The sequence below is a fragment of the Gossypium hirsutum genome, chromosome A05 (assembly GCF_007990345.1).
Source record: "Gossypium hirsutum isolate 1008001.06 chromosome A05, Gossypium_hirsutum_v2.1, whole genome shotgun sequence".
NCBI lineage: Eukaryota > Viridiplantae > Streptophyta > Magnoliopsida > Malvales > Malvaceae > Gossypium > Gossypium hirsutum.
This window is the reverse complement of record NC_053428.1, coordinates 32,412,281-32,484,369: the sequence shown is the minus strand read 5'-3', so window position 1 is coordinate 32,484,369 and position 72,089 is coordinate 32,412,281. Positions and strand designations below refer to the sequence as shown.

Sequence of the window (72,089 nt, the reverse complement as noted above, 5' to 3'; positions counted from 1 at the left end):
CTGAACTGCTAGGGTTTGCAAATGGTCGGCTATTTCCCGTACTTGAGTCACAGCTTCGCCCATAATGTGATCTCTGTCCCTAATCTGACATTGAGAGCATTGAAATTGCTCTTTCCAGTGATTATTGTTCGTTTTAAGAAGCTTAACTTGAAGTTTACAATTTTGCAGTGCGGCCTTGAGCTCTTCTATCTTTCCCTTCAACTCTTCAATCTTATTTAGGATTGCTTTCAACTCAATCATGGAGTTCCAACTACGATATTAATGCAGTGACCTTTCTAATTCTGCTACCCAGGCTCTTAATCTAACCTTTTCATTTCAACTTTCTAACAAATCCCTTTCTAGAGTATCTTCTCGAACACGAGCATCTTGGAATTTCTTTTCCCACTGTTCAACTAATAATCTTTCCTTCTTTGATTTCTTGCCACCATTTTTCTGATGTTTTACCCAACCCGACAGTCCTCATCGACATACACAGCTTCTTATAATCTGTTTTTAGTTTGTCCAAGTCTTTCTCAGCCTTGTTCTTTCTTTTTCTCATTTTCTTGGCTTCTAAATTTTAGACGTCGACGTCTAATCCTAGCTGAATCTTTTTATCTTCCAACTGTTCTATTTTTTCTCCAACTCTGAACTACTCTTTTCAAAGTCTTACTTTACGATCTTTAACTTAGATGGTATCACTTGCAAACGTTCTTCTATCGGCCGGGTACTTTTTTGGCTTGATGAAGGGACATTGTCATTGACTTTTTTACCCTACCACCAATCATATTCGTGGGTCGTCATGGGATTTACGAAAAATCTTTTCATTTTGTGAGTTTGATTCTAAGCGTTCGATATTTCATGAACCTTCTTTTTGTAATTATCACATTTGTATGCAAACTTATATTGAGCCAACCCTTGCATTGCCGGTATAAACTACCTTGACCTATACTATCTTAATGTGAGCAGAGGGGCATATTTGATAGCTCCCCATATCCCGAGTAGAGGAACCCTGTTGAAGTCTCCATATCGGTACAAAATTTCATCAAGGATCATCCAATGAGGCCTCCATTCAACGTCTTCATCTTGAAAACTCTAGAGAATTGCCATCCACGTTTCTTCCGAAATGTTGTCTCGCTATGGGGTAGCCACGAATTCTTTCAATAGAGAGTAGTTATCGAAGAATACTCGATAAAAGACCTTTTCTACCTTCCAAAAATGGTTATAGAACCAAGCTAGCAAGGGTTGTGCACATCCGATAAATCTTCCTTCACCTGCTTTCCGACATACACTTAAAGATCTGAAAGTTTCAGCTAAAATTGTCAGGACGGGTGTGACCTTTTTATCAAGTCGGTCAAATAGATCTAAAACTGCCTCATCACGTCCCCTAGTGCTTTGAGGAAAATGACCAACCCGTAAATACTCAAGGCGAAGACATCGACTCTTTTCTTCGTATCCAAATATGCCAAGATCAAATCCCACAAACTTTTTCAAGGGATGCATTTGCTATCTCCCTTTTGTTTAATCCAGGCCACGACCCATTACTCGCTCATCCCAGTTATGCTCATTAGCCTCTTTAAGAAAGTTGGGACGTTGGCTGCTCTAGAATAAGCGTTGTCGGCTTGGATCCTCGAGCAATGGAGCAGAGTTGTGTGCTCTTCTACGGTGGGCAACAAGTCTAACTTTCCAAAAGTGAAGTAGCTATAGGCGTGATTCCAATACTAGGCAAGAACTCAGAATAAGTGCTTATCCACTTTGACATCGAGTAAATAAGGTAAATCACCATAGAGTAACTGTTTGATTTTGTCATCTTATCGGTTCCATATTTCCTTCAACTCTTGGAGATCATTTTGAGTTACACTGATGCAAGTGAAATCCCATAGTTCTGACATATATTCCTCCATTAGGCTATCGCCCTTCTCTTGATGTGTTTTATCAAACCATATTCGTACGACCGCATTGTCTTTCACTTTATCAAAAAATCATTTTTCCGTGAAAAGCTCTCTATTTAGCAACTGAACATGAATCAACACCCTTTTCTATGATGAAAATACAATGAAATCACAGCTAAAACAAAAGGAAACAAGTCAGTTCATTTCATACAAAGCTAGAATTCAAAGCAAGAAATAATAAATAGAACATCTATTCGGGTGTCCAGTAAGAGTTTGGTATGGTTCTACTTAGGGTAGGTTTTTAGGGCTCATTATATGCGGCTCGGTTCTAAAGTAAGGGTACCTGAACTAGCAGATTCCTCAATCCTCACCTATTATAGACTCATACGAACCGAGTTTAGTTCAGGGGAATACATTTCCCTATGGCTATATGGAGATGAAGATATCATATAGACATAGGTATAGATGTATCCCGAAAGCAATCCACAATCCTATACGGAGGTGAAGACCTCACGAAGGAATAACTTCTCACTCCTATTTAAGAAGGGCAAAATCGAACAATTATAAAAATGCAATATATGTGAAAACATATAAAGAGAAACTCTTGAACCAATAAAATAGTTGTACTAGATCGCTATGTAACTCGAGATATCAAAGACAAAGCTTGAAGGATGAGATGCAATGAAGGGATCATTAATTTAAACCAAATTCAATTTTCGACAAGAAGACCAAAAAGTAATCAACTCACGACTTGACTCTCTTATTCTATCCCCAATAGAGTCTCCAAGCTGTCAAAACCCTTTTTTAAAAATCGACCTTTTATTTTAAAACAAACGAAAATGGGAGTCGCCACCAATCCTTTTATTAGGTGTGATCAGATCACCTTAAAACTCATTTTAATAAAATGTTAAATTTAAAATGATACTTTTCAGTCTACAACATACAAGAAATGGGTTTGGGAGTCGGTTACGCATAAGGAATGATTAGCACCCTCGTGATACCTAGTAGATTACTTGATGTCTTAGTGTCGAGAATTAAAAATTTGAAGGAAGTTTAAAACACGATCCTTTTTGTATTAAGACATTACTTAACTAAATTAATTTTCACGAAGAAAAGATCATGTCCGGTAAGTTAGGACACAGTGCCTTAAATCCTCGAAAACAAGAATAAACGTCATTTGATCATTACTTAAATCTCATTTTTTAATTTTTTAATTAGATATTCGACTATTTCGATTTTAAAAAGAAGTCGTATTCCGTAAGTTATGAACCCGACTCTTCTAATTCCAAAAATAATGAACATTACCTCTTTTTGTTCTTTTAAAATGTTTCCTACTCATGTGGTAAAACGAATGCAACCTATTAATGATTTTTTTTATCTAGACCTAGTAATAAAATGGACGAATAGGTTTTAACACAATACACGGAACGGATGTTAGAAAAATAACATAATAACGGGTAAAAATGAAATGATGATATTAAAATAATAAGAAAATAAATAAACAAATAAGTATAAAAAATTAAAAGTACTATGCAAGTGAGTAATAATAATACAACTATGATGACAACAAAACGACAATTTATAGTAATAATAGCGATAATTATACTATAGTTACTATCATAATAATAATAATAATAATAACAATAATAACAATAATAATAAGGGTGAAAAATGCATCATAAAAGGAAATATAAATAACATGAATTTAACTATTAAAAAGGGTTAAAGAAATAATAAATAAATTCAAAAAAGGTTAAAATTAAATAAACCAAAGACTAAATCAGAATTAAAAAGAAATTAAATTCATAAATTGTAGTAAAATAAATAAAAAAGTAAATAAAGGACTAAAATATAACATGTGAAAAATAACAGGGGCTAAATGGAGAATATTCCCAAATAAAGTACTAAAATATAATATGTGAAAAATAACAGGGGATAAATGGGAAAATATCCCAAAACCTAGGACACTCGTCATTCCCTAGAAGGTCGGTGTTGAGTCAAGGGACCAATTTGTAAGCGATTTAAAATTACAGGGGAAGAAATAAAATAACTAAAAAGAAGATGACTAAATTGATACAAACCACAACAGCGGAAGGACCAAAGGCACAAATAGACCCCCACGTCAAAAACACGCGGATCCTGTACGGTTCGGGTCGGGTCATCGGGTTGGCACTTTGAAACGGCGTCATTTTGGGGTTTTTGAGGCCAGGCCCAAACGACATCGTGTAATGGCCCTAGATCCGGCTTTTGAGCCGTCATGGGTCACCGTAGCCACCGATCATCTGCGACGACAGTCGTCGCCTCCGGTGGCCTAAAAAATGCCCTTTTTAGCCTCATTTAAAAAAAACCTTTTTTAACACTTTTTGGCTCTGATCTCGAAGGCAAAGCCTTCTATTCATAGAAGACCAAAAAAAGTGTAACGCCCTAAAAATTTTATTTCAACTTTTGTGAAATGTGACGCAATTGAGTATCTGCTTTAGTGGTTATGTGCTTTAGGTGTGTGTGTGAGGTCCCAAGTTCAAGCCTTGCCTTAGGTAAAGTTTTGGAATTTTTTTTAGTGAAGCCTCACTCTTGTTCAGTAAGCTTTTATTTAATTATTTGTAATTCCATAATAGAATAGACCTGCTGGTCTGGTGGTTAAGATGTTGGTTTATCTACTATAGGTCTTGTGTTCGAATCTTGCACGAGCAAGGATGTTATTTTTGCTCGGTAGGCTGGAAGAGGTTCGGTCAAATAGGAATTCTGAGTAGTGGGAGTAGTGGGAGATAATTAAGGGATTTAGGGGTATCAGATGGATTTTATTTTTATCTTTATTCTTTTTCAAAATTTTCCCCAAAATTCTAGTGTCCCATTCCCTCATTTCTCTTTCTGCCGATTTTTGTTTCCCCAAAGCCTCTCTGGCGTTTCTTCATCTTTTCTTCCGTAGTTTACATTCAATTTTCGTTCTCTTTCACTGTTGCTGTCGTGATTTTGACAGATTATCATTTTCACGTTAGGATTCTTCAAGTCGTTCGGTAAGTTGGTTAAACGTGTTTTAGTTTCGGTATTCTCGAATTAGTAATTAATGGAATTATTTCGTGATTAGGAGACCTTTAGGCGGCTGTGGGTTCCAATCGGTGCCGAGGAAGTGCGATTTCGTTATTTTGCGTTCAAGGTATGAGTTGTCGGAAATATTTGAAATTGTTCGTTCTTAATAATTCAGTTTGGTATCTATTTAAGTAATTGAAATTGGTTTTTGGACGGTCGAAAATAGGTTCTGGAGTGCTCAGAGATTGTTTTAGCTTTAATTGGAGTCAAGTGTGTACTCGATTGCACAGAAAATAAGGTTTTGACAGAAGTCAAAAACCTCATTGTTGACGTCACACAGGCGTGTGGTCGCCCGTGTGGTAGGCCATGTGACATAACACGACATAACACGGGCATGTGATCGACGAGGCCAGGTCGTGTGTACATGACACAGCCGTGTGATGGCCACGTAGACCGTGTGCAACACACGGGCTAGGCTGATTTGGGCCTTGTGGGACCACATGGGCATGTGGGATTTTGCACTTGGCCGTATGATCCACACGGCCAAGGCCAATTTGGGCCGTGTAGGCCACACGGACGTGTGTACCCACACTAGCAGGCCACATGGGCGTGTGAGCCCATTTTCACTGAATTGATTGCTAAGGTTGCACAGGTCGTCCAAGTCTACTGTGAACCTACTGTAGGGTCGATAAGCATCACTTAAACCCCTAATTGTATGAACTGACTGTTTGATTTATATATATTGAACATGATGATAATATGCATGTATACTAAACTGGTTATATGTACTGATATCATGAGATAGCATGTCATGTTTTACATGTTGTATTGCATGGGGTTGGGTTGATTATATTTGGAGGAAGTGTACAGAAAGGCTCTTAAGCCTAATATACTGGCAGCTCAGCTGCAAATTACTGTTTTGTGCCGCATATGGTACTACTTAGAGTGTAGGGATGGGTAGGTTGATTTAATCCCTACATGGAGTGTAGGGTTGGACAGAGATAGTGTGCAGAGGCTGGTTGGGTAGGACTTTGTTACTGAATACTGCATGACTGCTACTGATACTGTGATGGGCTAAGGCCCTAATGCGTACTGATACTGTGGTGGGCTAAGACCCTAATGCGTACTAATACTGTGATGGGCTAAGACCCTAATGCGTACTGATACTATGATGGGCTAAGGCCCTAATGCGTACTGATACTATGATGGGCTAAGGCCCTACTGCATATTTGATATTGTACTGAGATGGGATAAGGCCCACAACGTTACTGATACTGAAAGGGGCTTAGGCCCAAAACTGTATTTGACTGTGCACTGTGTTTACTATTGTTTGTTTTCTGTGGGATTACACACTGAGTTTACGCAAACACACCCCTCTCTGTTTAATGTGCATAGGTAATCCCCAGACTTGACGGATCGGTGTAGCAGAGGACTCAACGGTGGCCATATGTATTTTTAAACCGTTTTAATTTCAGTTTTGGTATTTATTTCTTAATTATTTTCTGGGTTATTTTTATGTAAATTGGACTTTTTTTACTGTTTGCTTTTATTTCGGATTTTAGACTGTTTTCGTGGATTTAATAACTGCACAAACTCAACAAACAAACGGTTTTCTCTAAAACAAAGGGGTTTTTCTAAGATGGATGAATTTACCTAATTAATTCAGTTTTTCATCAATTAAATGATTTCTAAAGCTTCCGCGACGAATTGTGTTTTAAAACAATTGAGTAAATAAGTAAGCGATTTTGGAGTCAACAAGAGTAAACAAATGAAAATGGTTTTATCGTAACAACTTAGTTTTAGTACGCTATCATGTGACATCGCCAGATTCGGCCATAACGTCTAGGCCGGGTTTGGGGAGTTACAAAAAGCTTTCGATTCTTTTACATAACTAGCGCGCACGACCATGCCCTGCTCCGTCGAACCCAAACCGAACCCTAATGGGTTCTAGGTCTTTTTGGCGTCGGAGAAAACCTCCAACGATGGAAGGAGATGAATCGACTCAGGTAAAGAAAACGATTTCTATAATCTTTTTCTTTTTTTAAAAAAAGAAAAGAAAAAAAAAAGAAAATCACCTTAAAAATTTTCTTTATATTATGTTTTCTTTTTATTGCTTTGTGTATGTTTCTCTGTAAAAGTTACATGCCATTATTATGGCTTTTATAGCCATATTACAAAATCGTTTATCCTTTTTTTTTGTCTTTTCTATTATTTTGCTTTTGTTCTTTGCTATTTTTGCATTTTTTTCTTTATAGGTAGTGGTGCGCGGTCAACGGCGACGGTAGGAAGCGCACCTTTGCCATTTTGGTGCAATGGAGGCAGGGGCGCATCAGGCCTCGAGCGGCGAGCATGTTGACGTAGGGCGCGGCGCAAAAGGCTAGGGTTTCTTTTAGTTTCTCTGAAAACGTAAGGTTGTGGGCTATTGGTAGTTTGGGCTTGGGTTATTGGGTTTTAGGGTTAGGTTATATTATTTTGGGCCTTAGAATTTTTTGTATTTGGGCCGCTTTTGTAATTGGACTTGGGTTTTATTATTATTATTTATTTTTTTTATATTTTGTTTATTTATTTTTGGTTTTGGGCCAGATAAAATTGGGCCTTTACAGTAATTAATTTCAAACTTATTTAATATAATTATACACAAAGAAATTTTTCGGACCAATTATAACTCGTCACATGTCAAGCCAAAAATACTGTGGATCAAAGCCAAATTTACCATGGTAAAAATGATGACATCATATATGTGTCGTAATTATTTTTTTTCTAATTAATTTAAATTAAATAAGAGATAAGTATTAAAATTATATATTAACACTAATTAAAAATAAAATAATTAAGTGATAATATTAAATTATTATTTTATCTCTAATTAATTAAATAATAAATAAAATAGTTTGAATTCTTGTAGAACAATCAAATGAAGTAGATAAGTTTTAAAAGAGCTCTTGTATTAGTGTAATTGACACCGTTTAAAAAAAGATCATCCCAAGTCATTGTAAACATACACAAATTCAAGAAGCTCAAAAAAACTTTACAAAATTCTTTGAAGAAGCCGAAGTTTGAAGAAGCTAAAGAACTTAAAGAAATTCGAAAATATGGTGCCATTGCCTCAAGACATAAGGTCAATATCTCGAGACATGGTCTCATTGTCTCAAGACATGAAACTTTGAACCTAAAATTCGAAAACATAGTGAGGCATGTCTCGAGACAACCTTGCATTTTGCTAGTTTTATCCAAGATTTGTAACCTCACTTCGTCTTTGACCCCAAATTGTTGTATGTGGGCCAATTTAAGTTCATTTATGTTCGTTTAACACTTGTATGATGTTTTAAATGTACGTGACACACTTCCCTTATTTTTGGCTTTGGTGATCGATTTTAATGTTTCTTTGAGTTGTTTTGGCAACAATTGTCACGTTTTGCAGTTGATTAACTTCCAAGTTGGGTGTAGGATGTTACAATTCAATCTAGATATCACAGAAAAATGGGTAAACTACATAGTCACATTGCCGCAAAAAAGGTTATGTCATATTACGACTCCTTGCAACTTGAATAGCAATGATGCATTGCTAGATCTCATTTACTATTTGTAACATTAGAACTATTTAAATATTATTTTCAATGTTACATGATCTTACAGGATCACACCCTATGCTTGAAATGATTGGAATACGAAAAGAATTAGAAATGTTTAACATGTCTCACAAGTTAAATTAATTATAAATATATTCATATTAATTTATCAAGATTAAAAATTAAACACAATATATGTGCATATTTGACGCATATATATATATGCATGGAGACTCCACTTAAAATGATGTGAACTTTGTTTCACATATTATAAATGGATAACATCTCCTTTACCAAATTTATTAAATAGGGTATTTAATGAATTTCGATTAAGGAAATTAATTTGGAATTAAAATAAAATGATATGAGATCACATTGGATCTGAATTCCTCAAATTCCTCTACGTGATTTATGTTACTCAGAATCCGCAATAAAAGAATCAATTATTCCTTTCTTTCACTATCTTCGCCTTAAAATATTTTGCTGATACACAACGGTTTTTCAAGATTCCATCAAAGGTTAAGAGAGTATTTTTATCATGTCTCACTGGATGGATATAGTAGAGACTAGAGCAAAAAGTTGCAATTATTGTTCTACTTTTTGCATCGAGAGCTTCCAACAGGACTTGATTTCCATCTACTCAAATTGATTGAAGGTACAAATCATTTATCTCGCACATGAAATCATGATACAAGTTTGTTGAGAATTGGTGTCTTAGCGGCCCAATAATATCTGTTTATATTATATATAAAGTATATAATTGAATTAGTGTAATGAATCAAGCAGATTAAAAATTTTAACTTTATACCTATTAGAATAACTACCTAAAAAAACTAAGTTCAAGTCCTTTAATTTAAAAGAAACTACAAATATTTATATAACTAGTAACATTATAAGAGTTGCTGCTTGTTATCTTCGTAGGGCAATTTTTCAACTTTATTGGTAGAGTTTTTTTTACCTTATTGGTGAAGTTTTTTTTTAAATTTTGAAGTAATAAATAATTTTTTATATTATGATATATAATATATTATTATATAATAAGATATAAAAATATACAATAGTCATTCATATAAATATAATTTTATAATATAAAATAAATACACACTAGATTACATTATGCATACGATATAAATAAATAAAAATGTAAAACTATATTTGTTTATATAAAAAAAGTTAATGAGACTTGGGTTGAAATGATAGGTTTTAAAATTTTTAATGTCTTAAGTTTAAATCTTATCATTTAAATTTAAATTATTTTTCTTTTACAGATTTTATATAAAAAGGCTTAAACATCGAGTTAATAACTATGTTTTTTTTCTCATCTTCATACTTAATTTTTTTAGTCACAAGTGATATTTAAATTATTATTTTTCTCAACTTAATACTTCAATAATCGAATCGTTAAGTTTATTTTAAAAACGTAAAAAAATAAAAATACCCTTATAATATTTTTTAAAATGAATGATTTTAAAGCCTATTCTTAACTAAATTAACTAAAACTAAAATTTTAAACATTAATAATGATTGATATATGTCAAAACCATTTTTTGAAAACGGGTCGACTTTGGTTTTGGAAATGAAAATCAAAAATTGAGAGTCGCCACCAATCCTTTTTTTTTATTGAGATGTGATCGGGTCACCTCGTAATTTGATTGTTTTAATAAAATATTTTGTTTTACTAAAAATTTGACATTGGTCTACGAAATTCGAGAAAACGGGTCAGGGAGTTGGTTACGTATGAGGAAGGATTAGCACCCTCGTAATGCCCAAAATTGATACCTAATTGATTAATTAATGTCTTAATGCCGAAAGTTGAAACCCCAAAAAGGAATTAAAAATGCGATCCTCCTTTTTATTAATGTTAATTAAACAAAGGTACTTGGATAAATCGAGAGAATGCTAAAGACTTTCTTGTCCCGAAGTAATAAAATGTCACATCCAGCACGTTAGGACACGACATTTAGAACTTTCGAGAATAAGATTATCTTCTGAATTTCAAAAAAATCGTATTTAAATTTTAAAAGGATATTCGGTTATTTAGATTAAACGAGAAAAATCGAAACCAGTAAGTTAGGGCACGATTTTCTCGAATTTCCAAGAACGGAATATTGCCTTATTTTGAAATTTTTATTTTTGTGTACTAATAGCAAATATAAAATTTAAAACGATGTGTATTTTGTTTGGAGTAAAATAAAATGATCCATATTGGATAAGCATGTTGAAGCTTAATACACGATACGATGACATGAAATAAGAATATAGTAATGTGCATGGAATGATAATGCATGGATACAATATTATACATGTAAATAACAATGATATGAAAATACAGATGAGCGAATTATAAAACACACAATGACAATAATCACAAGGCATACGTCACTTAAATATCAATAAATAATCAAAAGAATGAAATAAATAACATAAAACCATTTAAAATTTATAATGAAACAATTTTAAATAAGCAATACATAAAAATGATTTTAAAATAGATATTCACTACAGGAAAATAGGGCTTTAGCGGCGTTTTTAGCGGCGTTTTATGAAAAACGCCACAAAAATTATATATTAGCGGCGTTTTTGGAAAAGCGCCGCTAAAAAACAGAGCAATAGCAGCATTTTTGTCAAAGCGCCGCTAAAAAACAGAACAATAGTGGCGTTTTTAGTAAAACGCCGCTAAAAGTCATATAACCACTAAAACCTTAAACCCCCCAAAAAAATCATAGACACTAGTCTATATAACCCCTAAAACCCTAAACCCTAAACCCTTAAACCCCAAAAAACCCTAAACACTAATCTATAACCCCTAAAATCCTAAACCCTAAAAAATATCATATGGATGTTGATGTGTATATACATAGATATTAATGTAAAAGCTTATGTTCATAATAAATTACGGAAGCAATACTTAATATTGATTAAATTTATTTTTGGGTTTATGGTTTAATATTTAATATTTAAGATTTAAGGTCTATAATTTAGGGTTTTATGGTTTAAGGTTTAATGGCCATGGGTAGTATGTTAATCTCAAGTGAATCATATTCAATTAAATCCTAAATCGTATAATTAATATATATTTAGGGGCATAAGTAGGGGGTTGAAAGGGTCTTTGCCCTTCTAAAATGAAAAATTTTCCATTTCGATTTTTTGAAATTTTTAAACATTTTAAAGGTAAAATTGCACTTCATCCCTTTGAATAATTGAAAATTTTTTATTTAATCGTTTCAAAATTATAAAAATATATGCTAAACTTTAATCGTTTAAAGTTTAGATGATAGGGGGTAAGGGTTAGAGGTTAAGGGCCGGGTAAAAGTTTAGGGTTTATGTTTTATGACTTAAGGTTAAGGGTTTAGATTAATGCTTTTATTTTCAAAAATATTTAATTTAAACCATTTGATATATTTAAATATTAGATTTAAAAAATATATTGATAAATAAATAAAAACATTGATAATAAATAAAAATGAAATATAAAAATAAAAATGTATAAAATAGAGATTAGTGGCGTTTTTATAAAAAACGCCGCAACAAAATGACGCCTTTTTATTCCCAAATTCCCCTCCCTTCGAAACCCTAAATTTTCCTCCTAAAATTGGTATCCTCAAAACTCCCTTTTCACACACGCCGTTTCATCGGTTTACCTTGGAACCCATATGATCCCTTCCCCTTTCCCTTTCCCTTTGGTTTTGAAAAAACCCAATTCTTATATTCATTATTCTATTCTTAATTTCGGTTTTGATTTTTCTATGTTCTTTCTTCAATACATTACAGAAGCATTTGGTCGTCTCGTCTACTTGTCTCTCCAAACTATTGTTGGTAATTAAAAAATATTATTTTAATATATATATATCAAAATTGGTTAAATCCCAAAAGCATACATGAACTTTAATTTGATCTAGTTCTTGTAAATTATTAACACAATTATTGATATAACATATAATTAAATGCCATTTGTATAAAAATCTAAACAACTAATGCGAACCATACTTAAAAGAATAATGTTGATGAAAAAAAGAAAGAAAAAAGAAATCCTTTAAACAATACTAGACCATGCCATTCCCATCTATTAATTTAATTCCTAAAAGAGTTGATCATGGTAATTAAATTTTAACTTTCAATATTTATATTTTTTATCAATTTGATTCTTTTTTTTTGAACCAAAACCTTCCACTTTTTAAAAAATGTTAAATCTCATTTTTAATAGGGATGTAATTGTAAAATTAATTTTTTAATGATATTGACGTGAAAACTTACAAGGTAATTCACATGACATGATACTATTTTTTTATATGTTAATTTAAAAATGATAAAAGTCTTTAAAAAAATTGAAAATTGAAAATTGAAAATTGAAAATTGAAAATTGAAAATTGAAAAATAAAAAATTAAAAATTAAAAACTTAAAAACTTAAAAACTTAAAATTTTAATATTTAATATTTTAGTCCATATTTCAATCAAAAAAGATCAATATTCAAAATTTAAAAAATAAAAATTCCAAAAAATATAATCTCAGCAAAAAAAATTTAAGAGAAAAAATAGAAAAAAATATGTTAAAAATGACAAAAAAATAAAATTGAGCAATAATGCAAAAAGTTGAGCTATAGTGGCGTTTTTAATAAAAACACCACAAAAAATTGAGATGCAAAAAATTTTACATCGAAATGGCGTCGTTTTATTTTCACCCCCTCCCTAATCCCCAATTTTACGCTGCTGAAAACCTTGATTCTATTCCCTTTGGTTTCACCGATCAAAATCCCCTTCTCATAAATTTTCTCTCTTGAAGATTTCATGCCTACCCACCTTTAATCTCAACCAACGGAAGAGACGCGGCGTGCAATTTGACTGTTCCAATTTCCTTTTCAACGTTCAATTAAAACCCTAGCCTCTTCCTTTTGCTTCTATCGGGGGGAGGGAGGAGTGGGAAGGGAATCATGTCTTTCGATCTCATATGCTGAAGCCGTCTTGCAGCATCTGCTGTTGAATCTGGAAGTCTATCATCCATGCCAACTGTTTCCTTCACTATCCGAGACAAAGTTTTCGACCTTTACCCTGAAGAGGTAAAACCGATCCTCATTTTGTGTTTGTACTATATCAATAGTTGAAAACTTGTCCTACCGATGTTAATTAAATCTCTATTGGTGCAATTAGTATATTCTCAAGGTGGGTGAAGGTGGACAAGCTCAATGCATCAGTGGCTTTACTGCTTTGGATGTTCCTCCTCCTCGTGGACCCCTCTGGTAATTTTCTAATGGTCAAATTATAATTTTTCTAATCAGTATATTCGTGAGATGTTTTCATGGGCCGCTACCACACCGTGTTCGATTCGGTAAAGAGAGAGTTGGCTTTGCCGAGGCGGCATAAAAATACCTTATCATGGAATGGGGTAACTGAGTTTTCTTCAAATGTCCACACATTAGTGTGTTAGGTATAACTTTATATAAAGATGGTTGGAAACATGGAGTCACTAGCTCTTTCAGCCTCCATTACGTAAAGATAGTGTTGTTTGCTTGTAAATATTTCCGTCGTTGCTCTGTGATGTTTAACCATGGCTGAAAGTTGGATTTGCTGCTTTATTTTTTAATCAGTGGTCAAAGATACTTATTAATCAGTTTCCATACCTACTTCTTCTTCATTATTGCCTTTTTAATTAATCAGTTTATAGTGCTTAGAACAATATTCAAGGTAGGGGCAGAGGAAGCAAAACTTCATGCGTCTGGTTATATTTTTGGTAGGTTAATTAATACATATTTTAGAATTTCTAAAGCTAGTTTGAAGTTTGGATCTATTTTAGGTTTCGTCATGTTATAGATGTATGTTATTTTAGGTTTGTTTGGGTAAATTATATTGAAGGTTATTAAATTATTAGTAATTATTTAATTTTAATAGTTAAACTGTATTGACAGCCATTGATACTTCTAAGTTTTTATTTTAATTATTTAATTTTGTAAAATTATAATGTTAAAATTAAATTTTTTGTTTAAGTTATTAAATTATTTAAAAATTTTGTATAAGTTTCCGTTTAAGTCTTAGGTTGGGTTGTTAAATTCTTTTAATGAGCTTCAAAGTACAGTACAGTTGATTATCTATTAAGGAGTAAAATATGTTTTAGATGTAACATAATTTGACTAGAGATTTAACGTTTTAAAATTGCTTTATGAAAAAAAAAATTAAATTTCATAAAAAAAGTTAAATGTAGAATAAGTGTAGGATGGAGAATTTTTGAATGATGCACAGTAATGAGTTTAACATCTTAGTGATTAATAAAAGTTTTTGGTATTTTTTTTTTTAAACGATGAAAACTAAAATATGTTAGTGATTTTGAGTTGATATTTACTTTTAGTTAAAGATTTTTCTTTTTGCCTTTTTAGAAAGAACAGTGTAATTATGTAGTTTCTCCTAGGATATCTACGTGTTTGTTCATAAGCTTTTCCCTTAAGATATATGCCTACGTGTTTGTTCAGAAGCTTTATATCCACGTATTTGATTATAAAATTCATACAATGGCATCTCAAGCCAAAAATATAAAAAATAATTCTTACTTTTGGATTATAGTTACAATGCTTATACTTTAAGCATATTATAGTTGATTCATACACACTTTATATGAGTTTATTTTGGACTAAGATATGGACAAAACTTTCTCAACACTTAACGAGCAAGTATGTTGAAATATCATTGGCACATTCAATAAAAGTGTGCCAGATTCCCCTATTTTTTTGTTAATTGAATTTTCAACTGCCTAATTTTAATTTACAATAGATGAGCTTTGCAATATTATGATAACCCATTACTCCTATGTAAATTCTAGGAAGCATTTATTCAATTAGTTAATTTTTAGCTATTGATATGCAGGCACTGACTATGTTCCAATTTTCTAGATTCACTCATTGTTGCTGTCAAACCAAAGGCACCAAGTGGACTCGATATTGACGATGATTAGGAAGATTTGGTATGACTGAATTAGCAGTCACTAAACTGAGCTTGGATGCCACTTTGGTAAACCCAAAATTTTCGTTGTTAATTTTTTTCCCCTCAATTCTTCCAATAGAAATTTCAGCTTCCACAGTCAACAAGTCGGTGGAAAAAGAAGCTTTACTCGTTTTTACTAAATAGATTGAAGCTTCCTGGTGAAAACCAACTTTGAATTGAGCTGTTGTTATTTTTCCTAGTAAGAGTTCACTTGTTGACCATTCCTTGTATGTCTTTTTGTAGATATCCTTTTGATGGCAATTTTTTCTCTAAGTCTTAAAGCATGGATTCTTGTTATCTTATGGTTTATACTGGCACATGTTGCCCATAAATGGGATCTTGGACCAATATATGTAAGTTGGATTTGTCTCCTCTGTACTGCTGTTTATGTGTGTTGGATGTATCCTCTTTTCACTTGTTGGGAAGTAGGGCTATATGGATGAGTTCACTTAACCAGTTTCTTTGTATCTCCAAAACATTGAGGAATATTGGAACTTGTAGTTTCTTCCTTGATGATATAGAAAAATAGATGGTTATTGATGTCATTTTCTTTTAGAGAGTCGGTATCTTTGGTTGTCTTATTATAATAGATTAGATAAATTTCAGTGTATTAGAGTGTGTGCCTACATGTAAAAAAAATTGTGGTGTTACCTTCAAGATTTTTTAGAAGGATTCAAGACATAATTTCTGATGTTATATCATACATACCGTTGTGTTTTGTATCTTATGTACTTTGTATAAAACATATAACAATGCAAAATTAGAGATGAGGAGAAAGATTATTTAAAGACATGGACAATCTATCACACTTTTGCACGAAATATTTATTTAGATTATAGAGCAATTCCATTATGAACTATGTTCATATTTTCTTTGCCCCCCATTTGCTCAGATACTTGGAACTGGTTTTTGTACAATTTTCCTGAACCTTGGACGGCGGCAACCTGGTGATGTCAGGTATCCTCTTGCTTCTAAACTCCAATTCCTAAGGTAGCCAAAGTTCATGATATATGTATAAGATAATAACAAATAAACTGTTACATGACTCTGATATGTGTTGCTGATACCCCTGATACTTCCAAACAAACCATTGAATGAAAATTTTGTTTGAATTATGTTTTCTTCTGACTTTTTCTCAAAGGTAGCTGTGGAGAATTTCTTAAGCATATGAACCAATGACGAAATACTAATGAAGTTCATGTGCAGGAACCTCTTGTAGATTATCATAGGACATAGGGGTTGTTTTGGGGTCTTTGTTTAGTTTCTAAACCCTATATAATGTGAGTTTTTTAACATGAACTGCTCATTTCTTTCCACGACTGACTTATCTTTTCCATTCCAAAATTTACAGTGCATATTCCATCTTCAATGAAGATTTTAGAGAGCTTCCTAGGACCCTGAATGCAGATGCCATTGATAGAGATATGAGGACAGGTTAGTGTAGGAATATTCTGTAAATATTTTAGGAATATTTTGTAGATATTTTCTTTATTAAAATCCCTTATTTTAAGGGATCATATCTCCTATTTAGTATCTTTCCTAACTTAGAGTTTCCTAAAGTAGTGTCATAGATTGTATATAAAAACTCTGATTTATGTTCTATTTAGTATAAAAAATACTCTGATTTATGTTCTATTTAGTATAAAAAATACTCTGATTTCTACATGGTATCAGCTTAGGTTACGATTTCTTTTTCAACCTAGACCATGTCCGAAACTCCTTCTCCTACTTCGGAGATTACTTCAAATCCAGAAAATTTTTCTGGTTCCGATGCTCCATCAGATTCGTCTGGTCTGACTATCACCTGCCATCGATTGAATGGCAACAATTTTCTTGAAGGGTCTTGTGAAGGTAATCTGGTCATAAAAGATCCAGAAGGTAACCTTTCTTCTACTGCATTTTTCTCCTCCCAGTTGACTCCTAATTGGATCCTCGATTCTGGTGCTACGGATCATATGACTGGTAACAAGGCATTGTTTCACAATTTTTTCCATACCTTTGGTAAAGCTGTCAAAACGGCTGATGGTACCTTGTGCAAAATAGAGGGACATGGCACTGTTATTCTCAATGAACAGATTGCACTTAAAAATGTTCTCTTTGTACCAAATCTGGCGTGCAATCTCATCTCTGTTAGTAAATTGTCCACAGACTTGCACTGCTCTGTAATTTTTAATGATCGTGATTGTACTTTGCAGGCACTGAACTCGAAGAAGATGATTGGTAAGGCCAGCTTGCATAATGGTCTCTACATCCTCCCTACCTCTCCTAAAATCGAGATCTCCAAGTCATTTACCGCTTTAGGAAAAGTTGATACTGTTATGTTATGGCACTTTCGTTTAGGCCATCCTAGTTTCCAATACCTTGCAAAATTGTTTCCTGCTCTATTCATTAATAAAAGGCCTAATTCTTTTTCTTGCAAAGTTTGCTCTCTTGCCAAACATACTAAATCATCTTATTTTCCTTCTACATACAAGCCTTCTTACCCTTTTGCTTTGATCCATAGTGATATTTGGGGCCCTTCTCGGGTGAAGAATGCTGATAATTGTAAGTGGTTTATCACTTTTATTGATGATCACAGTAGGATAACTTGGACTTATTTGCTGAAAGATAAATCTGAAACTGCTAGTGTTTTTGTGCAATTTTATAACATGGTTCTCACTCAATTTGGGTCTAAAATCCAGCTCTTTAAATCTGATAATGGCAGTGAATTTTTTGCTAGGTCTTTAGGTGATTTTTTTAAGGAAAAGGGCATAGTTCAGATTAGTTCTTGTGTTGGAACCCCACAGCAAAACGGCGTTGCCGAAAGAAAAAATAGGCACCTTCTTGAAGTTACTCGTTCTCTTCTATTTACCACTAATGTTCCTAAATATTTGTGGGGGGAAGCCTTATTAACTGCCACATATTTAATCAACCGGATGCCTAGTAAGGTTTTAAAATTTCAAACGCCTCAATCTATATTTTTGCAGCACTTTCCTCATTTTAAGCCTATCTCCTCCATTCTGCCACTTAAAATTTTTGGCTGCACTGTTTTTATCCAAAATATTGCTCCTAATAAGTCCAAGTTAGATCCTAAGTCTTTAAAGTGTATTGGTTGGGTATTCTTCACTTAAGAAGGGTTATAAATGCTATCATCCTCCTTCTAAACGATTTTTCACCACTATGGATATAACATTTTATGAGCAGGATTCCTATTTCACTCAGGCTGAAATTCAGGGGGAAACATGGAGTGATTTTCAGCCACAACAGGTATCTCCTTCTAATCTTCATTCTCAACCTTCAGAATTGCCATCTTGTTCGCCATTACCTGCAGATCTGTCACCTGTGAATGCTCCCATTGATTCTCCTGTAGTACCTATGACTAATTCACCTACACCCACTTTAAACACTCTTCCTGAAAATACACCTACTCCAATTGACAGTCTTCAAAAAACACCATCACCCAAACAGCTTTGTGTCTACACAAGAAAAAGAAGACATATCCTTGAGACTGTTTTGCAATCTGATTCTTGCCGAGAATTGGATTTGGGTCCAGCTGCCGAAATGGAAGAAGAAATCAGTAAGTCCACTACTCTAGATGACTTTCCTATTGCTATTAGAAAAGGGGTTAGACAGTGCACCAAGCATCCTATTGAAAAATTTACTGGTTATAATTCATTGATGCCGTCTTTTCAAGCATTTACAGCAACTTTGGATAAAGAACAGGTTCCCACAAGCATAGCTGAAGCTCTAAAGGATCCAAAATGGAGAAGGGCTGTTGAAGAGGAAATTTGTGCGCTAGAGAAAAATGCTACTTGGACCATTACAGGCCTTCCTCAAGGAAAAAAGGCTGTCGGCTGTAAATGGATCTTTGCTGTAAAGTATAACTCCAATGGCAGTATCCAACGATACAAAGCTAGACTAGTGGCCAGAGGTTTCACGCAAACATATGGGATAGACTTCACAGAAACTTTTGCACCTGTGGCAAAGCTTAACACTATTCGAGTACTCCTAAGTTTGGCTGTAAATTGCGATTGGAAATTACACCAACTTGATGTAAAAAACGCATTTCTTAATGGCAAGCTTGAGGAAGAAGTCTATATGCAATTGCCACCTGGCTCAAAGTCTATTGAAGGTAGCAACAAGGTTTGCAAGCTCAACAAGTCTCTATACGGGTTAAAACAATCACCCAGAGCTTGGTTCGAGAGGTTCACTAAAGTCATTCTTCAAAATGGCTACAAGCAGTCCCTTGCCGATCATACGCTTTTCATCAAGGTAACTTCTACAAATAAGAAAGCTATCCTAATTGTGTATGTGGATGACATCATTCTTACTGGAGATGATGAGGAAGAGATTAGCAATTTGAAGAAGTTGTTAAACAGGGAATTCGAAACCAAGGACTTGGGAAAGCTAAGGTATTTCCTAGGAATGGAGGTGGCAAGATCAAAAGAAGGACTTGTGATCAACCAGAGAAAGTATGTACTTGATTTACTCAAAGAAACTGGTTTTCTTGGCTGTAAGCCGGCTGATACACCAATGGAGGCAAACTTGAGATTCAATAAAGAAGATGATTCCTTAGTAGACAGAGAGAAATTTCAAAGGTTAGTTGGGAAACTAATCTACTTATCCTTGACAAGGCCAGATATAGCTTTTCCCGTAAATGTGATAAGTCAACACATGACTAATCCTACTGAAGAGCATATGGCAGCAGCAAATAGAATTCTCAAGTACTTGAAAAAAACTCCAGGACATGGCTTAATGTTTAAGAAGACACAAGACAGAACTGTTAAGATTTTTACAGACTCTAGTTGGGCTGGAGATCTCACTGAAAGAAGATCCACTAGTGGGTACTGCACTTTTGTTTGGGGTAACCTTACAACTTGGAGAAGTAAGAAACAATCTGTTGTTTCAAGAAGTAGTGCTGAAGCTGAATTTAGAGCACTAGCTTTGGGGATATGCGAAGGAATTTGGCTACTTAAATTACTAAAAGAACTTGGCACAAATCAGGAGGATCACTTTGAAGTTTTGTGTGATAATCAATCTGCCATTCAGATTGCCAAGAACCCAGTTCAACATGGCCGAACAAAGCATGTTGAAATTGATAGGCATTTTATTGCTGATCAAGTCAACAAAAAGACAGCCACTCTTTCTTACATTCCTTCAGAAGGACAGATTGCAGACATTCTTACCAAGGCTTTGCCAAAACCTGTGTTCAATAAATTCCTATTCAAGCTGGGATTATACAATGTATATTCTCCAGCTTGAGGGGGAGTGTAGGAATATTCTGTAAATATTTTAGGAATATTTTGTAGATATTTTCTTTATTAAAATTCCTTATTTTAAGGGATCATATCTCCTATTTAGTATCTTTCCTAACTTAGAGTTTCCTAAAGTAGTGTCATAGGTTGTATATAAAAACTCTGATTTATGTTCTATTTAGTATAAAAAATACTCTGATTTCTACAGTCAGTTTTGAGGCACTATCCCACCATGTGGGATTATCAAAATGATTGAAACAAAATTGTAAAGACTTCTTTGAAGCATTGCTTGTATCCTTAATAGAAAATTAGTACTTTCTATGCTCATCTTCATAAATCGAGGCATTGGTAAGAACAATAATCTATCTCACAGCAATACTGATGGAATCTAAATACAGCTCAAATGTAAATTATACTCAATAGTTGCCAATGAGTTCTCCAGTTGTGATGCACATGTGTGGCCCCATTGATTGCCTATTTGTTCCTTCAGAGGGTGCTCAAACATGGACGATGCACCCTTGAAAACTACATGCTACTTTCAAAAAGGCAAGTTTCAAAAACAAGATTCTCTTCAAATGTAAATGGTTTGTATAGTTTCCAGGAATAATCTAGTCTACTAGAGTTTGGGAGGTATAAGATATGCTCAAATGATGTGATGCCATTAGTTACTCAACTTGACATACTACCTAAATGCTCACATGAATAAGATACCCTAACAAATGGTTCCAAAAAAATATGCAAAACTAAGATACCCTGAGGACTCACTGCTGATATGGTGAAAAAGGATGGGAAAAATAGAAGATGCAAAGGCGGATATTTTTGCTTAAGATGCCATTACTAAAACTAGATTTCACTTTGTCAAAGGAGTAATGGGTTATCATAATATTGCAATATAGCTCTTTTATGTTTTGACTGGTGGCAAATGGAACAGGAAAAACCAACTACACTAGATTGCGGTCCAAGAACAATTTGCAGAAGGCACATAATAGCAATGGTGGCAGATGATGTATCAGGCCAAAGTATTGAAAGTGAAGTTCGAACCAGCTCCGGCATGTTTCTTAAGAAAGCTCTGGTATATAAATGAATTGTCTTTCATTCCTTTTTTTAGCTTAAAGCTGTGAAATTACTGGAATTTATGTTAATTTAAGAGAGGAATGTTGAATTTATGAGTCGAATTGTTGAATTTAGAAGTAAAAAGAATTGATCTATTATCCATATGATATTGTTTTTATGTAATTTTATGCAATCTTATTCTTGCTTTGTTTAAGAAAGGATAAAGCATCTGGCTGTTTATAATTATGTCATTATATCAGTACTTTCATGCTTTTTTTCCCTTCCGTGGGATACTGGTCATAGCTGTTTGAGATTGTTCTGTTTTTGAGAACATGTATTTGATATAGACTGACTATATGAACTGAAATTTGTGTGGTGCTTGTGAGATTTTAATCACTTGAATGGTACATCATCTGATATTTGGTCTTGCAGAGTTATTCTCTTTGTTCTCATGGCTGGTTATTTGCCTTTTGATGAGCCAAGCCTTATAGGCTTGTATAAGAAAGTAAGTACCCTCCAGATTTGGCCAGTCTTTTTAGATGAGAACTTCATTAAAATTGTTTGTACGTTGATAAATTTCAGATCTGGGAGGCTTCTTTCAGCTGTCCATCATGGTTTTCATCTGGTGCTAGGAATTTGATTAAGCGTATTCTTGATCCAAACCCTCTTACCGTAAGTTTCAAATTCAATTCATCCTATGAAAATTTGTGATTACATGCAATCTTTGATCATAGTATAAGCTTTAGCGCGTGCATTTTGGTTGAAATTCTGCATGTTCTTTTTGGCAGCGTATAACTATTCCTGAAATTCTACAAGATGAATGGTTCAAGAAAGGGTACAAGCCACCAAAATTTGAGCAAGATGAGGATGTAAATCTTGATGATAATATCTTATATTTTACATGGTTATGATATATTTATATTTAATCTAATTTTTATTATTTATTTTAGTTTTGATTATAAATTTTTATTTTTATTTTAATAAAATTTTTTTATATTTATATCATGGATATTATTCTTCTCAATATTTTGATAATGAATTTTAAATTTTTTATATTTTTCATGATTTTTATAATATTTTTTTTAAAAATTTTATTACCTTTAGCGGCTTTTTTTGGGTAAAGCGACGCTAAAGACCAGGACTTTTAACGGTACTTTTTTAAAAAATGCCGCTAAAAGTCATGATCTTTAGTGGCATTTTTTTCAAACAAACGCCGCTAATTTTAGCGACGTTACATATAGCGACGTTTTTTGCTGCGCTTGGGAAAACACCGCTAAAAGTATTAGCGGCGTTTAAAAACGACGCTAAAAGAAAAAAACGCCGCTAAAAGTCTATTTTCCTGTAGTGATTATAAAATAAAGTGAATAGTATAATACAATCTAAAATAATTAATACATAAAGTAATTTAAAAATAGAATAATGCAATCTTAAAATAAATAATATATATAACAATTTAAAAGAACACATAGAAAGTCTAAAATAAATAATACGGGAAAAATGAATTTAAAATAAATAATATATATAAAAACAATATAAAAAACAGTTTAATATAAGTAATGTATGAAATCTTAAGATAAATAATAATAAGAGGTTTACAACAAATAATAAAAGAATTTAAAATAGTTTTTATCTAAAATAGTATAACAAAATAACATATAAGAAATTTTTAAAATAAATAATATACACATATAAAAGTTTAAAATAAAAAGATATAAGAAAAAAAATTTCAAAATAAGTAATATGTATAATAGTTTAGAACAAACAACATATGTAGAACTTAAAATGAATAATAGTTTTAAAAATGTAAAGACTTAAAATACATAATAAGAAAATGGTTTTAAAATAAATAATATAAGAAAAAAAACTTAAAATAATGATAATAAAACAATTCTTAAAAAAATGAATAAACGAATAAATAAATAAATTAACGGGCTAGGACTAGGCTGAAATTAAATAGAAATTTAAAGGTAAAAATTGTAAATAATAAATAAATCGACAAATGTAGTCTAAACATGAAAACGAATAATAAGTGAATAGATACATAGATATTACATATGAATATTATTTAAGTTTTAGTATTTAAAAGGAAACAGATAAATAAGAATACACAAATAATGAAATCTATTAGGCTAGGATTGAATCGAAATAAAAACAGAATTAAAAGGATCAAAACGGAATGAAAATAACATATTGGGTCCAAATTGTAATATGCGAATGAGATGGGGGACCAAATGGGGAATATCCCCGCCCCCCAAAACGCATAACTTCAAGAAGGATCGAAATTAAATGCTACAAAGATTACAAGATAAGATTAAAAGAAAAGAAAAAAAGAAGCAGGACCGAATTACAACAGGCCGCAAAATCGGAGGGGCTGGATCCGAAAATATCCCCTTCACCGCAAAAACGAGCAAATCCTGAGAGTACTCGGGTTGGGTCGCGCGAGTATGGCGTCAAACGGCGTCGTTTTATCCATTTAGGCTTATATCCCTAAACGGCACCGTATGGTCATATTAAAAAGTCCAAATTTCTCAAAAAAAAAAAAAAAAAACCATTTATGCAGTATTTTCTTAAAAAAACATAAGGGTCATCCCCAAATTTCTTAGAGAGGGACTTAGGGCTTTGCTAAGTTCCGTCGGCCACCCTTCGTACTAGCGAAGGTAACCACCATTGGTGGTGGCCGGAATGTTGCCCGAAGCCCGATATAACCCTCATTTCTTTCATATAAAATAGATTTAGGGCCTTCAAAATCCCTAAACCAATTGACTTCCGACCTTTGACTTCTTCCGTTGCAACCTTAACCGAACACCTAAGGATCCGTTGGCTTTTAGACCAGAGAAGCGATAGCCGAAGAATATCAACACCAAAAAAAGGTAAAATCTTTCACCTTATCGTATTTTTGTAGTAGTTTCAAATGGAAACAAAAGAGAAAAAAAGAAAAAGAAAAATCCAAACAGAATAATCAAAGCAAAAACGAATAAAGGAACCACCTTTTTATTATTTTTGATTTTGATTTCTATCGGATTTTTTTTTATATTTCGAATATCGAGTTTTTATTTCCAAAATCCCCCTTTTGACAATCGTTTTTTGTGTGGCTTTATAGCCAAAATACTTGTTACTGTTCTATCACTATTCGGCCTTGCTTCTGCTGCAGCGTTTTCGCTGTGTTTTTGCTTCTTTTTGGGTTACTTTGCAGGTCTGCTAGGAGTTAACGGGGGCAGGTTTCCGTTTTGGTCCAAGGAGCGAGTGGTGCGCTCGAGGCACGAGGGGGGAGCTGCGACGCTGGAGAGGGGAACCCTAGGGTTCCTCCGAGAATGTTAAGTTTTCGGGCTGGGCTCAGAGTTTGCAAAATTGGGTAGTGAGTTTTGAGTCCATGCTTGTAACTTGGGTATCGGGCCTGTAGCCTGTTTTGTAATTTGGACCTTGTACTAATGGACTTTTGTTATTTTTTTTAGATTTTTGTTTTTGTTGATTTAAGCTCGGGCCGGGCAAAATAGGCCTATTACAATATAAATATAAAACTATTTCTTACCATCAAAATAAAAAAAATATTTATAACTTAAACCATTTCAAAATTATTTGAACCCATTTAAGTTGTCCAAATGAAAACTAATTTAATCCAAAATAGTACCAACTTAAACAAACTTATATCAAAATGGCTTGAGTTTGAGATAACATTCCTACTAGTCTCAACTCACTTGAATAATTATTGAAAGCCCTTTATTTTAGAAAATAATAAACTTATTGTAAGGATATTTTTGTAATTTCAAATCATGTAAAATCTAATCTAATATATATGACATATTATCTATACTAAGTTGGTGCCACGAGTTAAATAGTTATCACATCAGTTAAAAAATTATAAGAATGTGTTTTCATAATTAAAATAAGTATTATTATTTGAGAATATTTTAGTTTTTTAACTTTAAAAATCAATAAAAATATACATATGGTGGGATTTAAACCCACACCGATTGGGTTAGTAAACTTTTAATTTACTATTAAACTAAAGCTTTATTTTAATAATTTTATACATTTTAGTTTTATTATGATATTTTATTATCTCCATCAATTGTATTTTAATTATGTATTTGATTGAGTTAGTGTCACAAATTAACTCGACACCGACTCAAAATTGATGACAACACTATGATAAACAATTTAATCTATTTTTTTTATTTTAATAACATACATATTTCATGTGTTATTATTAATTAATTCTAAACCACATTTTATTATTTGAAGTATGTTATTTTTAAATACACATTTGTGTCCTAAATTTTTGGTTTTCACGTGCATACACATGTGACAGGATTTTTAATATTATATTTGAGAGTGTTGTTGAGTTGATGTCAATCTTCAATTGTGTCCCAACTTGAAGAATTACCGAAATTCAATCATTTTTGTGTCCCAACTTGAAGAATTACCGAAAATCAATCATTTTATAAATAATAAATATTATTGTGAGGATATTTCTATCATTTCTAATATGTGAAATCTAAAAAAATATACTTAACCAGATTTGAATCTAAAATATCATAATTTTTAATGTATATATTATTTCAACTAAAAATTCATTTCATCCTTAAATTATTTTTTTATAGATTTATTTATTCCATTAATTTTTTCAGCCATCTAATAAATTTTTTTTAAATCAAGAAACTTAAATTATTTAAATCCAAATTTTAGTCCTTTGTAGCCGAAAATTAATGTTAAAACTAAGATAAGGTATGGCAAAACGTATCCAATTCATCAATTTAATCCTTCAATTTCTTTCTGTTCCTTTACATGAAAATAAATACATACCCCCACATCTGTAAATGAAACACTCAACTTGGGAAGATACTAGGGATAACAAAAATGGGGGAAGAAATTGAAGCTTGGGTTTAACTGCTAATATATATGCCTTGATTGGGTTGTGAATTGTAAGCTGTAGCCAACAAAAGTAGTGAAGATAATGCGTGAATACATGTAGATGAACAGAACAGAACCAGAGGATAGCCGCAGTGCTTGTAATTGAAGTAATCAAGGACAAAAGGGTCTACCAGAGCGAGCCCTGTGACTGGGAATGGTGAAATGCCTTAGCAATCCTTGTTGCTCCCTCAAATATCCTTCACAAAGAAATGCCTTTGAGAACTTATCTTCCACAACTCTGTTCACATCGTGCACAAACACATCCGTCTCCCCTTCTGCTCTGTTCCTAGCTATCAAACCTGCAGTGTAGATAGCATTCATTCTCCCAGGGGCATCATCGTGGAACCCAGTGGGGGCATCAACCATGATCAGGTCCCATTCGATCTCATAAATCTCACTCGGAAACCCTTTGAGAGCAAGTTCACAGTCGGAGGATCTAGGATCACTCACAACTTTGCATTCCTCTTTCATCCCTGTCTCTAGCAGTGCATCTGCTTGGTGAACTTTCGTGTCGTATTCAACATGGTACGATTCCAAACCGGCAAGCTTTTGCTTCACCTGCTCGATCCATGCCTTGTCTTCTTCCAGGAAGACTGTACGCCCACCGTGATTAAGAGCTGTCCACATCAAACTGTCATGGCCTAAGCCGAAGACCAAGAAGTTGCAGGGCGCTTTCTTCTCTAACACTCTTGCCGACACCAAGATTTCCTTGAAGGTCTGTTGTGGGGTGATGTTGGTTGTTGCGTAGTGGATGAGGGCATTGGCCAGAGACGGCGGGGCTTTGGTGCATGATGGAGTGAGGGGAAGAGACGGGCAGGCTGTTGTTGAGTTTGCAATGTGGGATTCTGAAATGGAGGGTGATGGTGATGGTTCTTGTTGTTGCCTGGTAGAAGAGGTAGTGCTAAAAACCAGGAGGAGGAAAAGAAGAAAGAAAGCACAGATGAGGATGAGCTTGATGTTGACGGAAGATTGAGATGGAGACTGAGGTTTGGAGTTGGACCTCATTGTTGCGGCTTCAATTTCTTTTCCCGGATTAATTTACCCAATATATTGCTTTCTAGGGAGAGTAACGCTACAACGTGATAATAAGAAATTATAGTCTAGACTTGCTATTTTCTTAATTTCACAAACCAACTCATTATTGTATTTGATGTTGCGTTGTCAACAGCAATTCGGTATCTTGTCGGCAAATACTATTATAATTACAATTAATATATTCAATTATTACAATAGCAAACGATCAAAATTATAATTAAGCTAATCATAATAATATAATTACAATCAACACATCTACCTCCTTGTATTAAAAAGTGTCCATATTTAATTCTGGTCCTTTAAAATTAATATAATTAATTTTTAAAAGTCCATATTTAATAAGTTTAAAATTTTAATATGCACAGAATTTCATTACTATCTCTTTATTAGATAAATAAAATCAATCAATGAGTTTTGACGTAGACAGCAAATATACTCATAAGATTTTTTGCTGTTACAAATAAAATAGGCATAATGATTTTTTTTATCTTTAACTTTATAAATTATATTATTTTTACTTTTCATTTAGTTTTTTTTTGTCATTAATTTTATATTTTTATCAAATCACTCTGAAATAGATAAAAATAATAATTTTTTTATTTTTATTGATGTGGCATATACATAAATTATCACGTAGATTACACATCAACATTTAAATAATTTTTAAAAAAATTAATTTTTTTGAATTTTTGACAATTTAAAAAACTAATTAAATGCAAATGTGTCTTCCTGTATGTAATGTCAGAAAAGTAAAAAAAGTCAATTTTTTTATTCATTTTGGGAGGATTAATATAAAAAAAACCTCAAATTTAAAGGTTAAAAAGAACAAAAAAAAATTAAATGAAAGATTAAAATATTATTTTTATAAGATTAGAAGATGAAATAAATAATTATGTTAATAAAATAAGAATAGAATGGTTGGTAGGCTGCTAATGTGGGTGCAATAATAAGTTAATTTTCCTTAATACTTATATGAAAGTTGTAATGTAGTTGGAATCGTTGGTTAATGGTAGCTTAATCTTTTATAGCAGAATACACTGTAGAAAGAATATGTGTGCTGGCTTCTGGATATTGTAGTTGAGTCGAAATGTTGTTGCAATTTGTTTTTTTGCTCCTTAAGATTTTTTTTTTAAATTAAGGAATTTATATTTGGTTAAAATAAGTCATTAGTCCCTGTATTTTTACAAGTTTTGAGATTTAATCTCTATATCTAAAAGTTAAAAATTCTAATTCTATTGCTTTTTGAATTTCAAAATAGTAGTTCAATCATTATTGTTTTTGATATTTTTGTTAAAAATTATCAATTTAATATACAATTTCATATATAGACATCCTAATTAATGTCAAGTTGACAATTTTGACAAAAAATATATATTAACAAAGTTAATAATTGGAATGAGAATTTTAAATTAAAAAAATAGGACAAAAAATATAGAGATTATATCTCAAATTTTATCAAAGTGCAACACCTAACAACACATTTTAACTTTTACATTTTATTTTTAAAGTTACAAATTAATTAATTAATAACAACCGATGATTACAAATATTAAATTAAAAAATTGAGTAAAACTAAAAATTAACTCAACTCAACTCAATTAACTAATTCATATATAATTTTCATAGAGATGGGACTCGAAATTTTCCAGCAAGTTTCAAAGACCAAATTAAAATGTCTAAAATTCTCTCATTTAATGCTTCATTTTTTTTTGAATAGTTCGACTAGATTTTATTGATCAGAAAACAAATAACATAATGAGGAAATGTTCTTGTAAAACCTTGAAACTAATACCTAAGTAGAAAAAAAACTAATAAAAAAGGAAACCGGCCCAAAAGGAAGTAGATGGCCCAAGAAAAAAATTAAATAATAATTGAAATAAAACAAATAAAGAAATGGGAAACCTAATCCAGTCATTGTCAATAGCTGGTACCCATTAATTATCAGTCTTTTCGAATCTCTATACCAGCACTTCAACTGATAGCAAGTTTCAAAAAAGCTTTCATTTCTGCTATCCTTATCTCTTCAGATTTCCTATGAGGACTCTTCAATCTGGATGTCTCGGCCATCTTTCCTCTTGTTTGCGTTGAAGATGGACGAAATCTACTCCCTCCAGGTACTTTTCTTCTCCTTTTCTTAATGCTTCTTTTGCAAGTTCGTGGGCATAACCATTTCCTGATCTTTGAACAAACTAGAAGTAATTGATTTCTTGGAAGTGTTGTTTTTTACTTTGAATGTCTTGGATAATCACCCCTATAACTGATTTGTCTGTCTTTGCTGAGTTACATTTCTTTGTGACCGTTTTTGAATCTCTTATGCTATCTACTAATTGAAAACCCATTGAAATCCCTAACTTCATGCTTGTGACCCTGCATGTGCCTCTGCCATGAACAGAGACGATATTGTGGAATGGAGGATTGTCTTCGAGGCTAAAAACTTACCCATCTCCCCTGACACCACTAGACCCGAGGCCGATCTAGAATATTCACCGTCGTAAGATGCATCAAAATAAATAGCTACTCTTGCATTTCTTTCTTCCTGTCTCTGTCTTCTACCATCATTTGAGGTAAGTGGTTTTTCTTCTAACCCATCAATCTCTGGTATATAACTTTGGATTCAATTCGATAAATCTCTTCCTGTTGTTATTTTCCCCTCGTGAATTAACTGGTTTCTTGAACTCCATATTGTCCAAACAGCACATCAAAAGAGTCAACATTTTTTGTTGTTACCCATGGTGAAGACCTAAGTAAGCCATTCCTACAAATCTTGAATATTAGTATTAATGACCCATATAGATTTAGATTTTGCCATGTCTCTGTTGCTGTTGAACATTGTCTGAAAACATGGTTGCTATCTTCTTCCGCATTTCGACACCGAGAACAGGAAATATCTGCAGTCACTCTTTTTAATCTGAGATTTGTTAGAGTAGGAATAAAGTTCCAGGAAATACGCTATATAGTGATAGCAATTTTTGATCGGAGATGTAAATTCCATAGCTTTCTGTAGAAATTTTTTCTTTTGGCCTGTATTTAATAAGTATTAGGATCCATATTAGCCTGTTGCAATAGTTTGTAGGCACTTCTGACTAAAAATTCGCCAGGATGTTCTCCTCGCCAGACTTGGAAATCATCATGTTCTTCTTCCGCTAGAGGAATTTGCAAAATCTTTTGTGCTATATCCACTTGAAAGGTATTAACTATTAGATCTGTCTTCCATTTTCTTGTTGAAGCATCAATTAAATCCGAAACTAACTTTTCTTCTACAATGTTGGAATTATTATTGATTCTCTCTGTAACAACTCCTGGTACCCACCGATCACTCCAAACAGATATATGATCTCCCCTACCGACTCACCAACATAAGTTATATGTCAGTAACCCGTTTGCTGCCCAAACACTCTTCTAGGTAAGCGAAGGTAAATTCCCTAACCGTGCATTGATAAAGTCTAAATTTGGGTAGTATTTGGCTTTTAAGACATTTGCTAATAAAGAATATGGAAAATTAATAAGGTGCCAACTTTGCTTGGCTAATAAAGCAATATTAAATTGACCAAGATTTCAAAACCCCAAACCCCCATTTTCTTTTACGTTGCAAAGATCCTTCTAAGCACATCAATGAATGCCCTTTTGCCACAATCCTTCTGCCACCAGAATTTCGTAATAATACTCTCAAGATCAACACACAAATATTTAGGTAGTAAAAAAAGGCCATTGTATATGTCAGAATAACTTGAAGAGTGGCCTTAATAAAAACTTCTTTCCCACCTTGAGAGAGATGTCGAATACTCTAGTTGTCAATTCATTGCTTAAATTTTTCCTTTAAGTTTTGAAGACTCTTTCTTCCTTCTGCCCACCATATTAGGTAATTCTAAGATAATGTTCTGGGTCAATTGAGCTTCGTACTTTGAGTATGCGAGAAACTAATCGTCTTTCTTTCTCCTGTGTATTAGTGCTAAAGAAAGCAGTTGACTTATCAAAATTGACGCAATGAACTGAACAGGTTCCATACTTGCTTAAAATTATTTTTAATAAACAAGCTCCCCTTTCAGTAGCCTTTCCAAATAAAATGCAATCATCAGCGAATAACAAATTTGATATTTGTAGCCCCTTCTTGAAGTGCCAGTCTTATAAGACAAGATAAGACTTCTCTGCATATCAGAAATAAAAACGGGCTCAAAGGATCACCTTACCATAATCCTATCATTGGTTGAAAATTTTCCCCAACTTGACCATTAAGTACCACTGAATAAGAAATAGTAGATACGTACTTTATAATAGAAGTAATCCAGCTAGGGTTAAAACCTATTCTCATCATCATCTACTGTACAAAATTCCATTCGACCCTATCATACGCTTTACTCATATCGAGTTTTACTACTATCAACCCTTGTTTTTCAAATTTTTTTTTTATTTTAGAGTGTGTAAAATTTCATATGCCAATAATACATTATCCGAGATTAACCTTTCTAGCACAAAAGCACTCTGTGCACATTCGATGCATTTTTCTAAGACTTCTCTAAATCGATCAACAATAGCCTTTTCCATTATTTTATAAATAACATTGCATAAGTTAATGGGACGAAAATGAGTAAGGTTGGTCAGATTTGCTCTTTTAGGAATAAGCAAAATATGAGTAGTATTAATTGGACTAACCTCCATACCTTCGTTTAGATGTTGAAGACAGAAAAGTGTGATCTCTTCCCCAATGATATGCCAGCATTTCTGAAAAAATAAGGCCGGAAACCAATATTCACCCAGTGCTTTTGTAGGCCCCATTCTAGTAAATGCCTCCCAAAACCTCTTCCTTTGTATATTATGTCGTGAGTCTTTGATTATCCTCTTCAGATATACAACGTTCAATACCCGATAAGAGATGTTCATAATGCCCTTTTTCCTTAGCCTTAAATAAATTTTGGAAATAGGATCTAGCAATTTCTGCCATTTCTTGTATATCATTCGTTTCCCTTTCAGTCATATTTTGTAATTTTCAAATACAATTTATCCTTCGTCTTTGTGTTGCTTGACTATGGAAAAAGGCTATATTTTTGTCCCCAAATTTCAGTCAATTAACTTGAGCTCTTTGCTCTCAATATCTTTCATCTTTCTTAATCTCAAAATTCAATTGCAACTTTGTATCAATCAGCTCTGGTAAATTATTATCACTCCTTTCGATTTCCATCAACTCAGCAACTTTGAGGATAAAAATTCTTTTTTCTGTTTTCTAGACAGACAAATGCGTACAGCCCATATCTCAAAGCCTTTTTTTAGACAATCTAGCTTCTGCAGTAGACCTCCTAATACCGTTTCCTAAATGAGTTTAACTTCAGCATCGAATGACTCCTCCAAGACCCACCATGCCTCGCATTTAAATGTTTTCCAACTCCTATTGTTTTCTCTTTTCGTGGTAATTAGAAGAGAACAAAGGTTAGAGATCGAGTGCATCGGATGTTGAATGGTAGCTTTAGGGAACATAGACATCCAATTCTTGTTAGCCATACCTCTGTCTAAACGCTATTGGATATTTGTTTATGGTAAATTTCTTCTTTCCCAAGTAAATCAATTACTAGAATACGTCACATCCATCAAATGACAATCTTCTAAAACATTTCAAAATACTTCCATTCTTCTTTTGTCTCTAGGTAACCTTCCCTTCTTTTCAAAGGTGTACATGATTTCATTAAAATCTCTGCAAACAATCCAAGGGAGTTCCTTATTGGTATATAGGTTTTTTCATAGATTCCATGTTTCAATCGTATCTTGTGCGTAAAGGGAACCATAAAATCCTGTATATCTCTATTTTTCTTCATCGTCAGGATTTTCAATAAGCATGTTAATGTGTCGTTTTGAAAAATTCTAAAGTGTGATGGTAGCATCACCTCTCTAAGCTAAACACAAACCTCTTCTAGATCCATCGAGGTCCACATCAATACCATTAGCAAGGCTACAGCTTTTTCGCACCTGTTCCATCTGAATTTTGTTTATCTTTGTCTCCATGAAGAAGACCATCTGGGGATTATATTTCTTCAACATATGAAGAAGACCACAAACATTTCAACTTAAAATTTTCATTGTGAGTAGTTAACTTTCCCTTTATTATATGATTCGTATTATAATAGGCATGTTTTGTGAAAATTTTGATACAAAAAATTTATCGATTAAGTGCTTAATTATGAGGACTAAATCGCATAAAATGTAAAAGTTGAATTCTAATAGCTATAAGGATTAAATAGCTATGGAATTTAAATATAGAGGTCCTTATATGGTAATTAGACCATTAAGAAAAGCATGTAGATTTTTCTTGATGACTCATCCAGAAAAAATTAGAAAAGGCAAGGGATTAAATTAGAAATCATTAAAATTAAAAGATGGTAATTAAATAAAAAGAAATAATCATCTAATTTTATATCATATTCCCCAAAATTTCCATGGAAACTTTAGAAGAGAGGAAGACAACTTACCAAGCTTGAAAAGGTATGAAATCAAGTCTCGTTTTTAATGATTTTTATATTTTTGAAATTGAGATAGTCTAATCTCTCTATCTATGGGATTAATTTAAAAATTTATCAAGGTATGAAATTTGGGTCATGAATGAATATGCTGAAAATTATAAATTTATGCTAGAAAATGAAAGTTTGTTCATAGATAAACAGTTTTTACAAAGTAAATTTTGATGAAAACATGATTTAGGGGCTAAAATGAAAAGTTGTAAATTTTGATGAAAAATTCTAAAATTTTTTGAATACATGTGCTGGAAAATTTGTAATGGGGTCGTGGTTAGGCTTGGAATAGGAAGTAATTTGCACAAGTTTCATTTTTCGAGCCTAAGGACAATCAAAATTTATGGAAAAGTTAGGGGCAAAATGGTAATTTTGCCTAGGACGTAAATTGAGTCCATTTAAATATGAAATGTGTGAAATTGATAGTTAAATTCATTTATATAGATCCGGACAACACTAATTTGAGGAAAAGAAAAAGTTTCAGATTAGTAGACTTTTTACACGAACAAGTGTCGAGGTAAGTTCGTGTAACTTAATTCGGCATGTAAATATGTTTATTGAATGTTGTGTTGTATGGAATGTGATTTATATTAATGTACACTACTTGAATGTTATCATAAGAAATTTAGTACATGCTTAAAATGATGAAAAATGGGTTAAGTCTCGATTGAATATTGAATTCCGATGATTATATTCGCTTTCCCGAAACTAATAAGGTCCTGCATTTGTTGCGGACGAGATTTAGCTCAGAGGAGTAATCCCAATGACCATGTTATAGAAAGGATTTAGCTCGGACGGGTAATCCCGATATAATACCTCTCGAGTATACATTATGATCAGGGTTTAGCCTGGACTAGTAATCATGTTATACGATATGTGGCTCGAGAAAGTGTTTCTTGGTTAAGTGCCCTAATGGGTACCCTTGAATAAGAAATTTACAGATTATTGAATCGAGCACTTCGAGTGTACTACTTAAGCATCCATCAGAATTCAATAATTCAATGGACATATAACTCTTGCCATGGCATGAAAATCTTAAGATGATATGATAAAGACTTGAAAGAATATTGCTTGATGAGCTCATCTATGTTACTTGAATGATATGAAGATTTTGGTGACTAACATGTTTGATTGAATGTATGTGATTAGGAAATTTAGCCAAATGGATGGGAACATAACATTGTATGCCTATATTTAATAAGCAAGACTGGTAAGTTTAGTGTCTGTTATACGAACTTATTAACAATTTAATGCTTACTCCATTTTATTTTCCCCTGTTTTATAGTACTTGCAAGGGTTGGAGATCACTGGATCATCGTCACATTATCAACTAGTCATTTTGGGTATACTTAGTAGAAATCATTTTAGTATAATGACATGCATAGGACAACTTGGCCAATAGTGGCTTGCAAATGTTATTTTGTAACCTAGCCATTGGAATTGCTAGTAACGGCTCATTTTGGTATGACTAAGTAGATTATTATGATATGAATATATTTCACATGTGTTATGTTAAGAATATGTGATCAATGTTATGAACGCTTAAGTTAAACTAAGGTAAGGTTGTGAACATGTATGCTTGTAGTGATATGCCTTGTGAATGCTAGAAATTACCCAATTTGAGTGCTTGAAATGGTTGGTATTGGTTGTGCGTTTCAAGTGCAGGTCTTGGGTGAAATTTTGGGTGAGAAATGAAGTTAGAAATAGCTTCATTTTGTCCACATAGGTAGACAATTACAAAATTTTTCCAATGTGCAAGGCTCACATGCCCGTGTGGTCCAAGGGACATGCCCGTGTGACCTTGGGACACGCCTGTGTTGGAGGTCGTGTTTGATCCCATATAACTCTCTGACTTGCACACGTGACCATGCCACATGCCCAAGACACACGCTCGTGTTCTAAGTCGTGTAGCACACACGGCTGAGACACACGCCCGTGTCTCTTTCCGTGTGCCCAATTCTGAGTATTCTGTTTCGTAAAATTAAGGTACAGGGGACACACAGCCTAGCCACATGCCCATGTTACCAGGCTGTGTGTCAGAAAATGCCGATTTGATTCTAATACTCGTATTAGGCCTTGAGGGCCTGCTTAAGGGACATTATGGATAATTTCAGTAAATGAATAGTAATTTACATAGATTAATGGAAAAATGTCTTAAATGTTCTGGTAATGCTCTGAAACCCTATTCCGACAATGGGTACGAGTTAGGAGTGTTACAAGCATTCTCCTATTTCTTACCATTGCAGTATTGCCTTCTCTTATTGTTGGGTCTTCACTTTCCCCCCTAGGCCTTTTTTTTCCTTCTCCTCCAATTAGCACCATTTTCCTCCAAATCATGTTCCATTACAGAATGGGTCTGGTTGGCCAATAAATTTTCCCCCTATTGTGAAGAAGAGGGAAAATTACCTTCCAAATTGATCCCTACGGCACGGTCGATGGATACTCCAGTTTTCGACTTAGTCCTTATTCTCCATGGCTTGTATTCTAAATTGCGTTCGCCATAGAGACTACCACATGTGCCATCTTCTCTATCTTTGTGTAACCAGATACTATTCATTGCCAAAGCTCTTTTAGATTGCGCTCGTAAAGACAAGTCCCAGCCTATCATGCCGCTTCCACCCCTAACGCCATTCTTGCCTCACAAAAAGAATCACTGTGACCCAGCCGACCATAATAAAAACAGAAAAGAGTCAGCTTTCATATTTGAATCTGACATATGAACAGTTCCCTGAGAACATAACCTGCTTTTTCTTCTTTAATGTGTGACAGACATCCAATTGAACTCAAATTCTCATAAAATTCTTATTACTTTTCCCCATATCTGAACTATCATACTCCAGAAATTTGCCTAAAAAATCACCTAGTTGCCTTGCCAAACTTTCAGAAAAATACCCCATTGGAATATCATGGATCTGTACCCAAAAAGGCGAAAAGATTAAAGGGATTTTCAATGGATCCTCCCACTGTAATGTGTGTAGAACCAGTAAGTGATTATTAAAGGTCTGTGGAGAGCCCTTCAAAACTCTGTCCATATACATAGCATGAAAAAATTGAAACAGAAATCATTTTTCTCCTAGATCTCAGATCTGAACGCCTCTAATTGGGTACCATAGGTTCGCCATGGTGTTTTTCATTAATGGGAAGTGAATAACGCTGGTTTTTAAAAAGCATCCCACCGGTCGAAAAGTTCTTTCTTCCTTTTCCAAATTCGGCTCAACTTGTGCTTGTAAAACTGCTTCTTCTTCTTCATCAAGCGTTAATTCAGCAAATTCTTTTTCCATGATTGCAAGCTAGAGATTAAGTCTCATTATGCGTGCTATCCCGGAAGATGAGAGGAGATTCTAATATATTGCCGCCACCAAGATTAAACGTTGAACAAAATAACCCCTAAAAAAAATCTAAGAACAAGCTAGAGAGGCAGACGCATGCGTGCTAGGGTAGCAGACTCAATCCTATACATCTACAATTTTAAATTGAAAGTAATTAGTATAAAATAGGGTGGAGCTTGTGTAGAGTTATTTTGTATATTACCTATAATGCTTTATCTTTAGTATAAAAATAAAATCCCTAAAGTTCTTATTAGAGTGTTGTGTTATCCTAAAATGGGATAGTTCCCTAGTTAGTACTTATACTTTATCAAATTTTCTAATGTGTATATCATTTTTTTGGGGGGTCAACAGTACCTCTACTTTCAAAAGTTCAAATTTGATAATTGTACTTTAATTCTATATACTAATGTAGTATTTTCTTCTAACAGTATTGAATTGTGACAACTTTTGACAGGTGGACCACTCATACACTATCATATGGCATTGTTTCACAAGAAAAAATTTACCTAGTCAAATCAAGGAACTTTGAAATAATTAAACCACTTTTTAAAAGAAAAAGGATTTAATCATAAAATTTACCTAGTAATTTATGTTTGAAATGTTACGTTTTAGTCACTTACGTTATCAGTTTGTAACATTTTATTCATTGAGCATTAATTGTCATTAATTGTATAATAATAAGCTGACGTGGCATGTTAAACCATCATTTCAAATGAAAATTTTAGTTTAAATTATAGAATTGGTCTCTATATTTTTTTCATTTTGAGTAATTTAAAATTTTTCTTTTATGTTCTTTGAATTTTTTTTCTTTTTTTTTCCCATTCTCTTCTCCTTCTCCCTTTGTTTTCCCCCCTTCTCTATTTCTTTTAACATAGTTTTTCTATGTTTTTCATATTTTAAAACTAGTCTCTATACATTTGCTTTCTTTAACAATTTAAATTTTTCTTTTTTTTTTTCCTTTTTTTTCCTTTTCTTCACTGTAGAAACATAATCTTTGCCTACCAAATAAACCAAGTCCTTGTTTCTTTCATATCAATATGCAATTGTTATGTGATTGATTTACATACATGCTGATATTACATGATTTAAAATGTATATGGTTTGCTATTGAAATATGAAAAGTGTATACAATTACAGAGATTGAAATGGTATGAAATTGATAATAGACCCGAGTGAAATTGACAACGATTTGTATATGAATGACATGCCATTAAGATTTCGGAAAGCAAAATGAGTGTTATGATCAAGGCATATTCGATGGCTTGAGATCCAAAATATGATGCAGATTCTCTGAAGCTAAGGTTAGCAGCATCGAACAAAGCTAGTGTTAGCGGCTCAAATATATCAGCCTATATGAACAAATAAGTGTTGCAATCAGGAATTAATTCGATGGCTTGAGATATATCATATGTTGTGGATTTTTTGAAGCTAATCTTAGTAATCCTGATTCGAAGCTAGTGTTAGTAGCCCAATTATGTCAGCATATACAAGCAAATCAGTTCTGTGCATTTGAGTTCAATTTACTTTAGCCTTTGTGCAAAAGAAAGAAGTGGAAATGGTATTAAGTGGAAAAAATGATTTAAAAAGAATGTTCTGAATGGAATTATACATGTTACAATTAGAATATGATTGAAATATCATATGTTATATGATAGATTGTTATGTTCTGTATGGTTATATTATTGCTCATCGGGCTAATCGATTAACACAAAAGGGAAATGACTAAATTATGACATTGTTTTTGGATATGTTTATATGATATATGAATGATGTAAATGAAATGAAATTGATGAATTCAATTGAATGACGCTGAACGAGATTGATGTGTATAGTTTGAAATGTTTCTGACTTGGTTATTTGACGTACTCACCTTGTTATTGTGAAATGTGGTAACAAGAAATTATACTTATGTAGCTAATTTGATACGTGTATTGAGGTGAGTTTATTGTTTTAAACTTATGAATTGACTAAGCATACGGCATGCTTACTTTATTTTATTTTGTTTTTTGTTTCTGTAATAGTCATTTTGCGGAACACGTCGATCGAATCTCCTTAGAGATCACACTATTCGACTTCTGACTCAGAAGAATTTTAATGTACTAGACTCAGTATATGGCATGTATATAGGGGATGTATTATATTTGCGGTCAATTTGAAAGTTGCATATATTACTTATAAGTGTGTATAAATGGCTAATGATGAATGTGGCTTGTTTGTGATAATGTGATGAAAATGGCATTAAGGATTTGGTATAAAAGCATGATGGCAATGTTGTAGGCTAAGCTTGAATGATATAAGTAGTTGAATGACTTGTAATGATTCATGTTACCTTGAATTGTATTGGTAGTCAATATGGCATATTGGTTAGATGTTTAGGAGGATCTTATATGTTATATTTTGGCTTGGTTTTGAAAAGATTTGTGCAGGTTTTAAGTTTACAAAATGCCTGATTTGAGGTTTTTTTTTTGGAATGGTTGGTTTGAACAAGGATGAAAAGTGATCTATTTTGTACGACACGGTAGTGTGACAAACATGAGCTGGCGGCACAACTGTATGCTTTTTGGTAAAAAGAAAACTTTAAGGCCACACAATTCTCGATTATTTCACAACCTGAGCACATGATTGTGTGTCTCTTGTTTTGTAAAAACGTCTTTATCTTTTGAAAATGTTGTAGTTTGATTCTTATTCGTTCTTGAGTCATCTTTAAAGTTCACGTAAGTTCGTATAAGACTCGGGAAAGGTTTTGCATTGTTTTAGATGATTGATTTGATTAAATTTATTAAATTTTGATTCTTAAGTATCCATAACTATTTTTTTTGTATTGTAGCATTTCGTAACTCGATCCCAACAATGGGGACGAGCGAGAGGTGTTACATTTAGTGGTATCAAAGCTACGATTTAGTCAATTCTAGGACTAAATCTAGCGCGTATTGAGTCTAGAAATTATATGTCACATTAACCTGTGATAGTGTGATCCTTTTGATCTGATTTGACTCTAATTTCTTATAACTATAAAAATGTCAGTCGAATATAATCGTATCATTCCTGATAATATCGATGATAATGTTCTTGCTTCCAACCAAGAAGTAAGTTATAATATTTTTGTTCCATAAATGTCTAAACATGATGTGAAAAAAGTGGTCTTTCAAATGAAGAACATGTAGTTCTCAGAGTTTATGAGAGCAAATCCTGCGACTTCGCAACCTCCGCCCCCTAACGTGCCTCATGTGACATCTCTTCATCTTTCGTATATAGAAAATGTATAATGACCTCTAATTGATAAGATCAGAAAGTTTGGGGTTGAAGAAGTCCATGGAAAGATAGAAAATGATCCGACCAAGGCTAGATATAGGCTAGAGAATACATAGAGGGTTTTTGATGAAATGGCATGTTTAGTTTATGATTGCTTAAGATATGCAGTATCTTTGTTAAAAGACAGCTTATTAGTGGTAGTCTATGTTGATCGTAATTGTACCGAACAAACGAGTGAATTGAGACTTCTTCTGAATTGAATTTTAGAAAAAAAACTATATCAGTAAATTGTATTTAGAGAAGAACAATAGTGAGTTTCTGGAGATGAAAAAAGGAAACCAATCAGTAGCTAAATATGAATGGGAATTTGTTCGACTTAGCAAATATGCTCGAGGAATTATACTGATAGAGATCGAGATATGCATCCGTTTTGAGTGTGGATTGAATGAGGACATTTGAAAATTAGTAAGAGCTTTGGAATTGAAAGAGTTTGTGATTTTATCTGATCGAGCTTAGAAAATGAAAGATATATGTAATGACAAGAAACAAGCCAAGTTGAAACGTCGACACTTCGATAAACAAAGTAGGATAATATCATTTCTGAATCCAACACTGAAAAAGTCAAAATATGTTAATAACTATCTCATTTTTTTTTTCAAAATCTTTGAGAGGAGTTATGCGAAGACTAAGTAACTTGAAATCTCATATTACACCAGCAGTTAGTGTTGACAGTGTTTGTAATTTGAATGATTGGTTTGTATTCACTATTGAAAAAACTCATCGAGGTGACTTCTGGTTAAAAAGTAGAGCTTGTATCTTATGCGATTCCAAGGAACATTGGAAAAGAAATTGTCCAGATCGGGTGAAACAAAACAAAGAACAAAGTGCAAAATCTATGGTTACTTCTCAGAAAGTTAGATGAGCGGGAAATGGTGGTAGCATAGAAAGAAATAGCATTGGGAATAAAGATATGGCTATCAAATTTAAAACTTGGGTACCTGTCAAAACTTGGGAATAAAGATATGGCTATCAAACTCGTGAGGAGGCTTCTATTCCTAATGTTATTACTAGTACTATTCACTATTCGATATTTTTGTAAATACATTAATTGAATTTGAATAATTACATTTATGTAATTGCACTACTTTAATAACTGAAAGAAATGCACTGATAAAGTTGGCTGAGTATGATATTAGAGTAACAAAATTGTTAGGTCAGTATGTTATGTAACACCCTTAACCCCTATCCGTCGTCAGATTAGGGTCACGAGCATTACTAACGAAACAAACAATTAATTCAATAATAATCAACATATAAATTAACTAATAACATTAAAATATGTAGGGGCAAGTCACGGCAATCTAATACTTTCATGCTAGATTCTTATACATTCGAATAATAAATTATGCTATGCATTTCTAAACTTAAATATGTAGGGGCAGGTCACGACAATCTAATACTTTCATGCTAGATTCTTATACATTCGAATAATAAATTATGCTATGCATTTCTAAACTTAGTCTTCCACTATCTACACTCTTATCACTATTTATATATTACTAAACTTAGTCTTCCGCTGTCTACACTCCTATCACTATTTATCTCTTCTAGAGTGATGGAATTAAGATACATACAAGAGTATTCCAATTATTAGCATCAGAGTATTAGTCCATACTCCATCTACAAATATCTTTTTAATTTATCTATGATGATGTTAGTGGAATGTACTTAATTTAGGTTTGCTGATCCACCCTAATACAGAATAAAAATTACTCTTACAGCCTCTATTACGAGCCTATAAAACCCTAAAAGTAGTTCAAAATAGGTAGGGACTAATTTGAAATAATTTTGGAAGTTTAGGAAATAATTAAAAAAAATTTGATTTCAGGTGTCACACACTAATATGGCAAGGCCGTGTAACTCTCTGACTTGGGTCACACGCCAGTATGGCCAGGCCGTGTGCACCCAAAAGTACCTTAAAACTCAATTTTACCATTTCCTATTTACTTGGGCACTAAGCAACTCAATTATCAATCGTTTAACCTATTCAAAACACGATTAAACATGCCCAAAATACACCAAATTCATCACCTAATATGCCTAACCAATGTACCCTCATTGTTACCACATTTTATATGTTCAAATACATCAACAACACATTAAACATTCAAGATTTTCATTCATATCACATTTACCATATTTGAACTAACTTTCAAACTTCTAAAGTTACCAAATTTGAAGCTAAGCAAATACCAAACATTATGCTAATCTACCAAACTTTAAACTATCGCATACTAAAATATAAACTAGGCTAGCATACAAACATAGCCTCAACCACAATCATATACACATTTAACCATCATTTCACTAGCAAGTAATTTAACAACATCTTATAAACGATATCAACAAAAAACTCCTTAGAGACATGCCACTACAAAATGAAATATCACCACACTTGAGCTTGGGATTTGTGATTTGATGCTGAGTCGGCAATAATTCGAACAGTACCTAGCCTACGCACGAAAAACAAAGCCGCACGCTGAGTAAAACTCAGTGGTATTTTTATAATCTGAATAACATAAACTTGGTATAAGTATTTTTAAAATGCAAAATGCAACAAGTAAGCTATGTTCATATGTTTCAATTCAATAGTATAATTTTTGCTCATTCCTTATTCACATCTACTAAGATTTTCACATGTTCAAATATACAAGTATATATCAATGACATTTCATTTAACATTTGAATACATAATCCCATGCAATGGAATGATTCACATATTTGATTAATATTTGAATTCATTCAAGTTTCACATTGTAATGGCCTAAATTCAAGGTTATCGGAATAATAGTTTCGTAACCACAAATCTGATTTAAAGAGAAATTTATTTCAATATTTTTGCATAAAAATTGATATGATAGGAAAATCGTATGAAAATATTGATAGAAAAAATTTTACCGATTTAGTGGTTAGTTAGAAAAAGAAATTATTGAAGAAATTGGGTAAAAACAAGGTATCGGGACCTCTATCTCGTAAAACTGAGTCTAAAATGATTTTATAAATATTTATGAAATGTTAGTAATGTGATATTAAAATTTAGTTAGGAAATTTTAATGTTTAGGTAGTCAATTAAATGAAAAGGACTAAATTGTAATAGGTGTAAAAAGTGCTAGAATGATTAAATAGCTTAAGAGTCTAATGAGAAAGGATTTAAAAGGTAATTAGACCCAAAATTTATTTGGGATGGACGGCAAGTGCATGAAATCAGCAGGAAAATTGATAAATTAAGGGCAAAATTGGAATATTGCAAAATTAACTAAATGAAACTAGGACTAAATAGGATATATCTAGATTTCTCTTCATTTCTCTTCAATTCCAGCAGCTAAAAACGCCATAGGAGGGTTCTCTAAGCTGGTATTCCATACTTTTTGCACCAAGTGAGTTAATCATTGCCTTTTTCTTGTAATTTTTGTGTTTCTAAGACTTTTACAACTAGGTCCTACTATTAAACTCATTAGTTTTTGATTTCATGGATGAAATTGAAGGTCACCATAGTTGAGTGCTGTAAGATTATGATGAAATAGAATGAAATTAAAGCTTTAATTTGTTTATAAGATGATTTTATTAGGTAATTTCAATAGAAATTGATTTTTAGGACCTAATTGTAAAAATACTTGGAACTAAAGTCTATTGCTGAAATTCTGATTCCTAAAAGTTGTAAACTAGTTTAAGGTGATAGAATAAAATGTTAATTGAGAAAAATCAGCTCAATTGAGAGGCTAATTGAGTAGGGACGAAATTATCATTTATTAAAAGCTTAGGGGAAAAATGGTAATAAACAGCTTGCACAAAAACAGTTTGGACAGCAGCAGTATACTAACTTTGAAAAATCACCATAAATTGTATAAATTGAATTAGAAGATGAAAAAAATATGGAATTAAAGCTTATTTAGTCTAGTTTCTTATAGAAGAAATAGTGTAAGCAATGGGTTTGTAAATTTTGATATATAATGAATTTTGTGAGACAAGGTCAGACTGAATTCGGGTTCCCCTGTTTTGATTTTGAAAAATCATAAAATATTTAAGAAAAATAATTATGGGCTTAAATTTATATGTCTAAAATCCTGAATGAGTCTATTTTTAATAAAAACAAACAAGAACATCATTTGAATCTTGTATAAAGAGATAATTAATTTTTAGTAAAGAAGGGTCAGAATTGTCAGACAGCAAAACAGGGGTGACTTTAAAGAATAAAATGTACTTATTGGCTAAACTAAAAATTCTGAAAATTTTATGGTAAGAAGATATATGAGTCTAGTTTCAGGTAAAATTAACGGATATTAATTTGGAGTTCCGTATCTTGAGTTATATGAGTCTAGTTTCAGGTAAAATTAACGGATATTAATTTGAAGTTCCGTATCTTGAGTTATAAATAATTTAGTGACATGACTTTAATAGACAGCTTTAAATAAACTATAAATAATAATAGTTGAATTATAGAGAATGTTGCATATGAACATGAAATGTATTACATTGATACTTAAATTTATTTATTTAGATCCAGAAGATTCAAATACGAAGCTAGATCGAGGAAAGGAAAAAATTAAGGATTAGTAGATTTTTTTTGTTTACAAACAAGTATCAAGGTAAGTTCATGTAACTTGAATTATATTCTTAAATGCTTGAAATGCATGTTTTTGACATGAATATAATTTGAATGTTCATTATATGGAAATTTATGAAACATTGATATATATGATAAAAGAGGAAGAAATCTCGGTTGAATGAAAGGAAAATTCGATGGATCTCTGAAAAGGAATTGACGGTAAAAAGGATCTAGCCCGGACGTGTGATCCTATCCTGATATAGCCCTCCTGAAGAATATGTGTAAAATGGATTTAGCTTGGGTGGGTAATCTGAATTAGGGTCTGAATTTAGCCTGGACTGGTAATTCAGATCCAAGCTCATTAGAGTAATTGTCGTTGCAGGGGATTTAGCCTGGACTGGTAATCCCACTGCAAGGTTGAGGTTCGCAGGAATGTGCTCTCTGAAATAGAAATGTGCGCACATGAATATGAATTGACGGACCCAGAATTGTACACTAAAAGTGTACCTCTGAAAAATTCATCGAAATTCTGATAAATTCAACGGGATAAATATGGAAAAATAACAAGGAAATGGAAATCATGGTATTGATGAGCTCATCAATCATGGTATTGATGAGCTCATCAATCATGGTATATATTATTGGTACATGGAAATTATTGTACTAACCTGAATGTTGAGTTTGTGCATATTAGGGTAATAATGCATTGAATGGATATATGAATGTTTATTGTATTGTATTGAAAATATTAGGTAAGTATAATTCTTGTTACATGAGCTTACTAAGCACGAAGTGCTTACCCCGTTTCCTTTTTCCCTGTTTTGTAGTGTTAAGAGCTCGGAGGTCGGATTTGGTCGGAGACACATCACACTATCAACCTCAGGATTTTGGTATATAAAGAAACTTTATTTTGGAAATCAATGGCATGTATAAGCTAATAAAGTAAATGTTAACGTGAAATAAATATAAAGTTAGCCATTAGTATGGTTAACAAACCTGGTTTTAGGTATGTGATGACGTTATCTTATAAATATGCATGAATTTATCTTGAAAATATGTTGAATTGGTTTGGTTGAAGTGGATTGGTCTCGATTTAATATTGCAGGGAAGGTTAGATATTTATAAAGGGGCTATATTGAATATAAAAAAAATCATAAACTCCGGTAATACCTCGTACACTATTTCGGCAATGAATACAGGTAGGGGGTATTACATTTATTGGTATCAGAGCTACGGTTTAGCCAGTTTTAGGACCGATGTAGCAAATACGGGATTAGTTATACATGCCATTTAAATTATTATTGATAGTGTGATATCTCCTGACCATTTAAAATGTGTTTTTCTTATAGTAAATGTCTAAAGACCGAGCTCAATCTGAGGAAGCTGGGAGTCATGCTCCGGCTTCAGTACAAAGAGAAGAAGCTAGCAGTAGAAGGCCCGAGACAGAGGGTCGAGGGGAGGAGGCAAAAACAACCTTCTTTCAAATGATTAATGAATGGGTTAGTCAATACTTAAGAACTAACCCTGTAGTGCAGCAAGTTCAAGCTCCCTCTCCTGCTCCACCGGTTTTCGAAATCCCACAGGGTACAGGTACTGAATCTGTCAGAAAAGGGAAAGCTCCAGTAGATAAAATTCGAAAATATGGGGCCAAAGAATTTCAAGCAACAGTTGATGATGATTCCGAACGGGCTAAATTCTGGTTAGAAAACACTACTCGGGTTTTGGAGGAATTATCTTGTACACCAGAAGAATGTCCGAAATGTGCCGTCTCACTGCTAAAAGACACAGCTTACCATTGGTGGAATACTAAAGCTTTAGTTGTTCCGAAATAAGAAATTACATGGGAATTCATTCAGACCGAGTTCAGAAAGAAATATATCAGTCAAAAATATATCAGTCAGAGGTTTCTCGATCAAAAGAGAAAATAATTTCTTGAGCTGAAACAGGGTAACAGATCAGTATCTGAGTATGAAAGAGAATTTGTTTGATTGAGTAAATATGCTCGAGAATGGGTACAGTTAGAAGCTGAAATGTGCAAACGATTCGAAGAAGGGTTGAATGAAGACATTAAGCTACTGATCGGAATTCTTGAAATTCGAGAGTTTGCTACATTGGCAGAGAGAGCTTATAAAGTAGAAGAATTGAGCAAAGAAAAGAAATAGGCTAAGAGGGAAACTCGAATTTTTAGTAAAAGACCGATGGGAAAATCCCAGTTTTCTGTTTCAAAGAAATTGAAGAAGTATCAGGATCGTTCTACCTCAGCCACTGGGTATTCGGGTAGAGAGCGAGGTTCTCAATGCACTAATCCAAGACCTTCCACTCCATCAGTGACCAGTGTTGGCAGTGTTGGCACTCCTAAGCCGAGATGCCAGAACTGTAATAAAACTCATTTTGGTGAATGTCGATTAAAGAGCGAGGCTTGTTACCGATGTGGTTCTTTTGACCATTTCCTCAGAGATTGTCCAAAAATGGGTGAAAAAGAAGTTGAACAGATATCGAAGCTGAGTAATCCAGTTTCGAGAGGTAGAACAACTCGACCATCTGGTAATGTCAGTGGTAGCCAAGGAGCTACGAAAGATATTACAGGTAGGTCTGAAGCACGAGCACCTGCTAGGACATATGCCATCTGTGCCAGAGAAGATGCCTCAGCACCTGATATTATTACTGGTACATTTTCTTTACTTGATACTGATATTACTGCATTGATTGATCCTGGTTCTACGCATTCATATATATGTGTTAAACTTGCAATTGTTAAAAATTTATCTGTTGAACCTACTGAATTTGTGGTTAAAGTCTCGAACCCCCTAGGCCAGTCTGTGTTGGTGGATAAAATTTGTAAAAATTGTTCACTGATGGTAAGAGGTTATTGTTTCCCGGTTGATTTGATGTTACTGCCATTTGATGAATTTGACGTGATATTGGGCATGGATTGGTTAACCCAGCATGATGCGGTAGTAAATTGTAGATAAAAATATATTGTGCTAAAATGTCAGAATGGTGAGCTGCTCCGGGTTAAATCTGATCAGACAGAAAGGTTATCTGATGTGATTTCAGTAATGGCAGCACAGAGGTATGTCAAAAAAGGGTATGATGCTTACTTGGCTTATGTACTCGACACCAAGGTATCTGAGTCAAGGCTACAGGTAGTGCCAATAGTATGTGAATTTTTCGATGTGTTTCTAGAGGAATTACCAGGGTTGCCACCAGAAAGAGAAGTGGAATTTTCCATAGATTTAATTCCGGGAACTACTCCGATTTCCATAGCTTCGTACCGGATGGCTCCTACTGAATTAAAGGAGTTAAAGACACAGTTGCAAGAACTTGTTGACAGAGGTTTTGTCCGACTGAGTCATTCACTTTGGGGTGTTCCGACTCTGTTTGTGAAAAAGAAGGACGGGTCTTTAAGACTGTGTATCGACTACCGGCAGCTTAATAAAGTAACCATAAAGAATAAGTACTCGTTACCCCGGAATGATGATTTATTTGATCAGCTGAAAGGTGCTACTGTGTTTTCAAAGATTGATCTTCGATCAGGTTATTTTCAGTTATGGGTAAAGGAGTCAAATGTGCCAAAAATAGCCTTCAGAACCAGGTACGGACATTATGAGTTTCTGGTTATGCCGTTTGGGCTAACTAATGCACCTGCAGTATTCATAGATTTGATGAACCGGATATTCAAATCGTACTTAGACAGATTTGTAGTAGTATTCATTGATGATATTTTGGTTTATTCTTGGGATGAAGAACATGCAGAACATTTGAGAATTGTGTTGCAAATTCTGCGAGAGAAGCAGTTATATGGTAAATTCAGTAAATGTGAATTTTGGCTCTGAGAAGTAGGTTTTCTTAGACACATTGTATCTGCTGAAGGCATCAAGGTAGATCCAAGTAAAATCTCAGCTATTGTCAATTGGAATCCACCAAAGAATGTATCTGAAGTTAGAAGTTTCTTGGGTTTAGCTGGTTATTATCGGAGATTTGTACAGGGATTCTCTATGATAGCTTCTCCGATGACTCGATTATTGCAAAAAGATGTAAAGTTCGAGTGGACTGATGAATGTCAGCAGAGTTTCAACCGATTGAAAGATCTACTAACGAAAGCACCTGTATTAGTGCAGCCTGAACCGGGTAAGGAATCTGTTATTTATAGTGATGCCTCATTAAATGGTTTAGGTTGTGTCTTAATGCAAGAAGGTAAAGTAATAGCCTATGCTTCAAGACAACTTAAACCACATGAAAGAAATTACCCAATACATGATCTTGAATTAGCTGCTATTGTATTTGCGCTGAAAATATGGCGGCATTACTTGTACGGTGAGAAATGTCATATTTATACTGATCATAAAAGCTTGAAATATTTGATGACACAGAAAGATTTGAATTTGAGACAGCGCAGGTGGCTTGAACTGATAAAGGACTATGATTTGATTATTGATTACCATCCGTGTAAGGCTAATGTTGTAGCTGATGCTTTGAGTCGGAAATCTCTGTTTGCTTTACGAGCTATGAATACCCGGTTATCATTGACTGATGATGGTACAATACTAGCAGAATTAAGAGCTAAACCGACATTTTTACAGCAAATATGTGAAGCTCAGAAGAATGATGAGAAGTTACAAGTTAAACGGGCACAGTGTGAGTCAGGTAATGATTCTGAATTTCAGATTGGTTCTGATGGTTGTTTATTATTCAGAGGTAGGGTATGTGTACTTCAGAATTCAGAGCTCATACAGAAGATTCTACGCGAGGCTTACAGCGGTACTATGTCTGTACATCTGGGGAGTAATAAAATGTATAATGATCTGAAAAAGATGTACTGGTGGCCGGGAATGAAACGTGATATCTCTGAGTTTGTATCAAGGTGTTTAATATGTCAGCAAGTTAAAGCTGAACATCAGGTACCTTCGGGGTTACTTCAGCCAATTACTATACCGGAATGGAAATGGGAAAAAATCACTATGGATTTTGTATCGAGGTTACCTCTGTCTTCGAGGAAAAAAGATGCTATTTGGGTGATTGTTGGCTGATTGACAAAGTCAGCGCACTTTATTCCCGTACGTATGGATTATTCTTTAGATAAATTAGCTGAACTATACATATCTGAGATTGTCAGGCTACATTGAGTGCCTGTCTCGTTTGTATCAGATAGAGATCCCCAATTTACGTCTCGTTTTTGGGACAAATTGCAAGAAGCCATAGGTACTCAATTGTATTTCAGCACTGCATTTCATCCTCAGACAGATGGTCAATCTGAACGTGTAATTCAAGTATTGGAAGATATGCTACGATGTTATATACTAGAGTTTGAAGGTAATTGGGAGAGGTATCTACCTTTGATTGAATTTGCTTACAATAATAGTTATCAGTCCAGTATTAAAATGACTCCGTATGAAGCTTTGTATGGTAGAAAATGTAGAACACCGTTATATTGGACAGAACTCAGTGAAAGGAAGATACATGGGGTTGATTTGATCTGGGAAACAGAAGAAAAAGTAAAGGTTATTCGAGATAGTCTAAAAGCAGGTTCCGATCGTCAAAAATCATATGCCGACCTTAAATGAAAAGAGATTGAATTTCAAGTTGGTGACAAGGTATTCCTAAAAGTGTCTCATTGGAAGAAAGTTCTTCGATTCGGTCGAAAGGGTAAACTGAGTCCAAGATTTATCGGGCCATATAAAATCATAAAAAGAATTGGTCGGTCGCTTATCGGTTGGCATTACCACCGGAACTTGATAGAATCCATAATGTTTTTCATGTATCTATGTTACGACGATATCGATCAGATCCTTCACATGTTATTTCTCTGACAGAAGTGGAGATTCAACCGGATATGACTTACAGTGAAGAACCGGTCAAGATATTGGCACGGGAGACAAAAGAGCTTAGAAATAAAAATATAAATTTGGTGAAAGTATTGTGGCAAAAGCACGGGATTGAGGAAGCGACATGGGAACCGGAGGAGGCAATGAGGAAACAATACCCAAACCTCTTTACTGGTAAGATTTTCGAGGACGAAAATCCTAAAGGTGAGGAGAGTTGTAATGGCCTAAATTCAAGGTTATCGGAATAATGGTTTTGTAACCACAAATCCGATTTAAAGAGAAATTTATTTCAATATTTTTGCATGAAAATTGATATGATAGGAAAATCGTATGAAAATATTGATAGAAAAAAATTTTACCGATTTAGTGGTTAGTTAGAAAAAGAAATTATTGAAGAAATTGGGTAAAAACAAGGTATCAGGACCTCTATCTCGTAAAACCGAGTCGAAAATAATTTTATAAATATTTATGAAATGTTAGTAATGTGGTATTAAAATTTAGTTAGGAAATTTTAATGTTTGGGTAGTCAATTAAATGAAAAGGACTAAATTGTAATAGGTGTAGGTGCTAGAATGATTAAATAGCTTAAGAGTGTAATGAGAAAGGATTTAAAAGGTAATTAGACCCAAAATTTATTTGGGATGGACGGCAAGTGCATGAAATCAGCAGGAAAATTGATAAATTAAGGGCAAAACTGGAATATTGCAAAATTAACTAAATAAAACTAGGACTAAATAGGAAATATCTAGATTTCGCTTCATTTCTCTTCAATTCCAGCAGCTAAAAACGCCATAGGAGGGTTCTCTAAGCTGGTATTCCATACTTTTTGCACCAAGTGAGTTAATCCTTGCCTTTTTCTTGTAATTTTTGTGTTTCTAAGACTTCTACAACTAGGTCCTACTATTAAATTCATTAGTTTTTGATTTCATGGATGAAATTGAAGGTCACCATGGTTGAGTTCTGTAAGATTATGATGAAATAGAATGAAATTAAAGCTTTAATTTGTTTATGAGATGATTTTATTAGGTAATTTCAATAGAAAATAATTTTTAGGACCTAATTGTAAAAATGCTTGGAATTAAAGTCTATTGCTGAAATTCTGATTCCTAAAGGTTGTAAACTAGTTTAAGGTGATAGAATAAAATGTTAATTGAGAAAAATAAGCTCAATTGAGAGGCTAATTGAGTAGGGACGAAATTATCATTTATTAAAAGCTTAGGGGAAAAATGGTAATAAATAGCTTGCACAAAAACAGTTTGGACAGGAGCAGTATACTAACTTTGAAAAATTACCATAAATTGTAGAAATCGAATTAGAAGATAAAAAAAATATGGAATTAAATCTTATTGAGTCTAGTTTCCCATAGAATATATAGTGTAAGCAATGGATTTGTAAATTTTGATATATAATGAATTTTGTGAGACAAGGTCAGAATGAATTCGGGTTCCCCTGTTCTGACTTTGAAAAATCATAAAAAATTTAGGAAAAATAATTATAGGCTTAAATTTATATGTATAAAATCCTGAATGAGTCTATTTTTAATAGAAACAAACAAGAACATCATTTGAATCCTGTATGAGAGATAATTAATTTTTAGTGAAGAAGGGTCAGAATTGTCAGACAGCAGAACAGGGGTGTCTTTAAAGAATAAAATGTACTTATTGGCAAAAAAAATTCTGAAAATTTTATGATAAGAAGATATATGAGTCTAGTTTCAGGAAAAATTAACGGATATTAATTTGGAGTTCCGTAGCTCGAGTTATAAATAATTTAGTGACTATGACTCAAATAGAAAGCTTTAAATAAACTATAAATAATAATAGTTGAATTATAGAGAATGTTGCATATGAACATGAAATGTATTAAATTGATAATTAAATTTATTTATTTAGATCCAGAAGATTCAAATACGAAGCTAGATCGAGGAAAGGAAAAAGTTCGGGACTAGTAGATTTTTTTTGTTTACAAACAAGTATCAAGATAAGTTCATGTGTAAAATGGATCTAGCCCGGACGGGTGATCCTATCCTGATATAGCCCTCCCGAAGAATATGTGTAAAATGGATTTAGCCTGGGCGGGTAATCCGAATTAGGGTCTGAATTTAGCCTGGACTGGTAATTCAGATCCAAGCTCATTAGAGTAATTGTCGTTGCAGAGGATTTAGCCTGGACTGGTAATCCCGCTGCAAGGTTGAGGTTCGCGGGAGTGTGCTCTCTGAAATGGAAATGTGCGCACATGAATATGAATTGATGGACCCGGAATTGTACACTAAAAGTGTTCCTCTGAAAAATCCATCGAAATTCCGATAAATTCAACGGGATAAATATGGAAAAATAACAAGGAAATGGAAATCATGGTATTGATGAGCTCATCAATCATGGTATATATTATTGGTACATGGAAATTATTGTACTAACTTGAATATTGAGTTTGTGCATATTAGGGTAATAATGCATTGAATGGATATATGAATGTTTATTGTATTGTATTGAAAATATTAAGTAAGTATAATTCTTGTTACATGAGCTTACTAAGCACGAAGTGCTTACCCCGTTTCCTTTTTCCCTGTTTTGTAGTGTTGAGAGCTCGGAGGTCGGATTTGGTCGGAGACACATCACACTATCAACCTCAGGATTTCGGTATATAAAGAAACTTTATTTTGGAAATCAATGGCATGTATAAGCTAATAAAGTAAATGTTAACGTGAAATGAATATAATGTTAGCCATTAGTATGGTTAACAAACCTAGTTTTGGGTATGTGATGACGTTATCTTATAAATATGCATGAATTTATCTTGAAAATACGTTGAATTGGTTTGGTTGAAGTGGATTGGTCTCGATTTAATATTGCAGGGAAGGTTAGATATTTATAAAGGGGCTATATTGAATATAAAAAAAATCGTAAACTCCGGTAATACCTCATACACTATTCCGGCAATGAATACGGGTAGGGGGTATTACACACATCTCAATTCATCAATTCATATTTCATTTCTCATCTTTGTAATTTCAATGTCAATCACATAACTTATTAATTTACTTTCCCCTATTAACACGACATGGACTCGGATGGATACATGGATCCAACCAACATAATAGTTTGGGACCCAATGTCTCATCGGATAAATCCGAAGTAATAATTGCGCCTAACACTATATAAAATGACACCCAGTGTCTCATCGGTTAAACCAAAGCAAATTGGCACCCAGTGCCTCATCGACTTGAGGTCGAAGTAATTCCTGAACTCTTCCTATCCTATGACATGCCATCTATATCCAACTTAGCCCGATACAGTTAATAGGAATTCATTTCACTTTTCAATACAACCAATGTCTCAATTTCATGAATGTATATCATTACATATAACCATATATTCAATTTGATAATAATCACATTTTTTTCTCAATACACATATATTCATAATCAATATATTTCATAATATACAAAATCAATCCATTTCATTTTAATTATGAATTTAATTCAATCCCGAAGTACCAAAGTACTCACCTCAAATGCTTACCATATGCAAACAATTATATATGCAATAATATACTATTTAATTTGAAATATAGAAACACAAACCGTGAATTCCGAACTATTCGACGTTGATTTTATCCTTCCTTTTTTACTCGAGGATTCCAGTACGACGTTAGCTACGGAATAAAACAATTAAATCACATTAATATAACACGTTTCAACTTTACATTATATATCAATTTTCACACTGTATTTTGCTTATTCTTCAATTTAGTCCCTAAACCGAGAGTAATTATAACCTTTACAATTAACTTCATATTTTTATACTAATTTCACTCTAGACCACATTTAGCTTTCTCTTTTCCAATTCGACCCATTAATTTTTAATTTTTCACACTTTAGTTCCTATTGTTCAAAATCAACAATTAATTCCACAATTTAGTCCTTTTCCATTTCTAACTTAAAAATCTATCTATTTAATCCCTAATACTTAAACTATTCAACAATGTCAATATCAAAAATCTTGAACAATACCAAAAATTACCATTTCAGAGATAGTTAGACTACATGGAGTGCCATTATTGATCATTTCAGACAGAGATCCAAGATTTACTTCACGGTTCTGAAAGAAGTTACAAGAGGCTTTAGGTACGAAGTTGAGTTTTAGTATGGCTTTTCACCCTCAGACCGATGGTCAGTCAGAGAGAGTTATTCAGGTACTTGAAGATATGCTTAGACGTTGTGTATTAGAATTTCAAGGTAGTTGGGAAAAATACTTACCATTGGTAGAGTTTGCCTACAATAATAGTTATCAGTCAAGTTTGAAGATGGCACCTTATGAAGCTTTTTATGGACGTAAATGCCACACACTTTTATATTGGACAGAGCTTAAAGAAAGCCAGATTTACGGGGTTGATCTAGTTAAAGAAACAGAAGAAAAAGTGAAAGTTATCAGAAATTGTTTAAAAACAGCTTCAGACAGGCAGAAGTCGTATGCAGATTTAAAAAGAAAAGAGATCGAATATCAAGTCGGTGACAAAGTTTTTTTGAAAGTATCCTCGTGGAAGAAAGTTCACAAATTTGGCAAGAAAGGCAAACTAAGTCCACGTTTTATTGGACCGTTTGAAGTGATTGAGAGAGTCGGACCATTAGCATATCGGTTAGCTTTACCGATTGAGTTAGAGAAGATTCATAATGTATTTCATGTGTCTATGCTACGTCGTTATCGTTCAGATCCGTCACATGTGATTTCTCAGACAGAGGTTGAGATTCAGCCAGACATGACTTACGGTGAAGAACCGGTAAAGATTCTAGCTCGAGAGGTAAAGCAAGTAAGGAACAAAAGTATTGTACTTGTGAAAGTACTATGGAATAGACATGGCGTAGACGAGGCTACATGGGAACCCGAAGAGGCTATGCGAAAACAGTACCCATATCTCTTCACAGGTAAGATTTTCGGGACAAAAATCCCTAAAGAGGGGGAGAAATGTAACATTCCGAAATAGGGCCTAAACGGAACAGTGGTTGCGAAACCACAAATCCAGGGTAGAAAAATTTATTTTATTATTATTTTGAGGTTCATGGTATGATTACATGATTGTGCGGAAATTTCGTGATAAAATTCTATGCATAAAGTGCTTAAGTTGAGGTTAGGGACTAAATCGAATAATTTGCAAAACTTGCATTCTAGAAGTTTTTAGTATGAAATTGTTTTGGAATATTAATTAGGAGATCTTAAATGGTAATTTGACCAATTTTAAGTTCATGGACAAAATTAGGACATGGAAGGAATTTTTGAAAGTTTAGTAAGGAGGGGCATTTTGGTCATTTGGTTATTAACATTAATAAAAAGGTAAAAAGATGACAACATTGTATCATCTTCTTCAAGTTACCAGCCGAACCTTACCTCTCTCCATAGCTGGGGTTTCTTCAACTTTCAAGCTTCATAGTAAGTGATTCCAAGCCCCGTTTTTAATGATCTTTACGTTTTTGAAGTCCCGGTAGCTCGATAAAGCTTATGCTAGCAATAATTTAAGTTAGGAATCAAATTTGGAAAAATACCCATAGGTGAAATTTGTGTATTTTGATATTTTATGATGGAATATGAGGTTTTAAATTATGTTAGACAACTTGTGCTACTTGGTTTTAAGTGAAAACGAATAAAAAGGCTTAATCGGTAAAAATACCTAATAGTCAAAGTACATGTTAGTGTGTGAATTTGATGTTGTCATAGAAGGGAAAAATGATTAGCATGTCATAAAACATAATAAAATAGGATGAAGTTTAATTTACGAGCCTTGGGGCAAAAGTGCAAATATGTGAAAGTTTAGGGGCAAAAATGTAATTTTTCCAAAGTTTGAGTAAAGGGCTGTTTTGATAAATTTTGATATTAAGTAAGCTAAATTTGCTATTATAGATCAAGAAGAGCGAAATTCGGGAGTAGATCGGGGAAAAGAAAAAGTAAAGGACTAAATTGTAAAGTTTAGTCACATTTTGTATCGAGGTAAGTTTACAGTAAATAAATGCAATATTCTTTTATTTTACATTATTATTGTTAATTTCCAGCATTTATATATTTATGTTATGAAAATATTTAAAGTCGAATTTAAGGTGAAGTGACAGAGGAAAAGTGTTAGAAAGCCCCGGTTGAACCCTATGAATGTTAGGATATTAGGGTTGACAGGACAGAACAGAAATGAGCCATGTAAGTCCATATTAGAAATATGGCTTTAGAGACAGGATTGAGCCATGTAAGTCCATATTATATATGGCATTGGAGACATGAATAATTCATGTAAGTCCATATCAAAGACATGGCATTGGCATGATATTGATAGACAGGAACGACCCTAGTATCCTTAGTATTCCGAGTGGTTCAATGGGTCAGGATACGAGTTAAATTACAGTGAATTAACAGCAAAGGAAAATTAGATTATATTTATGAAAAAGGAAAGGTTAGGTAAGAAAGAAGGTAAGGGAATAAAGAAGAAGATAGAAATTGAGAAGTAAAGAAATTTATGATGTTAGATGATATTATGCATAATTATCCATTATGTTGAATGTTGCGATTTATTTGCTTGTAAGCTTACTAAGCCTAGTGCTTAATCTCTTTATTTTCTTCTTCTTATAGTACTTATCTAGCCACTCGGGGATCGAAGGAAACGTCGGAGGCCGATCACACTATCAAAGAAATAATTCGGTATAATTAGACGTTTTGTTTTGTGTATGGCATGTATAAAAACTTAGCTACTTTTGGTATAATATGAACAATGAATGATGTGTAAATACTTGCTAGTGATTAGCTAATAAAAATGGCCGATGATATGCATGTTTATTAATATGTATGATTGAATGGTGATTATCACATGAAAATTATGAAAAATGTGAAAGTAACCTAAAAACAGATTCAAGTAACAGAAATGACGTAAATTTGAAAAATCACTAAAAATTTTAGAAACATAGTTTGAAGATGAATAATATATGAAATTAAAGCTAATTATGTCTATTTTCTTATGGAATAATCAAAACAGGTAAAGGTATTATATTTTATGAGATATCTGAGTTTTAGTGAAATAGGGTCAGAGCGATTTCTGGATCCCCTGTTTCAACTTTTTAAATTCACCATAAATTGTACAAAACTAATTAGAAGGTTTACTTTATATGGTTATAATCCTTGTTGAGTCTAGTTTTAAGATAAACAAACGGCTTAGTGATATGAATTTTTTACAGGAAGAAACATGGTTCGTTGTAAGAAGAGGTTAGTGTAGTCGAGTTTTGAAACAGGGGAAAATTTAACTAATAAACTGTACTAATTGGCCAAGTCAAAAATCTATGAAAAAAATTAGTAGATAGATATATGAGTCTAGTTTCAGGAAAAATTTACGGATCTTAATTTCGAGTTTTGCAACTCAAGATATGAATTTTTAGGCAACTACGATGCAGAATGGCAGCACATTTCGAAAAGCTTAAATAAACAATTTAAAACTATTTAAGTGATAGATTAAGTTTAGTAATGCCTCGTGCTCGATTCTGGCAACAGTCTCGGGTAAGGAGTGTTACATTCACGGCCCAGGCTCTTCCACATGGCCAGGGCACACGGTCATGTGGCCCTATTTCGCCAATTTTCATACTGTGTCAGTTTTTGATCTGATTGTGTTTCTGTGTGTTCCGACCCTTGGCTAGGTCTTAGTAAGAGTGGTCGAAACTCTGTTTCAGCTTAGACTTATACGTTATTCGTAATCATAGCTCTAGTTAAATGATTTGTTAGTGGATGTTATGTCATAAGTTATTTGGAATCTGGGCAACTGAATGTGTACATTTCTGGTTCAGTATTCTATTTTTGTATGTCTGTTTTTTAAATGGTGTGTATGCTGCATTTGTATCACTCTTTTTAGGTTTGGTTGTAGAGAGAAAGTTGTCTGATCTGTTCTGAGCAGTCTTAACTGTGACTTATCAGTACTGCGATTTACCGCATTGTATTTTGCATATGTCAGCTCAACTGCATATTATCATTTGAGTGGCTTGGTCTACATACATGGTGCCATGGGTTGAATATGCCCTTTGAGGTCTTTCGAGGTCTTATGTGGTGTGCAAGGTGGTCGGAGAGGTGTTTGGCTGGATGGGTGGTTTTTATTACTTGTTGCATTCATACACATCTAATTAAATATCTGAGTATATAAATATATGTTGACTATGCGAGTACTGAGGTATCGATGATGTGGTAACATTGAGATGACTGTTATGTTGATTTATTTTGGCTCATCGGTTTAGTTTCCATTTAGGATATTGTTTTTTGGAATATTAGTTGTGTCACTCTATTTTTCCCCTTTTAGTATATGTTTAGACTCACACTGAGCTCATGTAGCTCACCCCCTTAGTTTTCCCTTTTCATGTATTCATGTTTTCTGTAGCTAGACTTGGCATACCGGAGGTATCAGACAGTCATGGTTAAAAACAAGTTAATAAGTCTTCTTTTTCAATTCCTATTTTGATAAACTATTTTGAACTGTAAGACTTTATAAGAACAGTGATTTAAGTTAAATTCTGAATTTTCATAAACTTTAATCTTGGACTATTTTTGTTAAGTACTATTTTGGACTAAATTTTAGGAACTGTAGAATTGTATTTCCGAATGTTTTTAATGCAATTCAAATTTTCTGTTTTGAATTCTAAACGGTATAGTTTGATTTTGGAAAACTATGTTTGTAGATATTTCACAGTTCATATTGTAAATTTCTTTTAGATCAATTCGGTGATCAATGTAACCTGCAGGATTCGGTCTAGACTTCTAGGCTGGGTTTTGTGGTGTTACTTTTTTTGCAACATGTCACAAATATTTAACAACTGAAGAAAAACATTCATGTTATAAATCGGCAAAGCCTGAGCTATTGTCTTCAAAACCATTTCCTTACCTGCTCTCGCCAAGATCATATTCTTCCAGCTCAGAATACGTTTGCTCAGTCGATCTCAAAGAAAAGCAAAAATAGATTTTTTATTTCCCTAATTAGGGATGGCAACAAGAGATATTAGCCGTGGTCCAAAAGGGTATCAACACCCAACAGCGAGCATATACTAATACAAACTTGCTCCGTAGTGTTAAAATTGAACATGATAATCGACTTCTGAAAATGAACTAAGCTAAAACGTTCCTAACAAAACCCCATTTCAAATTAATCAGTTAAAAGAATTAAAAACTATAATCAATGAAAAACAAGTGTGAGACACTCGAACTACCCCCACACACTACCATGTTGTAAATATCCCCCTGACATTCAACCCGACATAGAAGATACCTCAACCCTTCCATAAAAAAATAAAAAGGTATAGGAGAGAGAGGGTCCCCTTACCGCACTCCATACTTCAGCTTAATAGGCCCTACCTTGGTACTATAACAACCTGTTTTCAATGGTGTCAAAAATAGTAGTTTCAGGACTACAATTCTGATGTGAGGTTTCGTAAAAATTAATTATTTAGTATTTATGAGTCAAATAGAGTATTATATTGAATTTTTTATTTAATAATTTTTACTAATTGAACAAATAGTTAAGCAAGTGGTTTGTCTCTAAAGTTAAGTGGTTTTGGAAAATAAGGTACTGAAACCTCATTTCTGTAAACTGAGCCCGTAAATATTTTTAATAAATATTTATGGAGTTACCATATAGTTATATTAAATTTCGGTCCAATAATTTTATCATTTGATTAGTTAATTAAACAAAAAAGACTAAATCATAAAGCTACAAAAGTCAATCGTTATTAGTGTTAGAATGTCAAATCGTATTTATAAGTTACTGGAAGGGATTTAAAAGGAAATTTATCCATAATTTAGCTAGTGGCCGATTTTAGGATGTGAATTAAGTTTGTTTTGCTAATTATTAAATTATTAAAATTATTAAAGTTTTAATTATAATAAAACAAAAGAAGAAAAATCGTCTCTTTCATTCTTTTCATTTTTCCAAAGCTGAACCATCATTAGAGGACCTTGAAGCTTGGGCTTTAATTTTTTTCTTGTATGTAAGTGATTTTCCTATCTGTTTCTTGTACTTCTTATGTTTTTGAGATCATTGCAATTAGGTTTGGCTAACCTGTATCTCTGTTTTCAAAACAATTAAAAATTTTGAATTTTACCATTAATGAATTTTAGTTGCTTTTGATGTTAAATGAAATATTTATGATCTTGATTGATGTTTAGAACTATTTTATAAAGTAATTTTTGTTAGTTTTGAATCTAGGGACTAATATGAAATTTTGTAAAATTAGGTCTATTGAATTGCAAATTTTTGTATGTATAAGAGTTGTTTTGGGACATTATTAAATTTGGCTAGAAATGTTAGGTATTAAAAGTGAAAATTTGGAAAGTTTTTGTGTAAAGGACTAAATTGAGATAAATGCAAAAGTTTAGGGAAAATTTTTAAATATGAAAATTTAAAGGTATATGCATAGAAATAAGTTTTATGGTATATTTGAAATTGATATATTGAATTTAATCATTATATAGATCAAGAATTGAATTGTATGGAAATTAATCGGGGAAAAAAGAAAGTTAAGGATTAGTCCTTACGAGTCGAGCGAAAGCATAATCTAGGTAACTTCATATGGTTTAAATTAGAACAATTTGTAATATTATATTTATTTTTGAGTTATGGTATGTTAATAAATATATATAATTGAATTGTTATAAATTGGTACAAAATGAGAAAAATGAATTGAATTGTAAAATATTATACGATTACCTATATTAAGCCCAGATGAACATAGGATAGGATACAATTGACATATCAATGGGTTATATTGCGCGATGTATGGGATTGACTTGTGATGAGATGATGATTATTGACTTGTTACTATCCACTGAATATACCGAAGTCCAACATTTGTTGCGGACTATCGTGTTATATTTACAGTTATTTTAGTGTGTTACCGAGGCAGATGTAAAGCCCAAGTGTGTTTCGAAGGGATGTTAGCCTACGGGCTAGGCATTTGGTGCCCAGGTGTCTTCTTGGTGAGTTTGGCTTGTTGAAGCGTTCTAGTGTATTCTAGATGGATAACAGTGTATCCATATCTGTTATACCAGTCATCGGACCGAATTTTAAATAGCTAAATGAATTCATGATGATAGGTAACTGATAATTGGTTATGATTTCTTATGAAAGACTTTTATATGTGTTTGTGGTTTTCGATATTTTATTGTGACTTGGTAATGGTTGATACTGTATAAATAAGGAGATTAAATGACTGGTATTTATGAAACTTACCTATTGAATGGTTGTGATTGATAGGGTTAAGGTTAGTTATTGATTTTGTTAATTATAAAACTGTGGTTATATAGTAAGTTATAGCGTTTTAACCTATGAACTTATTAAGCTCATAAAAGCTTACTCATGTTGTTTTCCTGATTTCTTGTAGGTCTTGTTTTGTGGAACCGGACAATCGGATCAAGTGGGAGATCACACTATCCAGCTATCTTTAATAGACTTTGAAAATGTTTACTTTGGAATATGTGGCATGTAATAGGAGTATCTTGTAATTTGTATATAAGTGGCATATTTTGTACTTGTTTATAAGTTGATTATTTGTGGCTAATAATGTGGTTGATCATAGCTTGATTTAAAGATCTGAATGTGATATTGAAATTGATATGAGGTGGATTTAACTTGATGACATGAAATGTAATAGGTTTGTTTTGTATTTATGTCTAATACATATTTCTATATGTTCATATATGGTTGTTGTAAAGTTGTTTAAACTTGGGTTTAGATCACCTATGTATATGCCTTTTGTGTTGGAACAAAGTGTGCATGTAACCTTGGTGTTTGGTTAGTTGATATAAATCATTTGAAAATGTTTGAGTTGTGGTAGGATCGAATATGAATAAATAGAATAAAATGGTAAGTTGGTATGCATTTTTATGTATGAACTCATAAGTTAGAGCGTAACTTATTTGATATGATTTGTGGATAAGTTTTGTTAATTGGATTATGGTGTCAATGAAGACACATTATTTAGGCACTTAGGTTGGATGGTTTTGGCATGTTTCGGACTTGTTTAAGTGTGTTTTGAATAGGTTTAACTGTTGATAAATGGGTTGTTTGATGTTCAAGTAAACACGTTTTAGTAAGCCTACATTTGAAGGAAAAATTAGAGGCACACAACGTGGGACAGGAGCTATCACACGGTTGTGTGCTGCACATGGTCTTTTTACACTGTTATGTGTTTCAAGTCAGTGTGTCACACGGCCTGCAACACAATTATGTAACCCAACATTGATTTGAACACGGTCTGGCACATGGCCTGTAACACAACCATGTGACATTATTTTGAAAGTTACATGGTCTATCACACGGTTGGCCACACGGCCATGTCCCTGTGCCACATAGCCTAGGTTTTGTCACATGGCCTAAACAAAGGCCGTGTGATCCATGTTTTTAAAATTTTTAAATTTTTTTAAAACTTTCAGTTTTGTTTCACATTAGTCCTTGATTGTGCCTAAATTAGTTTTAAGGCCTATAAGCCCGATTTAGGGTCAATAATTGTATTTATTGTAACACCCCTATCCCGTATCCGTCGCCGGAATAGGTAAAGGGGCATTACCGGACTTGAAACTCATATCAGAACAGTAAAAATTTTGAATTTTTTTTTTGAAATAAAGAACATTCCTTTAGATAAATACTAAAGACAGCCAGGGATACAATTTAAACTTCTTTAAGTACACATTCAAAAGATGCCATTTTCGCATGGCTTATATACATTAACCAAAATATTCTTCTGCCACTGGTCTATTCTACACATGCCATAAAATAACCCAAAACATAACAGTACTAAGCAGTGGATAGTGATAGTGTGACAAGTTGCTAACGATCCCCGAGTCTGTAGCTTCCAAATGAGATTTATAAAACAGAGGAAACAAAGTAAACGGAGTAAGCATTACAATGCTTAGTAAGTTTTAAGCAGTGTTAACAGATAACAATCAAATTATAACATGGTTGTTCGTATTTTTATTTCACTCTTCCTTTGGGTATATCATCCCTTTACCGAATATGCACATCTCATCATATACAATAGGCAGATAAACTTTCACATAAAAGTGAGCTCATGTAACATAGATATATTGTATAATTTCACATAACCTTTCACACTGATTCGATGCCACATAAGCATAGGAATAGTCTCATAGATTGCTCACGTATGCATCACATAACTACCTTATTATTTAGTTCAAATCAAGCTCACATATAAACTCGGAGTACATACCTGTTTAACCTTTCGCATTGAATATATTTATAAGCAATTCTTATTGCGAAGTCTTATAGCTTTAAACTCTACTCGGATTATCGGTGAGACCTTTAGCTCAGATGAAATCTCCAGACGAATTCAGCGGGTCTTAACCCGGACATAGTCACCACATATAGTCATCGGGTCTTAAATCCTGGATTTACATCACAAAGTTTCATGCATATTTATTCACATGTTACAGCATTCACATCGACTATCATATTTGTAATTCATTTACCTCATCAAATATCTAATAAAACACACCTTCCATAGTTTGTCATTTGGCCACAATATATATATACTTTCACGTTCATCACATTGGCCATTCGGCCTTATCTCATATATACACATTCACATTCATCACATAAAATTCTGAATCAAAATATAAATTTTCATATATTCACATCACAATTATCCAAATATACTTCATATACCACATAAACTTTCATGTATACACTTTGTCTTGGATGAATCTACATCTATCATTTTCCAATGAATAATTCAATTTCAAGCCATACTATCATTTCATATTCGAATACTTATAAACTTACAATTTCACAATTTTAATATCAAAGATCCATCTAACACTCATATATCATTTTATAATGTCACTAATTAGAATTCACGTATGGGTTTAATCAATAGCTTATGAGCAACTAAAACAAGTTTTATCAATGTTTACAACATAATCACATATTCTATACAAGTTGTTTTCCTGAGCAACAGTTGTTAAATTATTTGTAACTGGAGCTACGAAACTCCAAATGATGTGCCGTTAATTTTTCATGAAAATAGACTCGTATATCTTCTATCCACAAAATTTTCAAAATTTTTGGTTTGGCTAATCAATACCAGATTTTTCTTAAAGTTTCCCCTATTTTACTGCTTGACTATTCTGACTACTCTTCACTAAGAATTGAATTTCTCATTGTACAGAATTCAAAATATGTTTTCGTTTATTTTTTTGAAACTAGACTCATTAAGGAGTCTAAGCATATAAATCTTATCTTATAATCATTTTTGTACGATTTATAATGATTTTCCAAATACTGGACAGGGGATTTCGGAGCCATTCTGACTCTGTCTCACACAACTTTAAAAAAAATCTCATTATCGGCAACCTCTTTACTTACACGATTTCTTTTATACGAAACTAGACGCATCAAGCTTTAATTACATAATCTATTCAGCCTTTAACTCAATTCCCACAATTTATGGTAATTTTTCCAAAACACACTACTACTGCTGTCCCAAGCAGATTTATACAAATTTACTCTGTAAAGTTCTCATTCACATATTTAAAACATAATATCATATATGCCATCATTTAGAAAAGTCATTGACCTTAACGTATATACTTAATTCATATTCATCCCATTTAAAAACTTAAAACTTACAAAGGAATCAAACTCAAATACTTAAGAACTTACCTCGGAAGTTGTCGAACGATTACAGATCGACTATTCGGTTAGGTAGTCTTTTCTCTTATCCGAATTAGACTCCCTAAGCTCTTGAGCTTGAATAAACAAATTTAATCTATTACAAACCAATTATACAAACTCATGGCCGAATATAACAAGAAGACTAACTAGATTCTACTAGCCACTCATTGCTCTATTATTAACCTTACTTAATTATAAACACATTCGACAACTACCTCAACCTTATTTAATACAATTAACACAGAATTCCTCATGTAAAAGTACCATTGCCGAATATCATTTAGTTCACAAGGTCCTAATTGCAAAAATTTGACAAGCTCATACCCATTTCCTACTAATTCCATCATTTTAACACATGTACGGCAAAGCTAAATTCCATTCTTCCATTAGTTTGCATTTAACTAAATCATGCCTTAATGTTAAGCACATTCGACAATGGTGCAAACATCAATTAACAAACAAACATTATCAACCCATTTTTATTACACGTTTTCCCCAATTTAACACCCCCAAATTATCAAACTTTAACAAGTTTAAAACTCATCTAATGACCATTTATAAACTAAAGCATCAACCATTCAAATTCAACTCATCACAACATGGCCGAATACACATTTCTCCTACTTTCATTCTAAATAAAATTTTATCAAGCTTCCATCTTCATTTAACTATGTACCATTTAGAACTATCAATACTTTACACCCTTTAACAAATTATAATCAATTGCCAAATGCATCTTTGACAATTTAAACCACACAACTCAAATTCTTACAATTTAAGCTTAGAAATTTCTATTCATGTAAATTTTAGCAACATGGAGTCCATTAGACACTCCAAATTCCATTTCTAGTACAGCTTTCACATTCAAAACTCCCCCTATAACCGAATGTTCCCAAGACATCACTTTCAAAGATAAAATACGTAGAAACATGGGTCAAGGAGGGTACCAAGCAAGGAACTCAATTCATCAAGATGAAGCTCAAATAATCAAGAAATTACCTTGAATTTTAGACCTCCATGGTCGATTATCCAAAGCCTTCTTTCCTTAGTTTCTTTCTTTATTCTCGGCAAAGGTGAGAAGAAATAACATATAGCTTTGTTTTTATCACCATGTGTTCATTATAATATTTATATTCATTTCATATTATAAAACCAATTATCATTATTTTACTAATATAAACAGCACAAAGATACAAATTTCCCTTCATCATTGCCGTCCACTAAAATAAAAGGGGTTTAATTGACATGCAAGCCCCACATTTTAGCCATGTTAACAATTGGCCACTTTAAGAAAAAGACTTCTAAAATTTTCCTTTATACAATCAAATCCCAACTAAATAATTTGGCATCCAATTAACTAAATTAGACCACCCAACTTTCACAATAGGTAATTCACATAACAAAAACACTGAAATTAATATTTTACAAAATTTTTAACTAGGTTTTGTGGTCCCGAAACCACTTCCCGACTAGGGTCAATTTAGGACTGTCACATTTATGCTATGAATGACATTTTAATTTGATTATTTGTTATTTAATTTAATATTTGAATGGTTAAATGTCAGTAATTATTTTGATATGTGTTGTAATACTCCATAACTCTAATTTATCGATGGAGACAGGTTAAGTGTTACAAGTACTATTAAAAGTACAAAATAATTCATCTTCATCACACGCCGTAGTTGAACCATAATGAAACGCAAATAATTTTAATCAACACAGTTGCATACCTTATTGACATACCTTTATTTTTCATATGATGAATTAATTTGAAAGTTACCATCACATTGTTCGTAATCAGCCAGAACAAATGCTGACTACATAGGAGAAATAATTTTATGGATAATACCCTTAAGCTGATTTGTTAAACTTTGGCTGCCAATTTATACACAACATTACATAACGCGATAGGTCGTAAGTCTCTCATAGAGGGAGGTATCTTTTTTTGGAATTAAGTCGTTAACAGAAACCAAAAACTTGACTGTCTTGAGCCACTGGCAACATTGAGAAACCACATTGGAGTCAACAAGAGACCAACACTTTTGAGAAAATGTTTGATTCATACCATCTGGCTCAAACACCTTATCCAACTGCATCTAAGGGTGAGTGTTCGCTCGAATTAAATGAAAAAATTTAACTTGAACAATTCAAGTTAAATTTTAAAAAAATGATTTTGGTTCCTTTTAACAACTGTCACTCACCATAATCAAATTTGCCCACCGTAATCAAATTTATTATTAACTTTCATCCCCTCATAATTTATTTATTAATCTTTTATATACAGATTAGCTTCTTTGCTTACTCAATTGTTTCAATTATCTTCCTATTCTTGTCACTATGTATTTTAAAATTAAAAAATATATTAAATGTAAAAAATATAATTTTTTAATAAAATTTATTTTAAAGATAAAATGTGAAATTGATACCAACTAAAATTTTAACACAAATAATTTATGGCATCATCAATAATTCAATCTTAACATAAATTTATAAAGATTCAATATGATTAAACAATTCATTAATATAAATAGTACAAAATGTTAAATTTAATTTAATAATATAAATTGTATATATAAATAAAATTATTTTTTATTCTTCTCACTATGTATTTTAAAATTTAAAAATATATTAAATTAAAAAATATTAAATGTAAAAAATGTGATTTTTTGATAAAATTTATTTTAAAAATAAAATATGAAATTGATACCAATATAAAATTTTGACATGAATATTTTATAGCATCATCAATAATTCAATTTTAACATAAATTTTTAAAGATCTAATATAATTAAACAATTCAATAATATAAATAGTACAGATTATGAAATTTAATTTAATAATATAAATAGTATATAAATTAAATTATTACTATTTAGGTTTAAAAAAAAATTTGGATGATTTTGATTTTTTATTTGAGGGTAAAAGATGAAAAGTAAAAGTTTAGTGAGCAAATAAAAAGTTTTAGAGGGTTTTGGGAGTAAATTTTCATGTTGAATTTTACAATTTATCCCTTTACTTATTTAAAAAATACACTATCTAATTAAAAATTTAAAAATATTTTTTTATATAATCCTATATAATGAACATATATTAATTTTTTTTAAACTACACTATCAGTTTACATTTCACCTAATAATATCATTTATTAATTTTAATATTTTTAATTAAGAAATAATATGTTTAAAATTATTTATCATATATTCATAAAATAAAAATATATTAATATATTTTAATTAACTAATTTAACTTAATTTTTAATTAATTAATATTTTTACCCCATGCTCACAATGAAATATATATGCGTGTGAAAAATATGTAAAAAGGAAGTTAAACTATTATATTTTATTCTCTAATATAAATTATACTTTACATATTTAAATAAAGAAATAATATTTAGTATGCTGTAGTGAAATATTTAGACTTGACAAAATTAAACTGTTGACGGTATCCTAAGCATATAGTAAAATATAAAAAAATGAAAAAAGCATATGATAATTTTTTAAGGGATAATGTCATGTTTTCCTCCTATATTTTAGTAAAATGTTCAATGTGGTACCTAAAGTTTCTAAATCTCTAATGTGCCCCTGTACTTTGTTTTCGTCTTCCCAAAAACTATTTTTAATATTTTAATATTTGTTATTATAATTTTTTATTTTTAAAATTTAAATTTAATGTTTTTATTTTAATTGTCACATGAAATTTTTTCATTAGTCAAAACATGCCATGTGGCACTTTTTCATTGGTCAAAGTTGCCTAACAGATTTTTTTAATGGTAGTTACAAAATGGACTAAAAGTAGAGAAAATCGATACTTTAGGTACTAAATTGGGAGAAAAAAAGTTTAGGTATCGAAGTGAAAAAATAGGTATACTTGAGGGATCAAATCATGAATTAAGCATAAAATATTTAAAGTTTAACTCACAAATCGATACCAAAATTTTTGTTTTGATTTTTTTCTTCTAAGTTGGTACTTTTATTAGTCAAACTTTAAGTCTATTTAAAAAAAATGTATTCACAAATTGATATCCAAATTATATATTTTTTTCTAGATTGGTACCACTATTAATTTAATCGTTACTTATACAGTCAAGTTTATTAAAAAAATAAACAATTAAAAATTCTTTAAAAAAGATAAACAATTAAAAATTCTTTAAAATTGTCATGAGACAAGAAAAAACATTATTTTCTCTTACATAAATATATTATTTTTTAATTCTTTAAAATTGGATTAAACCGATCAAATTACTTATTTTTTATTTGATTAATTCTTCCTATTCAATTAGATAAAATATTAAAAATTCATAAAAATAAAAAATATTTAAAAATAATTAACCTATTAAATCTGATTCTGATGAAATAACTTTTTCCATCTTTTCAAAGTGGCGCAAACAGACAATGAACTTCCAAAAAACAACCATCGCGTAGAGTCAGAGAAGTGACTACCATATGATGAGTGAAAACAGCTGACTCATCTACAAACTTCAAAATTAATATATAGGCGTTGAGTCCAGAATGTTATAGTAGAGATAAAAGAAATAGATAAACCAATACACTGAGAGAAAATATGGCCCAGGTCACCGGAAAAGTGTGTGTGACAGGAGCCGGCGGCTACCTTGGCTCTTGGGTTGTCAAGCATCTTCTCTCCAACAACTACACAGTCCACGGCACCGTTAGACAACCTGGTTCTTGTTACACTACTAACTCATCATCTACTTCTCTTCTTGGGACTTCCCACACCTTTTTAATTTCATTGCTTTCGCAGGGGGTGCCAAATATGCCCATTTGAATCAATTTGAGAGAGCATCCCACAACCTCCAACTCTTCAAGGCTGATGTTCTGGATTACGATTCTCTTTGTTCCGCCATTACAGGCTGCACCGGTGTCTTCCATGTTGCCTCTCCCGTTCCCTCCACCATCGTTCCTAATCCCCAGGCATGACATGGCCCTACCCTCCATTTCTTCATTAACTTGGTCAAAGGGCCCCGACTTATTTCCAGAACTAGAGCTGTCCCTTTTTCCTTTTTTTTTTGGGGGGGGGGGAGGGGGGAGGGGGATGATCTTTTCCCATTAGTTTTGGGTATTACCAGATCTAGCCTAGCCTAGCCTTTGTCCATCACCCTAAAGCAGAGCACCTACCATGGCAAAGCCCCCTTAGGGGTTAGGTTAGTTAATCCATCTGGCCCTGGACCTTAGAGGAAAATAAGTCAGCTTAGATGGAATACGCTTATTGCCCTTATAGTATAGTATACACACTTGGAAAGGAACTATTCCTACTTCCACTTCAACACAGAATCTAAGGGACCTAAACCGGACTCTGTCCTTCGCTAGCTATAGTTTCATTTCCTCCTCAAGCCTCATCCGTCACCCCGTAATCTGATATACATATGTGTGTGTGTGTGTGTGTGTGTGTGTGTGTGTAGTATGTTTGCATGTATGTATGTATGTATGTATGTATGTATTTACTTCTTTTCTTTACAGGAGGAAGTGATTGAACCGGCTGTAAAGGGCACACTTAATGTGCTTAAAGCATGTGTTGAATCCAATGTTAAACGAGTTGTTGTTGTGTCTTCTGTGGCTGCTGTTTCCTTGAACCCTAGGTGGCCGGTGGGTCAGATCAAGGATGAGGCTTGCTGGTCTGACAAGGAATACTGCGCAGCAACAAAGGTATATGACTCACTACAAAAATTCTAAATTTCCTAATATCCTTTTTCATTGTTAATAAGCAAATTGCTTTGTTTAATTGTTTGTGCCAGAATTGGTATTGCCTTTCAAAGACAGAAGCAGAGAGTGAGGCTTTTGAGTTTGCAAAAAAGTCTGGGCTTGATGTTGTTACTGTTTGTCCTACACTGATATTGGGGCCACTTCTGCAGTCCACCATCAATGCTAGTAGCAAGGTTCTCATTAATCTTTTAAAAGGTGGTCTCAACTCCAACTCATGCTTCTGCACTAGTACTCCAACCTGAGAGCTAGTTGCTTGGCTTTGTGCAACGGGTTTGCATGAGCTCAATGTCAATGATACTTCTTATGGTTTTAGATTCAAGCAATTTATAACCTCGAGACTGAAATTACTTGATATTCTACCTTGGTACTCTGCTACTTCTTTAGGCATAGATTCATTAAGCCCTTGTGGCCTTGCAATTTATAAAATAGTGTCTTGGAGCTTAATTTACTTGGCTTATCAGATTTTAATCTTAAACTTGTGGTAATGGATTGGAGTCCATTGTTGCTGGAG

The 72,089-nt window shown here is 32.8% G+C and overlaps 3 protein-coding genes and 2 long non-coding RNA genes across 9 annotated transcripts in view; 4 read left to right on the top strand and 1 right to left on the bottom strand.

Annotated features, from left to right (window-relative positions):
• The first annotated feature begins 20,878 nt into the window (after positions 1-20,878).
• On the top strand, positions 20,879-22,667 carry LOC107957465 (CBL-interacting serine/threonine-protein kinase 9). The gene is made up of 4 exons (XM_041112230.1): positions 20,879-21,737; positions 22,151-22,223; positions 22,301-22,390; positions 22,507-22,667. Exons 2-4 carry the CDS (start codon positions 22,170-22,172, stop codon positions 22,627-22,629), a joined length of 267 nt encoding a protein of 88 aa, XP_040968164.1. The 5' UTR covers positions 20,879-21,737; positions 22,151-22,169; the 3' UTR covers positions 22,630-22,667.
• A 1,463-nt stretch (positions 22,668-24,130) lies between these two features.
• LOC107957466 (uncharacterized) lies at positions 24,131-25,168 on the top strand. Its single transcript, XR_001700456.2, has 2 exons — positions 24,131-24,588; positions 24,912-25,168. It is a non-coding gene; the product is annotated as an uncharacterized lncRNA (long non-coding RNA).
• Positions 25,169-26,462: 1,294 nt separating this feature from the next.
• LOC107957467 (glucuronoxylan 4-O-methyltransferase 3) lies at positions 26,463-27,668 on the bottom strand. The gene has a single exon (XM_016892984.2). It carries the CDS (start codon positions 27,632-27,634, stop codon positions 26,741-26,743), a length of 894 nt encoding a protein of 297 aa, XP_016748473.1. The 5' UTR covers positions 27,635-27,668; the 3' UTR covers positions 26,463-26,740.
• Positions 27,669-29,564: 1,896 nt separating this feature from the next.
• Positions 29,565-39,484, top strand: LOC107957468 (uncharacterized). 5 transcript variants are annotated; one of them, XR_001700460.2, is made up of 6 exons: positions 29,565-29,778; positions 30,057-30,228; positions 30,359-30,408; positions 30,763-30,851; positions 30,991-31,067; positions 37,942-39,484. It is a non-coding gene; the product is annotated as an uncharacterized lncRNA (long non-coding RNA). The 5 variants fall into 5 exon arrangements; XR_001700458.2 differs by having other exon boundaries at positions 30,991-31,077; XR_001700461.2 differs by lacking the exon at positions 37,942-39,484 and adding an exon at positions 35,444-35,714.
• Positions 39,485-70,230: 30,746 nt separating this feature from the next.
• The window catches only part of LOC107960613 (cinnamoyl-CoA reductase 1), a 2,679-nt gene continuing 820 nt past the window's right edge, over positions 70,231-72,089 (top strand). The window contains exons 1-4 of the mRNA XM_041112229.1: positions 70,231-70,539; positions 70,620-70,789; positions 71,336-71,521; positions 71,611-71,773. Coding sequence (XP_040968163.1) covers positions 70,422-70,539; positions 70,620-70,789; positions 71,336-71,521; positions 71,611-71,773 — 637 coding nt within the window. The 5' untranslated portion in view covers positions 70,231-70,421. The remainder of the gene's footprint in view (positions 70,540-70,619; positions 70,790-71,335; positions 71,522-71,610; positions 71,774-72,089) is intronic.

Excerpts from the sequence above, each read along its gene's own strand:
- LOC107957465 (XM_041112230.1), top strand. The coding sequence starts at position 22,170 with ATGGCTGGTTATTTGCCTTTTGATGAGCCAAGCCTTATAGGCTTGTAT. Across the intron at positions 22,224-22,300 it reads TTATAGGCTTGTATAAGAAA|ATCTGGGAGGCTTCTTTCAG; the intron begins GTAAGTACCCTC and ends GATAAATTTCAG. Across the intron at positions 22,391-22,506 it reads TTGATCCAAACCCTCTTACC|CGTATAACTATTCCTGAAAT; the intron begins GTAAGTTTCAAA and ends TCTTTTTGGCAG.
- LOC107957467 (XM_016892984.2), bottom strand. The coding sequence starts at position 27,634 with ATGAGGTCCAACTCCAAACCTCAGTCTCCATCTCAATCTTCCGTCAAC.